This window comes from Eutrigla gurnardus (assembly GCF_963514095.1).
Source record: "Eutrigla gurnardus genome assembly, chromosome: 1".
NCBI lineage: Eukaryota > Metazoa > Chordata > Actinopteri > Perciformes > Triglidae > Eutrigla > Eutrigla gurnardus.
Window position 1 is genome coordinate 6,506,102 of NC_139915.1, and position 69,137 is coordinate 6,575,238.

Consider the following 69,137-nt stretch of genomic DNA (forward strand, 5'->3'; position numbering starts at 1 on the left):
AATATATTATTTATGTATTATTATTATATTATAATTGTGCCAAAAGGACAACACTGCTGTTCCTGCTGCTGAGACCACTTCCTGTACAGCAACAGATTTTTCTTTCAGTGAAAACAACACACATTAAGTGGAGTGGAGCCTCACCTGTGATAACACAATGCTCAGGCTGTTTTGTAATTTGTCCCCAGAATCAAGCTTTCTATTGTTGTTCTTCCTCTTGATGTCGGCTAATTCATCACGTCACCATCCGCCGAGCTGGAGCCAAATCCATCACCGTTGACTCAGCTTCAGCACATGGCTGCAGCGCTGCAAAGGGCGACATGTGTTGAGGTCTGAGTCATGTCAAAGCCAGACCTGCTTGTGAAAGTCTGTGTTTTCAGCTGCTTTCTGCCGAGTGCATCTGTGAGAGCAAGAGGAACTTTCCCTTTCAAAGCCTCCTACAAGTATAAATTATAGGAGCTTGTGCAGGTACAGTAGAGGTGGGGCAGAATTCAAAAAGGGGCAAAATGGCAGCGTGAGGAATTGTGTGAGCTGTGAAGAAAACCTTTATCCAGAAACCAGCTTTAATTACGGCAATTTATCTCCACCACTACTTCATAAATGAGCATTTCAACAATTGTTTTGATTAGGATTGTATTTCCAACTGAAAATACAAACAATTGAGAAAAACACCGTCGCCATTTTTTTCTTTTTAAAAATACTACGCGACTAGTCCAGGCCTGAGCTCATTGTGGACTGTGCACACATCACTGTTGCTATCCATGCACTTTTAAGGCACAAAAGAGAAATGGCGTTTCATGTTCATTTCATCTCACCATCAGCTCACATTCTGATGCTTAGAAACCCGTCTCTGTAGACAAAAGGCAAGAGACAGGATTTTATGATTCACAGAGCTTGATATACTGCCGACAAATCGTAGGAAACTGATGACTTAGAGTAGCTTGATGGTTCCAGGAAATTTCTTTTCACATATATTTCACCTTTATTCAACAAATCTGAATAGAAGAAGTACTAAAAATAATATTTTCCAAAAGCGACCTGGTTCTCAAGCTGAAAGTCAGATGTTGAAAAGCAGTTGGAAGGTGTGTGTGTGTGTGGGGGGGGACAAAACCTTTAAAAGTAAACCAAAAAATACATTTTCCATTGGCTGTGTCACATTTCTCGAGTGTTTAATAAGCAGAGAGGAAATCTACTTTTCCAGTTTGAATTCCACGAAGCAATAAGATGTGATACCGCTGTTTAAATTCATACCTGTGGAGCCAAGGCTCCATCATGTTACTGTGAGAATAAGGAGTACACACCTTGACCTCTACTGCTGTCAAAATTGAGCAGTAGAGGTCAACGAGGTCAACGAGCCCCAATGAAGGCATTATGAACGGACTCTGCAAAATCCATTGCTGTCTGCTGTAATAAAAAAATGATGATGGTCAAGAGACAGAAAATAAGCAAGCCAAAGTATTTGTCCAAAGGTCAGCCAAATGTCAATTTATTAACTTTGGTCTCTGCTAAACATAAACCAACACCAAAACCTTTGAGTTGTGCAACGTACAAGTGATATTACAACAGAGATTTTCCTTCCACATGATCAGTTTTGACACTGATGGATCGCTTCTCTGTTATTTGGCTTGAGCAGTCAGGTGTTTACTATGATAAGTGACGCATACGGCACTCGTGTTTCCGAAGCTCCGTCGGTTTCCAAGCAACGGGACTATAATAAAAAACAGAATTCCACTTTAGAGACATGAAAACGTTGGCCAGGTTCGCTTCTTACATCCCCTTGTCAATAGTTTATTGACAAGCTGCGTCGGATGGTTGTGTTGCTAATGGAAGTGAAAGACTGTTAATTATGAAGACATCACGCAGGTGAAGACAGTTACAGAGATCTATTCGTCCTCCGAGTCCACTTGTAAAAACACGTTATCTCTCTGCAGCTCTGTGACACTGAGTTCACGATGCTGGCGTTCATCATGAGTATAACTTTGCCAACAGAATGAACCCAGACTGGAAGAGGTTACATTGTCCTGCGTGCGCATCGCGACGGATCAAAAACATTACGGGAAAATACAATTAGTCACAGTTATTTTCAAATTTTGCTCTCATGCTTTGACTCGGTGTGTACATTTACAAATATGGTGTGCAGATGTTTGACTGGTTTAAATATTAAATGTGCGTGCGTGCATTGTATGTTTTAAGATTGTAAAATGTCTGCATAAGAGTGTTGTTTCATGAAAAGTGACCCAGCTTCTTAAAATGAAAGGCAGCACAGTTAAAAGAAGTGGCAAAACTATAAAGAGCCCAACATAATATAATACTGCAAACAACAAAATAAAAAGGCCAAGTGTTTCTTATTACATCCATCACTGTATTGGAAAACAACAGTAACACTAAGGATGTGGATCCCCTTCATTATGTCTTTGAGTCGACATCCTCCTTCCCATCTCATGATCCCATCTTGAACAGTTGTTCATTTAAGCCGATGACAGTGATTGATTTCCAGTGATTCTGCACCCTGTTACTGTGGCAATGCAAGCTTTGAAGAAGGAGAAAGGCATCATACTTCACGCTTATCAGAGTCCAAAGTTAATGGCTGCCGTGTGTGAAAAACGGGAGCAGGACTGAAGGTCATGCAGTGCAAGATGGATTCATCACGTCGTCGCGGCGCTGAGAGATTGCAGCTTCTTTCCTGTTTCATTATCTTAACTTACACCAAAACAAGCGTGACGTCACCCACTGACATACTTGTGTGGGTCAGTACTCTCAACTGGTAAAAGAGCTGTGATGGCTTTCCACCATGTGACTTGTTTTTTATAACCAAAGAGTGGAGCATCTTCACCCAGAGGCAACAACAACAAAGATATGTTGTACTTGCAAAGAATTTGTAACTCCGACCTTCTCCTGCCTTTCAGGGTCATACGCCATAGAAATATAAGAGTAGTAGAACGGACATTGAACTGTTTTCCGTGGTTATTTTAGTAAAAAAGAAACATTTGTTATGGTGACAAGACACGTCCTTGGGGCTGAACGTGTTGTCGCGACACAAAAGGGTTATCACAATAGATGAACCTTTTTGTGAAAGGATAAATAAATATCATATACTCTATATTTGGTTCAGTCTTTTCTGTTTTTTGAAAAAAAAATATGTCTTAGGCCCTTATTTTAAGAGAGTGACGATATGGAAGTAAGCCCACCACAATGCTCACAATGACAATAGTACACATAAAAATGGTCGCTGCTCTTTGTGCTAATGTCGGGCAGAAATAAGCATTGAGGCAACACTCCTCCTCAGAGTACTCCTGGTGTCATCTGAGTCCTGGAAACGAGAACGGCTCTGTAAAACGCCTCGCTGGTCTCTGTGCTGACAGGCTCTCACCAAGACAGTTACGGTGGAGGGTGTCTGTTTGTAGACAAGGTGGTGTTTACCAACCAACAACCCTCATCTTTGTTAACACCACCGGTTGGTCCTGTGTTTCTTGGAATACACATACAGGTCCGGGGGCCAAACATCCCAGGTGGCCCCTAGCCTACTCCTACAATATGTCAATCAAAAAGATTGACCCTTAAGAGAGACAAAAATAATTCAAAGAGATACAGAAAAGGCTACAAAGTGCTGCAAACTGACCACAAAGACAACACATGTATAAAAAGACTACAAAGACAATATGAACACAAAGAGATTATAACCTCAAAGAAAAACAAAACGATTACAAAGAGACACAACAAAGCCACAAAAAGATGCATATCATTGACAAAGAGCTGCAAAACAAAAACAAAAAATGGGCAAAACCACCACATGGTTTATGCAGGAGGGGTTGCATGTCTATATATATACAGGGGCCAACTTATAATACACACATGCCAATACAATGCATTGGAAAACCACTCACTGGTGCCCCACAGAAATGAATAGGGCGAATTTTGCATCACATTCAGTGGGTCTTAACTGAAAAAAGAACTGAAGAAAGAACATGTTGGCTTAATTTAATCCCTCATATTAAACTCCCTATCATGTGCATGTCTTATCAGCAAGTTCTGCTGATGAGTGTGCATGAAAACAATCATTCAATTATACATTTCAAACATCACTAAGTGGTAAATGCAGCACAGCATATTCACAGTGTTTGAAGGTGCTGAGCAACAAAACGGTGCCCATTTTATGCCACGGGTTTAAAATCCCTTCTCCATTGGGAAGTTAAGGATAAATATCTTAACGTTTATGTGTGCTATAATTGGGCAGTTTTATCCATGAATGACAAGAAGTTGGTTGCGAAGCAGAATGTGGCCCCCAGCCCTCAATGAAAAACACATTTCTTCCAGGCTGCCTTTAAGCAGATAGACAAACACCAAATATAAACCACAACCAAAGTAAACCGAGAACGGAGACTGTCGTTCGTGGGAACAAGAGAACCCGTGGCCTGTGTGGTCGTAATAATGAAGCAGAGGCTGCCATTTCAACAGCTGCCTTCTGCTGCGGTTCTTTTATAATGCCGCTTTATATGTTTTATGAATTCATTTGATTCTAGCGGGAACCGAGCCAAAGGAGACTGTGCAGTTTAATTTGATGTGCTAGACCAAGTTACCGTGTGCATGCATGTATACAGTATGTGTGTAAGTGACTGCATGTGTATTTCTAACATGATTCATTTGTGGTGAATAAAACCAGCTGTTCCTATTGAACGGTGGCCAAACCCCAATGCACCGAGGGAATAGACACCGTTAGAGACCACGGAGTCCAGATTTACCTGACCAGCGAGCCGTGCTTTCCACTGAGCTGACTGTTGGGCAGATCTGATCTCGCAATATCGGAATAACCCTTTATTTCTTCTGAGGAGTCACCAGAAACGAATGCAAGTCGCCTTGAATTAAATGTTATACTCAGGGACAACAAAGTGTTTTAATTCAGATAGAAAAACTGCTGTAGGCAATGCAGTTAAGCAATACTATACAATTTGGCTGTGATTATTCGCAGTCCTCATACTCTAATGTTTATTAATGTTATTTTATATTACCCATATGTCAAACAGAGGAATGAAGACACAGCATCTTCTCTGGCCAGTGGAGACGTTTTCATTTGACAGCAATATGAAAGACCTGTGAAAGCAATGAAGAATGTTCCTTTCAGCTCTATTGAATAGAAACTAATATGTCCAGTCAACAGGGCTCTCATGAGTTCATTAATGTCCTTAATGTCGAGATGTTAATGTGCATGTTGCAATTCATCATAATAATGTGAAAAACGTCCGTACAAAGTGTGCTGGCTTAATCAGATAGCAGAAGGTGCAGTCCAACTTCCAAAGACAAACTCGCTGCTCAAGTAATCAGCCGGTGATTGCATGTATTAGAAAACACAAATGTTACGCCTGACCCCTCTGTTTTCCTGCTCCCAGAGTAAACCACACGCAACCAGAACGAATGCAGTCCAAAATAAATGGGATTTATTAAACCAAAGGAAAATAGGCTTCAGGGTGAATACCTAAAACAACAAACACATACAGGTTGTCTTACCTCACTCCCTAGCCAATAAACAGGAGAAAACAGGGAACAAAGAAAACGGCTGCTCACCCCTACTAATACTGGACTGACTGATAAATCAACACCATTTACACTATTTACTACGAGAGCGATAACAATCAACGAGGGTGTCAGTGTAACGAGCGCATAATTATCATGCTGAGAAAACTGAACTCGAGGCTATTTATTTATTAAATCCCTTGCATATTCTATTTTTAAGTCCTCCTCCCTTCACCTTAGGCCTATTTCCCAAAACAAACCTGAAAGATAAGTGTGATAGCTTTATCTCGTTTATTTCGAAACTTGCACTTTTGCAAGTCTTTGAATTATGAAAGAATCAAAACATAAACGTAAATCGTGGAAACATTACACACGTTGAAGACACTCACCAACAGGAACTTCAAAGTGATATGTCAACGTATCTAATGTATGTGAAACGATGCAGCAAATCCTCTGCGATTTGATTGGCTGCGAGTTTGAAAACAGTTCCACTCAGCACCTGTAGGGTGACACTGGGATTATCAAATCATGAAAAATGTAAGTCATGAAAAATAAAGAAAAATAAATGTTGTTGCCGACAGGGGCGGAGCCAGACTATTGTTATAGTGGCGGGCGGGTTGAGACCGTTGCAGGGTGGCACAGAAACTGATGTCTCGTTATTATAATTTTTTTCTGCGTGGCAGTTATAATTTGCTTATTCATCAATTACACTGAGAACTCATACCATACTTATAGATACCATACTACTTATCTATATTTATAGAACTCTCAATTGATAAAAATCAAGATGTTTTTTATTTTACTTTGTGACAAATCTCAAAAGACAATTTCAATTAGTCATAAGAAAAATTACACACAAGACAAAGACAAGTCAAACGTCTTAATATTATGTGAAACAACCAACAAGGTTAACCATTTGCATTACTTTGCACACAAGCATTCGGCTGCCAATGCTCACGTACTAAACGTTAACATAACTATGTTAATGAAATTAAATGAAAAATGAAATTTGACACCTAGTCAGCGTTGAAAGTCGGCTGCTTTGCTTGAAATTGTAACTGATTTAAAATGGTATTGGAGCTGCTGCACACTTAATCACGTAGAATGGATTCTCTTCTAGGAAACCCACAACAGTGTGGCTGTTAAGGTGGACTTTAATACCGGTTACTTAGCAAACTTTACGAGATCATTAATCCGTCAAGGAAATATTGATGAATTGCTGCTCCTTCACATAGTAGTTTGGGACCAAAATACATCTTGGATCTTCTGCTCCGGCATCGACAGAGTTTGGCACCGGTCGGTCGTTCCCAGAAATGACATCTAAATATGGGGGAAACTTTTTTAGATGCTCTGCTGCTCATATTTGGAAATTCTAGATCCGTGACTTTACCCAACATGTATCCATTTAAAATCAAAATGAAAAATGCATCTGATTTCCAATGCGATTTATTAAATTCTGGGTGGATTTCATACAAACGATCTTATCTAATTCCCACTGTTTTTCATTTCGCTTGTAATTTGATATTATTTTGTCACGGGGTCAGTGTATTAAGTTAAGCACTTTGTAATACATGTGGCATCTGCTTTGATTTTGGGCTAAATATGTGTTGGTTACTTGCCATATACATTTGTCATTAGTCAGCCAAGTCTATTTTTTGAATAAATACATTTTATTACAAATGATGGACATTGTAATCTCCTAACACCGATTTTCAAATGTCACAGCCTCAAATAGCGCCCCCTAAAGCCCAACATTCCTCCAAACTCACTGTGAAGTTGCGAAATTCAGTAATGCAAAGTGTATTCCTTCAAGAATATGTGTACTACTGTCAGCAGTTAGCCTATACATTTTAATGATGCTATTTAATTTATTATTTATTATCATTAGTATTATTATTATTATAGACGTCATCACCGTCAATGGGCAGCACGGGAGTGTCTCAGTGTCTTCTTTAAAGGCAGGAATGTAAATCCAGAAGGATTAGTGAGGACACACTGGGCTGTAAAACAGGCTCTTTCTCTCCAAGGGGTCTCTGCCTCAGTGCGTAAAGTTGGGACGGGGCTCCGGACGCACCGCGCAGCCCTCATTATCGCGCAGCCTGCATGTGCGTCACCTCTGCGGGATACTTGAGAAGGATTTCTGATATTTTGATTCTACCACCCGCGTGTGAGTCACACTGACAGATGAAAGCATTGGCGTTCTGCTGATGTGAAGGCGTTTTCCATTGAACAGACCATCTGTCCCGGAGCGCAGAGGGGATATGGGTCAACTTTATGGTGCGACTCTTTTACCATTTGGCGCTATCTGTGTTGTTTTCCTGTGGGAATCCGGTGCCAGCTCTATCGGGACGACGCTTGCAGTCGACACCTCGAGGTAAGTCTCATGGACGTGATTAGAGGGAGTAGCATTTGTGAATGGACGGCAGTGTGCTGATGGAGCCATGTCAGCCTCATCCGTAATACGTTTACTCAGGCATGTGGCTCTCAAACGTCGGGGTTTTTCATCATGACGCAAAACTCCGGGAAAAGCGTCAACGAAACGTGTCGGAAACATCAACGTTTCAGTTTGAACGTCGGAATAACACGTTATGAATGCGATATGAGATTAAATCTATGTGCATCCACTCACATTACCTGTTGGTTTCGGCTTTTAATTTAAACTCAAACCCCCCCTGTCAGATTGGCGCACAGTGCCAAAAGCCATAATAGAGTTTAGTCTGGCTTTTATTGGTTGCTGCTCTTTACGACACGCTGTGAGAGCAGGCTGTCAAAGAGGAGACCCCTGGATGAACCGCCGCGTACACCGCGTCTAATCTCAGGCGAGTTTCAAGGAAACGCAACAAGGCAACGGGAAACTCCAAATGGTTGGAATCGGTCGCGGTGCGCCGAGCCAAATGTTACTTGCGCTAAGACAAAACATGACAGATGCTATTAAGGTGCCCGGACACAGCAGGCCATGGGGGGGCGAGGAGAGGATGTGGGTGAACACATGCACCTCATATTCTGAGGAGGAGGAGGAGGAGGAGGAGAGGAAACCACACCGCTGAGCAGCAGGTTAGACCTCAGATAATTAGACAACACATGTATTCCTTTTATGTTGACCTTTATACATCCTCTCCACTTGGCCTGAAATGATAAGGGATCAAATACCCTCGATGTATGCTTTGAAAGTTCAGTGTAAACCCACATGTTAAAGCCTTGAAGACCCTTTATCATTTAGTTGAGACCAAGTCTAGACTGCATGACTACACTAATATTGACTTTCCCCTATACAATTTCCACAATTCCACAATTTTTTATTTACATTTTGCAATATTTAATGTGTATTTAATACCAATGTCATGACTCAGCTTCAGAGCTAGACCAGTAAATCAGCCAGGCTGGTAAACTTCTGCTTAATCACAGCTTTATTAGTATCGGCATGTGTTTCAGCCGATAAGTAATAAACCACAGCAATGCCAAAAGGTATGAGCTCATTCTTCTACAACCAGATTTAACGAGTCCTCGTGGAAAATTTAACTATCAGATGATCTGTGGATTATTTTCTCAATTAAGTCATCAAACGTTTGGGCCATAAAATGTAGCGAAGAATGCTTTCATCAACCAAAGGGGAAGCCATAAAAAACTCTTTTCCATTCACCATACAGGTATCCAAGTTTTTATTCTCTTAAATGTGGATGTCGGCCTCAAAACTGCAGCAACAGTCAGACTAATGCAATGGATGTACACTGTATCATGTACAGCTTTGAAACTGTGAATATGGGGTAACAGTTCACCAAAATGACCTATCAATTAAGTAAGTAAATAAGTGCATTCAGTTTTATTACGGTATTTATTTATTTATTTAATTATTTCAGCATTTTTCTTTTAATTTCTGTATTTATTGAGACATTATATAATAATTATAATAAGAAAATGGATGGATGGATGAATTTAACAGTAGGAGCAGCACAACGTCCCTATTAGCGTCCATCCTTGACCTTTGTCACTCTCCCTGTTTAATGAGCGCAGCTGGAAAACATTTTTAAAAAGCAGCACCGGTTGATGACCCTTGTGTCCACTGTGTCTCTCTTTCCTCAGGACGGAGTGTCCAGATAGTAAGATCTTGACGGTGGAGTATTCCTGTGTCAGAGCTGGAGGGAAGAACAGCACTTGTTTCAGGTGAGACTCCACAGCAGTGCGTTGTTATACACTACGCCTTTAGATTTTGGTATTCTGTCTTTCCCCGAAAAAGTGATTTGCTCAAGGACACTTTGACAGGACAAGTGGCTGCTGATGCCTGTAGGGAGGATTACACCAGAAACTTTCTGTGGCTGTGAAAAGCCCAAAACCACCCGCTGTGTCATTTCCAGAACTCCACACAGCAAATCCCTCTTTTGGAAACCATATCACTTGGGAGAAAAAACATAATAATTTCCTGAAAAACATCAGTCACTTCAGAGACTGAATGATAATCCTCACTGAAAAGTCATTTTTATGATGATGTCGTAATTTGTGAAAGCAGCAGTAACACTTTTATACATTTTTACTCCTAGTTTGTTAGCGTGCCGTGCTTTTAGGGGGGGAAATAATAGAACAACTTACACTCCTTATTCTGCAGTCTTCCTGCACTGAACCGACCTTCACGAGCCTGGCTCCGTCACAGCGCAACAGAATTTGAACTTGAACCTCCTCAGCTTGGGTCCAGAGTTAAAACATTTAAGGAAGGCACCCCCCCCTCAGGGAGTTAGGCCTGCGTAACCTAAAAAGTAGAAGTGGTCTGGCAGAGGAGGATGTGATTAGTTATTTTTACTGCAATGCATCCATTCAGTGGGAAGACGGGGACTAGAGACTCCTTAAAGTGATTACCAAACACTGAATGTAGATTAACATTGTAACCTTCAGTGATTTTTTAAAATTTAAACAAGGACACATACAACCACAGCGATGCAAGAGGGGAACATGGGGCAGTTTTTTGAAAGGTATGAAATATTTCTTGAAGAAATTGATTCCTTTCTTGCTCTTCTTTCTTTGCTAGAGTCTCGAGGGGTCCAATTTATGGAAATATCCTTTGATATCATATAGTATGAGCATCTGGAACCATAGGTTGTAGGAAAATAAATCAGTCCAATGCAGACGCCGTGGTAGGGTGTAAGACTTTAGGTTGTGATACATCATATACAACGGGAGGAAATCAAATGTAAATCGCTCATTTTGACGTTTAGATAACTTTCTTCTGAAGCCAAACTTAGGCTTGGATTTGGTTGTTGGCGTAAGAAGATCCTTTAATAAATGAGGCACCAGGCCTGGTGTGAGGCCAGAACATCTGATCTGTTTACTGTCAAGGTTAGACTGGAACAGGCTCTGTGTCTTGTTTAATTTCTGGCTCTACAAGAGATGTGTGGTGCTGGAGGCGGAGGATTAGATGAGGTTGTATTTTCCTTGCCATGGTTTCTCGAGGCAGCTCAGCATGGACGTGTAGATTTTACTACAACTCTGGTGGAGACCAGATTGATCCCTCGTGTCTGTATGTTAACATTGCTTTAAATTTCAATGGGAGCAATATGTTGCCCAGACAGGGCTGATGAAGCTGCAATCACATTTTTGATCTTTTAAGAGTTTAAGTTTTGTGGATGTTTTACTTCTTACCGTAGTCGGGTCCAGATTTCATCAGCTAAAATGACAACTGCTGGTAGCAGATTTTAGCTTCTATAGCTAGTTAGCTAATTAAGCTAACACTAGCTTTAATTTGAAAATGCTGCCTCCGGCCTAATTTTGTGTTGACTGCCACTCGATTAAGAAGAAAATAATAAGTAAAAGGTCTTAAATATGCACTTGATGGCTACAAACAAGTAAGGCTTAGCAGAACAGACTTGGATTCTATCTAATGGCCAGCAGGGGGCGACTGTGTGGAAGTGTATGACAAATTGAACCTCCTTCTCACTTGATTTATTATCTCTGTAAACATGAGTTTATGGTCTCAATCGCTAGTTTCAAGTCTTATTCAATAAAGCATGATGGTCATGATGTAATTAAGCTGTAAACATGCTAATTGCATCTCATTTTAGAGCAGATAAAAACAATGTTTTATCAGTTTTCACACTTTTGCTCTTGTGTTTTTGGTTTTAGAGAGACAATACTATTACAGCCCCACACATGTGGAGAAATCCCAAACTTGACAGGTCTGCCGTGCCTAGTTACGGTTGCTAAGGTCTGATTGAACAATTGAGGTTTTTAAACTGTATTTGACCCAGACCCGGTCAGTCCAACAGTCTAATCTCTACCCACAGCTCTGCCGTGTTCAGACAGGCTGGACATGTTCCAATCATTTCTGGTTTTCTTCTCTTATTTCTTCACCTGGCACAGCTCTCCCTTATATTCAAATGATCTGGGAAACAGTGATATTTCTAGAGTTCTGATCGAAGTTGACATGTTAACCATTTGGAAAAAGTCACACCTTCCCAGGGAAAGTGGGCTTAGTTGCTATCAAAACAGTGAAGCAAATTATGGTACTTAAATTAGGGTAGCATGAGGCATGTGATTTTATGAAAAGTTTAAAGTCAGTTTCATGAAAAGTCAATATAAGCCAACAGTATACATTTTACGAAACCTCTATCAGTGACTCTTCTTCTTGCTTTTAGTTGCTTTAAATGTTGCCGACATTCCCGGTCACGACTTCGTCTTCTTCTGTGTATAAGAAGACAGTTTGCTACATGCCCATGTAATGTTTCTGCCCCGCTGGTTTTGTGGTGTTGTGCAGAAGTAAATCCTTGCTGCTCTCTCGTCTAAACAAAGACCTTGCTGGCCACACGTCTCCTCCTCCTCTGTCGTGGTTTTCACAGCAAAGCAGTTCGGTTTCTGCATGTCTATTGTTCTGGCCGTTCTGCGTTCTCGTCCTGTCTTCGCTGGGAGGTCAGATTTCAGCCGTGCCAATCCAAATATGCATGGTCTGTACCCAGATCCAGAGTGTGTGAGCTTGCATGTTTATGTATAAGTATGTTTGAACTGTCTCTGTATTGTCTGCGCTGGCAGTTACAGCAGGTCTACGATGATGAGAGTTAATTTTCTGCTGGACCCTCTCGCTCTCTAAACACTCTCAGCTGTGGAGTCCAACTCTGACGGGACCGACGGGGCTCCACCAAACTGAAAAACCGACATTTCAGTTGATTGGCATGTTGTTCTGGTTGAAATACCCACTGTGGCTCATTACTGCAGCATATAACACCCATAAGGTATCACGCTACTTGCTCATATTGGGGTAGGGATGATGAAAAGTCATGGTTTTTGATGATTGATTTTTATTGTTTCCATACTCCATCCCTCCCAGTGGGATCATTACAGTTTTATATTTCATAGTATCCTATAAGTTCATAAGCATTGAGCATCTTCTGTTTCTGCAGCATCATCTCACAAAGGGAAGGGTACCTTAATAATGTATTTTGAGGAAGGTAACATTCTACTTCGAGAGAATTGAAGGTTTTATAAGAAACAGAAATGAGAACTGACAGGAGGTGAAAGGTATTATTTACATCAGAACAAACGTGCTGGTTTCCAGCAGCTGAACGAGTCACAGCAGCGAGCACTGAGATTAGCAGTATCTCCAGTGTGAGTACTGTACCACTGCCAAGCTACGTCAAGGTTGAATTTTAGCAGCACGCGTTACAGTTTTATGTCAACGTTTTATGGTGAAATATGCTCCAAATTACACATTTTGACAAATTTCCACATGAGCTTTAGGAGCCAAATAATATTCAATTAAGCAAATCAACCAATTCATTCATGATGAAAAAAACTGCAAGTTGCAGGTGTGATGACACCTGTCTGGAGACTGCAGTACATTAAGGAAACATGGTGATCCAGGTGTGCGGCCATCACAAGCTCGCATCACTTCAGATGATGCTTCACAGCACATGTTCCTCGAAGACAGTCACTGCATTGGGATCCTCTGTCCTCCATGTTTTTCCCACTTCTCCCATTCTACTTTCACTTTCCTGCGTTCCACAAACACATGCAACACAGGATGAAATCTTTGAGGGAGAGAAAAAGAATGCGTGCAATCTGCATTTCTTGACTTTGCCTCCAGAAATATCTCAAGCCTGAGTCACACACGCTTTGGTCATTTTGGCAGATTTTTCACCTCTGAAGCTTCTTTGTGGGGGTCTGATATCATTACACTGTTGGCCCCTTCCATGCATTTTTGCCTTCAAATTCACCATTCATCTGTTGAGGATGCGGTGCTCACTCACTCACTCGCCACACAGACAGAACCTAAGAATAGCCTTGAGCTGACTATCTTCGTCAGCAGCACTAGACGCTGACGTGGTTTACCTGCTACTGATCTTTTTAAGCTTTTGGCTTCACTGATCAAATACATAATGCCAGCGTTAATACCAACCACAACCACTTCCTGTCTTGACTCATCATACCATTCATGCAGGGTCTGCCTCAGTGAATCAGTGATTGCGTGCTGACGGTTGAAGCCAGGAATGCCTCTTTACAACTGGCATTCACATGTGTCTCATATGTGGATGGTGCCTGCATTCCCGCTTCACTTTCTGTTGTCAAAATCCAGTTTGGGCGTTTTATTCTTGTGATTTCTACTCATTAATATGATTGGTGTGTCATGTATTCATCTATCCAAGTAATATTCCTTGTGTTTCTGAGTTGAATGTGAATGATTCAGTCTATCCATATGTTTGGTATAAAAACTCAAAATCACCCGATGCTGCTTCTACCCAATCCATGTTTTTCTTATGCAGCAAATGAACAAATTGGAAAAATATGTGCAATTTTTTTTTTCCAAAGCAATTAAATTCAGAACAATTGTTACAAGCCAAGGCAGAACAAACCATAGTATAACCAGAATAATCCAACTTTCTCTGAAACTACAGAGGTCTTCTTAGGTTAACGTTCACTCCCAGACTGTTTATCACTCCAACAACCTCCACTAAATTTTAAAATGTGCCTAATTTTATTGCAGGCTGCAACCTCCGTGTCTGAAAAGTGAAGCCAATGTGGAAGTGCAAAAAGAAGTCCAGTGTATGAGGAAATGACCTCATACACTTCCATGCAATTGGACTTCTTTTTGCACTTTTTGCACCTCCGTCTAACTGGATTTATTACCACAGTAAACATTGAAAATGTGAGTGTATATGATGGTCCCATTTACAGTAAAACAGATGATAAAACAAATTATGCTTTACAGCGTGGTTACCTTGTCACCACAGAGTTATCCTTCCCTTTAAACTAGTGTTCTATGATATCTAATTAACAGTCCAATCACCCACAAAAGGAGACAATATCATCGTCTGATGACCTTGCAAAGACTACATGAGCTTCACATTTGCACTTGCTTGCTTTTAGTCAGTGAACATTGTTGTTGGCTTCACTGAGTTCAAGTCTTTGCGGGTTTTAGCTGTTATGAACCACAGTGTGTGTGTGTGTCTGTCTGTGTGTGCCTTTGATGGCTTCAGTTAGAAGCTTTAGACTTTGCTTTGTGTTTTATGCAATCCCTATGACTACCTAAAAGGGGTTATTGACTGATCTCTACATTTCCGTTGTTCCTGTCTTTACTTAAGAGCTGAATTGGCTTTGTTCATTACCCAGGCCATGCCAGCTCATGTAATCATACTCAGTCTCGGACATGAAGGCCCATCACGACATGCCTGGAGAGTGGATACCAGTGGTTTTGAAGGTCATAACACAGTATATGTTACGTAACATAATTTGAACATTCTGCCAAACAAAAGTTCAGCATGTTTCTTTAGGTTTCTTTGTTTTTTTACTCAGAAACGACAAGGTGGAATTGTTAAAGACCTTGTTAACATGTTTGGGAACTCTGAAAGCGGTCTATAACAAGAGGTGTACATTCTGGTCCGAAGTCCAAGAACAAAGCCTCCCACCCACAGTTGCCCTGTGTGTCACCCAGAACCATTTAAAGTGTCCATTAATGAGACTTGACTGAGACTGACTCAGGTCCAGGCCTGGACTCCATCTCCTCTCTCTCTTTCTGGACACAGATTCTCGGCTTTGCTCTGGAGGGACAGAAGCCAGGCCTCTGTCTAGTAGCCTGAGTATTAATGCCGGGGTTGGGGTCAGGTCAAATGACATAAACAACGTTTCGTACATGCTAAGCGTTGTTGTGAAGTGTAATTGCTTAACTTTGACGGTTGTTAGTTTTATGCTAACCAGTGAGGGTCTGCGAGGTAGAGAAATCGATCCTGACCTTGTCGTTGTCAAAAATGATCATGTCTGATCCTTTTAGGGCAAAAGAAAAAACAGGACACACTTTAGTCTGTCTCAAGTTGCCCTTTGCTCCCCTACTTGTGACCTGTTAGTTTCATCCCTCCTCTTCGGACAGCAGAGTCTCGATGGAGGGTAGGATGAGGCCTCGGGGAGCATCTCTGGTTCCTCCGAGAGACGAGGATTTGCAGTTGAAATAACAGTGAGACGGGAGACACAGTCTGCTTACACCGTGACTGATATCCTGACTTGATCCTGATTGAACGTTTCACTGACCAATTTGCTGACTGACTGACTGACTTGCCGGGATCATTCATTAGCACGCTGAAGGCTGTTGCCTTGGAAATCCCAGCTTGTATGATGTATTTTGTGTGTGATGCATGTTTTATCTCAGAGTCTTAAGCTCTCTCTCATCTCCTTTGTTCCCATCTGGATTTACGGCATTAGACTTGGCTCACCTCAACTCCGTGGATCCTACATGGCCTCTGTGCATACTTACTTACTAATCCCCCCCACCCATTGGGAAACCCCAATGTTTGTAGTAGTGATGCATCAATACGTTGCAAAACAGGCTGACTGAAAGCAGGACTCATTCAGAATAAAAAGCATAAACAAAAGAGCCATCAGCCGTTCAACAAAGAGCAGATTAGATCCAACATGAACGGAAGTACCGAGCTATCCAGCTAACATGACAATCACTGAGACTAACAAGACACTAACAGAGTAAAAAGATAAAGACATGAAAGACACATGAGAGAAAGAGTAAATGAGGTGAAATACTTTATAACGCAGTGCTGCTGTAATGGCGTTCTTCACTCTAACATCGTGGTGACTTTCATGCAGTCTTTACTCAATGAATCAGCTAAAAACAGTTGTGTCGGTGGTCTGTTACTTGAAATCTGACACTTGAAAGAGCAAACTTCAGAAACTGACGGGCAGGAGAAGAGATGGATGAAATAGGAACTCTCGACACAGTCCTGATCCCCAAAACTGGTTTCATTGCCCAAACCGAATCCATCTACTTTACGGCTGCACAATACTGGAACAAAAGTGACATTGTTATGTTTTATTACTGCAATAGATATTGTGATATGAAAAGATAAAGGAATTTTCACCCGAAATGTTGTCTACTTTGAAGTTAAATGTGTCCTTTTGATGAACTTTTAGAGCTAAATTAATAGTCTAGATGTGTATGTTATTTTATGCTCTAGTAAAACTTGCACGTGGGGACCTAGGGGTGTCTTTATCCAATCCAATCCACTTTATTTATATAGCACAATTTAAACAAACAATACGGTTTCCAAAGTGCTTCACAGTAAATAAATACATTTCAACACAACAGAAGCGCAATAACAATGATGGACAAAATAGGATAGAATCAATATCAAATAAAATAAAATAAGATAAAAACGCAAATAAAGCCAGATAAAATCAGATAAAACTCAAATAAAATAATTAAAAAACAAGTACAAATAAAGAAAATAAAAGGGTGCACTGCCCGCACAAGATAAAAATAAAATAAAATACAATTTTAAAATAAAAAAGGTAAAAAGTATGCACATACTTTATGTACATTATACTTTAAGTTATCCCAGAAGGATAACCACAAAATCGCAATAGCGATAGGTAGGAAAGGGGAGAAAAAACAACCAAACTGTATGGATCCAGTTCAGGATTCCTCAAAGAAATACATAAAACCACCACTGCCAAGCAGCTGACACCAAACCAAAATTGTCCAGGAGACCCAGAATGACAAGAGAGACACACAAAGACCCCTGACAACAGGGAGAACCTCTCATTACCGCTTATGATGAGATAATGAGTCAGCAGAGAGCACTGGGGACTCAGGGTATATGAAGGCTCCCCACACCTGAGTTTCATCAGTTCCTCAAACACCTGATTATAGTGAGGTGATTCACTCACCACTCTCCCTGAGCCAAAAGATTGCGAGCCCTCACGGTAACATATAGAGTTCATCATGAGACTGCGGCGGGCCGACCTAGACTGTAGGTCATTAATCAGAAATACTGGATTCGTGGACTGGATTATTAATCATTTATCTGGTAAAATGAAGAGAACCTCCTGGAAGTGTTTGCAACCTGAGATCAGGGTGAAGGTAGTGATACATCAACATGTAAGAGGCGGCAGATTGTGATTGGATAAAGCCAAGCAACATCGAAAACAGTCCCATTGGAGGATGGATAAAGGAATGGGCGATTTTGTCTTGTGCAATGGAAAAAAAAAGTATAATATGTAATTTATATATTATAAGTTTATTTCAGAACAAACCTACAACAAAAGTTTGAGCAGCCCTGTATTATATAATACCCCCACAGCAGATGTTATTATTGCCTTTCCCTCTGTTCTTTGAGATTTTATCATGATATCATCAAGGAAACAAACAGGAAATGTTAGGGTGACTAATATCTTTTACGTGCTGTGGAGAAACGTAGATAATTCCATCCGATACACTTTGATTGATATCGTTTCCATTTAGGCTGATCTGTGGTAACAAGGATCAATGAGCATATATTAAAGTTTTAACAAAGACTGCAGTGAGGATAGTATGCTCATACAAATACCTGATAAAGAAAAATCCACAAACATAAGCCCAGCATGGAAAACTACAGGGAGGTGGCAGATGTAGAAAAGGGAAGAAAGTAAAGTGAAGAGAGGGGGGCTTTGGAAGCCGAGGTATTTGTTTGATCCAAACGAAATAAAGTTGCACCCTGGCAGGCAGAGTGCACTGCTCGGTGGGGGATGTGCCTGGAAAACCATGTAAAAGTCTTTAAAAAGAGCGAGACGGGGAAATCAGAGCAGTGGGGGAAGCTGCTGAGTGTTTTTCTCTCTCTTCTGTAAGTGGCTTCCCACCTAGATGAGGACATGTGGTGGGACGACTGACCGAGGCTCACTAGACATCAACATAATATTCATTTTACGCCCCCTCTTGGATTCCCTCTCACTCTTTCTTGTCTTCTGTTTTTCTTTTATCTCCCGTCATCCTCTTACATCTCCATCCATCCTGCCCATTTTTCTCTATCCTTCCTTTTTTATATCCCTTCATGTCTCATGTTGTACTGAATCCCTTCTGCATATTTCCATGCTGTTGTTTTTGCTTGACAATGATTGACATTTGACAGCCATGTTGACTTTGTGATGGCAGCAGAAGCACAGGTGTTATTCACATTAACTATGGCTGCTTTCAGTTGACCCTTTGCTCAGCCGCCCGCTGCTACTCTGTCAGGCTGTGAGAGCTACCATGGAGCACCACACCGTTACTGAATACATGATATCTATTTTATTAAACAGAAAAGGGATTCCATAGAGAAGCAGACACAAGGGTCTACTACATGACAAATGTAATCTTATACATTTAAAAGATGAATCACCCAAAAATCATGTAAGTGACGTCTCTCTGGAACTATGATACCTGTGTGTTCGGTACCAGGATGTAACGTTACTCATACTAACAAGTCACTGGCTAAAACACACCAGGTAAGATAACGTTGATGATGGAACGTACATCATGATATAAAACACACACGCATTGTAGCTTCAGCGAGAGACATCATCTACACCACATTTGAGTGTTTAGCCTTTCTAATTATTTATCCAGTGTATTTTCCCAGGCGTGTACTTCAACAGTTATAGTACAGACTCTGACATCTGAAATTGTCTTTTAAATTGAGTAACAATACATAATTAATGGCGCAATTCCCGTAGGATTAAAACAAATATTTGTGACTGGCCTCTTTCTATGGAGTCGAGCCACTTGTTATAACATTGTCGTTTACCCCCGTCCTACTGTGACGTCTGCCTGAAGAAGGTATGTTGACGGTGCGTTTAGTTAGCAACTCAAGTGTTAGCCTGGCTACACGACCCAATGAGTCGCTAATGAACACAGACGGAGAGCAGGCTATGCAAGCTAATGTTGGCCTGCAGCATTAGTCAACAGGGCTCGCAAGTTTTTAACTTAGTTCAGAGTGAGATTTTGGCTGAAGGTACAGACAGTGTTATTTCCACACTTCCCATTCATTGTCTATGTAACAGCGCCGCCTCCCGCAAGCTCTCGAAAATCTTTTAAACTGACCGTTGTCGATCTAAAATAAAGACAGATTCAGCAACTGCATAGCTTATTTCTCGCATTAAATGTTTTCAGAAACACATTTCGGTGAACTATTTTCGTAAAATAAGTTTTTTTGAATTATGCCGCTAATTTGTCTGCGTGAGAAATACTAGATGTGGCGTGTGAACAGGTTGAAATGCGTGAGACTTGAGAGCCCTGAGTCAAGAATGTTGAAAAAAAAAAACGTTATTTAAGTGCGTCATCATACCGGTTAGCTAATAGTTTCTAAACTAGTGTCTGTTTCTCTCACAGGCAGACAGAGAGAAATGAAGCAGGATGGATCACATTATTTAAGTGCTATTCGTCTGTGTCTGGTTGTAGAGACAGAAGGCTGTTTTCTATAGCAGGTGATGAGAAGCAGACGTGTAAGTGTGAGTGTTTTCTCCTCTGTATGTTGGTGCGTGTCTCACTGTACACACTGCAGGGATGATCGCTCGGCCTGCTGGGATGTGCAGTCAGAGGTCCCCCCTCTTACAAGCCATAAAACAAGTTATTACATCACTGCTGTCGCTGGAAAAAAAACATCCTACCGCATGTTCTAATTGTTCTCACGTGAATTGGAAAACGTGCATCTGTATTTCCCTCTTCCTGTTTAAGTCGTGTTCTGTTAGGTAGGTTGTTGTCAAAGCTCAATAAAACACACACACACACACACGCAGATGATAGATTACTACAAACATGGTCCAACATTGAACAGTGGAATCATGCGCTGAAGCCAGTTATGTCAAACAGCAGGAAACCCCAGACTGAAGAATGGAAGGAAGTGATTTGATTCAGGTTTTTACCAGGTAACAAGGACCAGATGACTGCATCGCCGTGTGTTTCGTGTGTCTCTACGTTTAAGGGTCGTGTGTGAATATGAAGTGCGTGCGTGTGCAGGTTGTTTCACTTTTGTCTGGATCGAATATCGCGACATTTGATACTTTTCTGTGTGTTTGCGTCCGTCTGCGTGCGCAGGTGCACATTAATGAGATCATCCATTAGGCGCGTGCACGACGGTGGACGGCGTCTCACTTTGTGGATCTCACGTGTGGGGGGTGTGCATATGTGGCGTGCATGTAGGGTTTCAGTGAGAATCCGACAGCTCTGTTCGGCTCAGTCCTCAGCATTAACGTCGGGGACAAAGTCATGTTTTGCCTTCAGCTAAACGTTTAAATACTCGTGAGTGAAATCTCTGCTCTCGTCGAGTGGAAACAAATAGCAACACTGAACACGACCCGCATACAGATTGTTTGCACTGCATCCAGAAGTCCGCAGGGGCATCCTATTCAAACTATCAGTCTCTTTTCTCCCTTTGGCGTTTCCCCCCACTGTATACTTTGGACGGTGCTCAACAAACCCCCAGCTGTGGGAACAGAAACCTGTTCTCACACTCACACTTCGGCGTCCTCACGAGGTTCCTTCAGCGAAGCTATGCCACTCTGAGTTTTTCATTAAACCGAGAATCACTTAAACGCCGTCTTCCCTTCTTCATTGTCTCAGAGAAATCTTTTACAAGGCCTGTGAGTTAGGCTTCCTGTGTTTAATGGAGGTATTGTCTTTGTAGAGTCGGACCCCCCAAAAAACTCCAGTAATCATCTTCCATCTTTTTCTGATTAGCGTGCACCTGAACGGCCCTCTGGACAGGCACAATGGCTGTTTTTTTCCCCCTCTTGTTTTTTTTTTAAACGTACAATCTGCTCTAGATTAGCTCCTTTCTTTTCCTTTATGGCGGCGCTGTCACTGTCAATACCTCAATAAAACAAATCACTGGCCAATTGATAACAGACTGGAACGACACTGTTGTTGCAGTGTTGTTTGAAGTCGGCGAGCCCAGCATGGTGCATGTTGCTGAGTGCACGGAGCTTCGTCTCAGAAATGGAAAACTAGAGGATGCGTGAGTGTGACAGCTGGGGTGTAACAAGTGAAACCCCTCTCTCAATACGTCCAGGATTCTTCTGCATCCTGGCAGTCACCGGGCCGTTTAGAAGGCTTAGGGGACCGTCTTGGCCTTATCAATCCATGACTTTGAGCCTCAGTTACAGTCCCCCAGCAGGTTTTTGAGTCTGGCATGAAAATCCAACTCAACACATCATTCTGAGCAATCTGTCATGAGCTCGACTTCCCTTATCTTACACCTACCCATCACACTTTGGTCACTGTTCCTTTTGTCCAGCTAAAGTGTGTTATATTGACATATATGTGTAGATATATGTGTATATATATATATACATGATTCAAGCAACCAATAAAAGAAGTGTTACTTTTGACAGCTTCTCTCTCTGTCATATACACATCTGATGAGAGGCATGATATCATCCATTTATTTTTATGCCAGAAATTATACAATGGATAATGATGGAAACACATTGGCCTGGTAAACAGCTAAATTGCAGTATTTCCTGCGGCCTTCCAGATCAATTCCCAATGCAAGCAGGAGGCATTAACATCTGGCATCAGTGGGCCAGAGAGTAAATCAAAGTGTTTAAACTGCTCCATTCATTAAAATGTCATCTCCAACATATTTTCCCATCTGACAAAGAAATGTGTTTAGCTTACATGTAAGATCAATCAGCAATGATCTAATATGTCATAATCATAATCAGAAAAAGATGCAAAGTGATGAAACAAAAACGTAATTATTCAGGAGCGTTGATGCTGATGGCAACAAGCTTTTCTTTGTGGTAACATTTTTAACACACTCATTTGTCTGCACTGAAAAAGCTTCTCAGACGGCTCTTTGCTGTCAGGTAAAGAAGGATAACAGACCTCTATGTCCCTGTAGACTCAAACAGAGCCGATCACGTGTACGTCAGCGATGCCACATTCCTGCAGAGATACTGAGCCTAGACAAGGTCTCGGAGGACAGACACAACTGGGAGAGCCAAAGACATGATCATCCCCATCATGAAATTCTTCCTTTGAACAAGAAAATCCGGGGACCATAAACTGTTGCCCCATACATGTTGCAGTCTCTTGGTGGCAGAGCACTTACAAACCAAACCATAGTAGCCTACGTATGAGCCATTTTAAAAAATCTGGCATGCTAGTGTGAAAATAAATCACTTGCCTACTTTTCATTAACTCTGGTCAGTGGTTTTGGGAAATTGTGCATGAAAAATGATGGGAAATTTACGAAAATGTCCCAATGAGGTGGGGAGATTCTGCATCATTCTCCATCATCAGGAAATCTGGTCTGTGGTTTCTGAGGTTTTGTGAATAATGGAACGGAGTGGAAAGAAAGGGGTCTCATCTTAGATACTTTATATACGGCATTCAGAGTGTTAATAAAAGTAGCAATAAACGATTAGCTATGTAAGGATATAGTGGAATAATGTTTATCTGAGCAGAGAATTAAGTCACTTTCCCTCTGTGTGTGTTGTTATCCAAGCTTCTCCTTGCTTTGTTGACATAATCGGGCTGGCTGTGAGTGCTTTTGGTGTACCGGTATGTTAGAGCATGTGAGCGTGCCTCATTGGCTCTTAAAGAAATGCTTCATTATTTTGGGTAGTGGTTAGCTTTAAGCTTGGAAACAGGGGCTAACAGCTAGCCTGGCTGTGTCTACCACCCTTAAACCTCACTCATGAACACATTTGTATTTTGGTTATTTTATCTGTACATAAACTCACATACATTTTTATGTACAGTTTGTGCTTGCAGGGTCACATTTTGCCTGTACACAAACCTATAACAAAATTAACTGGCAACTCAAATGCTGTGCAGATGAATAAACTATCGATTGTCAAAAATAACTAGCATATTTCCCAAAATGTCAAACGATTCTTTTAAGATAAAGATCGTCTTTAAAACAAGATACAATACACAGATTGTGGCTGATTGGGACAGTCTTTAAAGTTTTAAATATCATTTTGAGATATATATCAGGATCATGAGGTTTGAGGTGTTTTTGACAAACCAGTCATTTTCTTAAAATTACTTTCTTGGCATTGAAGCTTTCATCAGATAAGAGATGTGACGGGAGAGGAGGGAGTGAGAGATGCAACAGAGCTCCTCAGCCAGACCCAAACCAGGGACGCCACGGTTCACCTTCAGAATCTCAACCCACAACCCACAGGACCGTCTCCATGAACAAACATTTGATGGGATGAAACTTGTTTCATCTTTACTGTGAAATATCTCACGTCTTGAAGGAATCGTTTGACATTTCTCTTGCCAAGAGTTCATTTACAACATTAGTGAGCAGACATTCAGAAAACGTTACATATAATATGATGAAATTGTATTGCATGAGGTAAGTGAGATATATAAACGCTGAGTGTGTCAGATGTTCAATGGTTGTCTGGAAATATTCCCATGATGCTCCAGCGGTGACAGTGGGGGATATAGGAGCGAGCAACGAAAGGTTAAAGGGTGTTTTTAAAGAGGGGGTGAGGATGGGAGAATGGCAGGAGGAATGGTGGAAAGTTGAGGCGAGTGGGGAGAGGTGAGGCATAACAGAGGGGAAGAGGAGGAGGAGAGCAGGTCAGCCTGTATTCTGGTGGAAGTGGTTCAGACCTCCTGTGCTCCCAGTCAAAGCTTCCTCTGTTAGAGCTCTGATGTTCCCCCTGAGGCCCGGGTCCTGGAAGTTGGCTGGCAGAGCAAATAAACAGAGAGGAGGTGCTCACACTCGCCACACCAACACCTCCACATATGTATACTCACAAGAGTTAAAAAGAATATACACGCACACAATTACGTAACGCCAGAAGAGCTGAAGGTGCGGCAACACCTTCACACCTTGAGGAGGAGGCTGGTTTTGTTTAACTTGTGGGGACCAAATCTCTAAGATCACACTGGGGATGTTTTTCTTGGACTTTAGGACATTTTTTATTATAAAGATTTGAGACAAATGTGGTGGAATGTAGTTGAGCTTTCGTGTAAAGGAGTATAAATGTGCTTTTGCTGGGGATTTTAAAAGACACAAAAGGGCTTTAGGACAAAACACGTGATAAAATATGTCTTAAATTCTCATTAGAGTACATTAGAAAGACGAAAACCCCCCAAAATCTCAACACGAACAATGAATGATACTGACTCCCAAAAGAATACATTTAAAGAGGGGCCCTGGCAGCCCTCCAAAAATGTGTTTTATTGTTGGTCTCATCATGCTAATGTGTTTCAGCGTAATCCGTCATCACACCCTCAAAACACAACACCACCAGCCAAGTTTTTGAACCGCTTGCGACTGTGCGGGTTGCTGAGCAAATAAATCAATTACAGCATGGCTGATGAATACAGCATGCTGTAATTGTAACACATAAGCCACATCAGTCAGAGGCATCCATCAAACTGACAAGATGTACACTCACACACACACACACGCACACGCACACACACACACGGCCGGTCTCCTGTCCTGGCGTGTCAAGAGGCCATTGACCTCCAGTGAGCTCCACTTCCTGTGTTCCTCCCACGGGAGTCCCGAGAGGAAAACATTAAGCTGACGACAACCTTCATCCCTGTCTTTTAACCATCATCCTCCTCCTCCTCCTCCTGTCAATGTCCTCCTCCCTCATTTCTTACTCATTTCCTCCCCCACTATCTTAACATCCCCCTCAGATCACCCCACATTTTTCTGCAATCTGAGGTGATAGACTGGAGATGTGATTTATTTGAAAGGACATTAGGGAGAGAGGGATACCGAAGCTTCATATGATCACGTAGAAACTCTACCTACAAACTAGCAGAACGACCCTCTGCGATGTGAGTGAGACTCATAATGCATTGTGACAGCATCGTCTATGGAAAGCCTCATCCATACTGTGCTCTGCTCTCTACCTTGGGGAGGTATAGCGGGCCGTTCTTGGGGTGTTATAATGAATATCCTGTCTTTATAGCGCATTCCTGCCTGTGAATGCACAAATCAATCACAGTAATGCGGGATAGGAAACCATAACAGGGAGCATTCCCCCCCCCCTGGAAGGAGACCCCTTGCTAAAGTACATAATCTTCAGTGAAAAGTGATCCAGACCCAGGCCTACCTCTGGATCCTGTCTCGGTGTTTGGTCCAGTGCTGCTGCACTGATTTTAGCAACAGCTGTCAGAGCAGATTGAAGTCATGTGTGGGTCTGACTGCATCCATTGCTAGGCAGGTAGATGCTGGGTCAGACGCCGACAAGGGTCTGGTGGGAGAAATTGGTAGCCAAAGACTGAAAAGTTGGATTGACAGTGGTGGAGTTTAGGATGCTTTGAATGCTATCAGCTGAATGTAGATCATAGACTTGATAGAAGAAGTGGACGTAGTCATCGTGACATCACCCATTTGTGTTGGAACTCCAGTTTTAATGGACCATAATTTACTAAATAAATAAATAGATTGTGACCGACTGGAGGTTGCATGTGTACATTGTCAGCCATCCAGCCAGACACACTGCTGAGTCTGTCAGGCCTGTCAAGGGTGACTAATATTTTTTTTTATCTTGCTCACAAAAATCAGAAAGAATATTTTGCTGCAGATCCTTCCTCTGCAGGATCAGAGCCAATTAAGGCATTTTTAATGGATTGGTTGCTATGTTATGTCCAGTCTATTTAGAGTTCTTTGTTTATTGTAATTTATCGTGCTCTGGGTACACAAGCTGTCAAAAACAGCAGCCAGCAGTCACAGCTAACGATATCCACACTGACAGCGTGTCAGCGAAAGCCAAGAGAGGCTGTCCGAATGTTCTCTGAACAAGTCAATCATCCATGTTTTTCTTAATGCAGCTAATCAGCTGTGAAACAGGCAAATTGATACTTATTGCAACATATATGACTTTGAATGCAGCCTTACACAGCCAGAACAGTCAAAACTAACGGTCAAACCTATACAAAGTAGAGACCTGCTATAAGCTGCACCATAACCTGACATCGGTACAAGAACAGATAAACTGCCAACAACACGTCCTTGGCAACAATATCCTGTTTCATGTCATTTTCGGTCAAAATCCATGAAACCCTGCAGTGATGGGGTTGTTGAGTTGATTTCTTGTGCATGTCTAAATGTCTGTCTGTTTTCATTTTATTACAAAAGGCAAACAAAACAAACATGAATACGTTTCATAACAGCCTCATGTCTCACTTGCAGAAAGGCACAATGTGATCATCGTCGGTTGACTGGTTAGGTTTACAACATCATGGTTTGCATTAAGATAAATGCAACAAGCATAACGTCAGTCACACAGGAAACCACCTCATCATTAGGCTAGTCGAGATGAAATGTGCCTCTCCTTGTAAATAGACGAGATCAGGCATCAGCAGCAGGAGGCGATGGCAAAACGCTGCAGTCCAGTGGAACAATCAGCGGGGACAGCAGTCTTCAAAGACTACTAGGAATCCACAGAATAATGATGACCTGTTAGATCCACCAATTAGGCCGACGTCTTCCGATAGTTTGTAATTCAGATCTCTATGTATCAACGTTAAAGCACATTGTAATCACAGATTAAACTTTTATTGCACAGGAGACCAATAGTCTACAATCTAGCATTTCCTTATAAACATGGTGTTTGTTGTCAAAACGAATCGATCTAGACAGCCAGGCCTTACCCATCATGCCCTGGGACCTGCGGTTATTTCGATCTTGTGAGTCGTTGCCCATGTGTGCATGATGTCAGAGCAAGTCACACGCAGATCTACACAACACAAATCCAGCCAGCGTGCATTGTGCGAAGACCACCGATGATCAGTCCCGTGGTCAGGTCTGGTTCATCTCGAACAAGCCCATTATAACACGTAACTTTCAATAGCGGCCGCTCCGCATGCTACATCACTTCCTCTGCGTGGCGCTTGTTACGACACTTGCTCAGCCCCGATCTAAATCCACGTTCAACAAAATGTAACTTGATTTGCAGAATCGTACAAGAACAACATGTTTTTCCTGGCACCGAGGTCGTTTCGCTGTAGTTTAAAACTGGGTGTTAAAGGCTTTGAGCAATCCTCGTGGCCTCAGCAAACCTTGAGAAGACAGAAAAAAAAAATGTTCCTCTGAATGAAGTAAAGATGGATAAGGCAGACACCTCATCGGGTTTCATGGACAGAAGGCAACATGAGGCCAACAACATGTCAATCTCAAGAGAGGAGAAAGAGAGAGATTATGTCAGCGGCTGTTGAACCGATAGAGTGCACTGTGAAACAAGGGGTCGACTGAATGGCCCGAATAGAAATGGACATGTTTCACATCACGGACTCGTTGTAGCACGAGTGAGGTAAAGTGCACATAGAGGACATGAAAAAGGAGAGAGGAAGAAAGGGAGCTTGCTAGCATCATGGATCACTCTCACTAATAAACCTTGACGGACATTAAAAGGCTGCACCCAATTACTGAATGGTATCCCAGCCCTCACACAGACTCACACACACACACACACAGGTTGTATGTGCAGATGTGAGCAGACTGAAGCTGATATTGTGTGCCCATATTCAACTTTTGCCAATTCCAAGGCCAAAATAATACTGTTAGAGTGTATACTGATAAAAAAATAACATGCTTTTATTCCCGCCGGATAAATCTGACTCAAGACGTCGGATTCCACTGAGTGTGGTCTGTGCTTTAGAGGCCGTGTCATGGTGACCGGGCCTGTTGCCTGTCCGTCCAACATACTTCCACATCGCCAAACAAAAACACACGGGTCACCTCTCTCTCCGCCCTCTTCTGCTTGTCCAGAGGCCCCCGGCCTCCCTGTCCTGTCCATCACAAGCCCCCAGGGGAGAGCTGCTGAGGCTGCTGCAGATCTGACTGACAGACACCGTGTCGATGTCTGTGCATGTGAAGTGTGTTAGAGTGAGATCACTTGGCTTCCGTTGCTCGGTAGATCTTTGATATGACTGCCACAGCCTTGGTTCGGTCTCTGGCTTTCAAGTTTTGGTTTGTTTCACATTTTTTTGGACCAATGTGCACATTTGCAATGTCCCACACTAGGGTTTCAGGGTGTATGTCTGTGTGGGGGGTGAGGTTTGTGCAGAGACCATGTAGGATCCAGAGTTTAGGTGCCAAGTCTAATGCCGTAAATCCAGAGAGAACCTAGAAAGGTGCACTCAGTAGAGTGCAGGTCTCCGCCAGGTGTGTCTGCAACGACCACTGCTGTACTGTGTGATTGAATGAACCCAACCCACATGTGGCTAACTGCCCGTCTCCACCGCAAGTGCATCAGATGTGTTTTACACTCGCACGTCGCAGGACGTGCTCTCATATTAATCTATGCCGTTTTCTGCACCGGTGCTGTGCTGGCGTGCGTCTCAGCTCCATCTCATGGGTGTAACTTGAAGCATTTATTGGGCTTCGTGTCTATTTTTTCGCCAATATGTAAATGTGAGGTTAATGCCCAATAAAAAGCCAAGGAATAACTTGGCTCTGGCTGCAGAGCTGTGACTGGCGGCGATGCAGTCAGCTGTGTGTGTTGTTCCCTTAGCTGTTAGCTGATTGCCAAACACACCGTCCAAAACGATAAAAATACTTTTCCCCATAGACATACAGTCTACGACTTTCCCCCCACTGTGGGCAAAGTGAAGCGGCTAGGGGTCGGAGTGCACTACACTGAGTTATCACTAGTGGCCCCTACCTGCTGAGTGGGGAGTGGATGGCAGCTTCAAACAGGCAATGAAAGGTGTTTTTGAGAACGTGTGAGTGACCACAACCATGAGAAGACCCAAAATATGATGCAGTTTGCTGCAGCAGAATTTGCTGGTTAGGGTTGTTGTTAGGGTTAGGGTTGGGGTTAGGTTTAGGGTTGATGTTAAGGTTAGGGTTGGCTAAAGACTGGTGTGTTCAGAAGGGTCAAATTAGGTCAGACGCCACCCACTCCGGAGTCTCTATAACCATTCCTGAGATATAAGCAGAAATGTGAAAATCGGGGTTATGGTTGGGGTTATGCATGGGTGTCGCTCCAATATATTGAGGGGGGGTCGGGAAAAAAGTCATTTGGACCACCCCCACATTTTCCATTAAAATATTAGTGCATGACAGGTCTAATTTGTCCAGCGCTCTTTTCATTACTTCTCGGTCAAATCCATTCCACTTTATCAGTAAGAGAATACACACAGCAATAGGAATCCACTCCGTGTTTTCCTGGTTTCCTGCACCCACACACACACACACCTGCAGCACACATGAGCACCAAAGGAAGTTTGCTTCTTGCAGCTACTTGGTCAACGAGTTGACGCCAGCAACAGGGGCGGACTGATCATCAGTCATATTTTAATTTCAGATGTTAGAATCATGAATCATTGACGTATTAAAACAGGTGACAGGACGGCCCTCAGCCGCAACACTGCCGTTTAACGCATCCACAGACAGCGAGCTCTGGCCGGCAGTCAGACTGGGCCAGTTCAATACTGTCAATAAGAGCCCCCCCCCCCCCAACTTGGACTGCTCCACTTTTTGTTCATGACTTCCCTCTGAAGTGTTACACAGAGAATACGAAAAAAATGTTGCAAATAAGAAAAAGGTGGTGGAGATGAGAAACAAATGGGTGGCGACTCCCACACCACCCACCTAAACAGGAACCCCCCCCCCCCACATATCAAATGCTGCTGACGGCCCTGCTGAACAGACAGAAATGCATACTCACTCACTCACTCACCCACTCACTCACTCACTCACCCACTCGAGCACTCCCTTGATTCTCCTTGCAGAGATAACAAGGGAGAGGGAGCTTAAAACTCCAAGATAACGCAACTTCATGTGTAGTCCTGCAATGAAAGAGTGAGGTTCATATACTCACACACATGCATCACAGCGCAGGCTTACTTATGCCATAAAAGCATGGATCATTGCTTGGCTCCCACTCTTCCGGCTGCAGGGAAGTTAAGAAGAGTTGGGCTGTAACACATCATAGCATAGCATATCCAGCATCCAGCAGCAAAAGTGAACTGCAGTCAGTGAGCGGCCTGTAGAGCCCTGAAGCCCCGCCCCCGCTGCTACACAGAACCATTCTAAAAACGTTTTTTATTTTGAACACGCTGCGTGTCTAAAGCTGCTTTGACAAACCTGCAAAGAAATGAAGGTCAGTATGTATCTGCGACGATGCGTATCTCATCTGTGCATCCCATAGTTTTCTGACTGTTGCTCTGACAGCTTAGCAGTGGGGTTTGATAAAGTCGGCACTCCTAAAAAGGTGTCAGTGAAATGAAAAGCGGGGTCGTCGTCTTGAATAAAGACATTGAGAGTTTCTGATTTGATGGAAATAAGAACCAGATCAATTTGAAATGAACTTTTTACTGGTTAGCAGTAGACTTGCACGTGCAGCGCTTTATCCCGACTGAGATGACTGAACGACTGATGGGCTCACTGACTGATTGACCGACTGAACGAGTGACATCTCAGCGTTCACTCTCCTGTCTCCACCTCCATGCCCGGCCGTATCCGTCCCTCTCAACACCCCCGGCTACAGGCTGCAGATTAAAGCTGCTCTCATCTGGATCTCATCAGTTTAGGCCAGGCTCGCCATTTTATAGGTTATTTTTCATTCAGGAGAAGGAGGGGGGGGGATCTCAGAGTGATTTAGGGTTACACTGCATGGAGGCTGGAGGAGAATAAAAGCAACTTGTTGTCTTGAGGGGGCCGTGAATGGGGCAGCATGCTCACTCCCCTCCGGTAACAGCATGCTGTTTTTAGGAAAGGAGTCGTGCCTTCTTCCCCTTATTTCTACAAGTGTGTGTGTGTGTGTGTGTGTGTGTGTGTGTGTGTGCATCATATGTGTTGTGTGGCTGTGCTGCTCCGTTTTCTGAGCCATTTCCTCTCCATTTTTTTCCAACTGTAATGTCTGTAACATGTGGTGGGTTGTTGCCGGGATGGCTGGACGGGTGTCATTGCCAAACACCATAAATCAATCCGGGGGAGAAATCGTTTCCCAATATTCATTGCACAATGCTGTAGTTCAAAAATACTGCATCTACTCAACTGTTACGAGCACGTATCCCAAAAAGCAGTGACTGTACAAGGAGTGAAAACGAGTTTCCGTAACCGTTTTTAGTTTAGATTATTTGGTCAGGGTTCAAGTACTGGTCAGGGAACAAGAGGAGAAATAAGCCAAATCAGAAAAAGTAGTGCTGGAACTGCAGCTACTCTTCCACTTGTATTTACATGTATCAGTTAATTTTTTTTTTTTTTACTGTGGAGCTAAAAGGAGGGAACAGACCAGAAGCCTCAGACAGCTGGAGTGACAATCTGCTTACAAATGTTTGCAGTAAGTGTATGATATATAAACCGGCTGCAGTGTTTCAGTGTGTAGCCCGAGGCTGCAGTTTATTAGAATTTGGCACCACAGAAACATTGCTAATTGAAAGTCGATTAGGATCTTTTGAAGTGCAGGAAACACATTAAACTTAATACATTTATATAATTATATATATTATAATATCCAATACTTAGCAGCGTAGTATAAACAGCAAATTGGAGGACTTTCGAGCATTTGGCCGATGTTTCGGACTGGTGTTCGAGTCCCAGAGTATTATTGAATTATTGAAGTTACATGAGGTTTTTCCTAAAGTGGTTTTGTTGCCGAAACCTAGCGATAAATTGTGTTGACACGGTTAAACAGCACCATGTAAGGTGCTGTTGAGAGGTCATGGTCACGTATTTCCGTGAGATGACGTTGCATGTTGTTGATGTCCAAACTTGAATCCACAGTGAACACCGAGCAGTTGGATGTGTTCATTTACTGTCATTTCGTTCTTAGAGACAGAGGCGAGGCTTTAATCTGGGATGATGGTGTATTTATCCATCAAAACTAAACCTCTTTGCTGTTGATGGAAGCTTCCTTTATGTATTTTGTGAACGTCTCCCCATATGTTTGGCAATACACCCCGACATGTGAGATGTTTGGTGCTACTTTGCTGAGCGTATTTTGACACACTTGAGTAGCTTTATCAGACCGATCTTTAAAGTGCCGCCTCCTTTGGAACAACCCCAAACATCTGAACACTCAGCACCACTAAGCATGAGTTGTTTGTTATGTAATATGTTGTTTTAAATCCATTTTATCATTGATTTACCATCTAATATGGGACCATATCAGGCACATCGGACTCATGGTTTGAATAAACAGCTCTCAAGGTTCAGCACACAGGCAGGCAGCGAGGGCAACGAAGATCTAGGATGAGATGACACAAGAGTTAACTAAACAAAACAGGAATTGAAGATACACGCAAAAGACAACGTGACCTCAAAACAGGAAAGGAGTATGCAGACCACACACACATGAAAACATTTAATGAAAAAGTGAAATACTGTCAGGGTGGTACAGTATAGTATTTCTCTCTCTTAAAGATACTCTCTATGAATTTTACTTTACGTTATAAAACACAAAACTTAAAGGGGGCTCGTTGGTAATGCTTGGTGATGAAAGCTGGCTCCAGATCAGCCCAATAGCAAAATTAAATTGCAATAGCTGGGTTTCAACAGTAGAGGGCAGCTGCTTTGCACATGTATAACAGAATACTAATTATTGTGCTTTTGCACTTAAATGTCAATATTTGGATCCAAACCAATCAACCTGCTTCTCTGCTGGTTTTTACATTTCTTTCTACAAATCGAGCTAACAAGATATGACATTCAAATTAATTTGTGCTGGCATAGATGGATTTTTATTTACCTTTGGAAAGAGCCATGCTAGATGTTTCCACATGTCCAGTCTTTATGCTAAGCTAAGTGGTTGAGGTCTGTAGCATCACATGCCACACAAACCCGAGAGTGGCATTCATCTACTCATCTATCTCTTGGCAAGAGAGTAAATAAATATTTCCCAAAATGTCAAACAATTCCTTGACGATAAGCAGATGGGCTGGCACCGCTGATGTGAGAATGGTGATCGAAAAACAAACATCTGATTACATTTTGTCTTGTTTCTCAGGAGGAAATGCTGTGACGGTTTCAGGTTTGTGATGGGCCAGTGCATACCTGAAAGTAGGTAAACCATACACATTATACTCCTCTATGTCTGGCTCATGAACGCTCACATCTGATTCGCATGCTCCAAATCTGATATCATTTATCCACTACAGCAGTTTCCAGATAGCAGGCTGCACAAAACACAGCCTGGAGACCACATTTGTCAATGTGGTCCTCCAAAGAAGTCCACAGAATGCACACACTGTTGTCGACTTTCGGAGCAATTAGGTTCAAGGAGCCGTGTCAGATAACTTGCATGTTGTAGGGCGCTGGAACAAACGAATATAACAGGCATCCAGAGAAGAAACTGACCACAGGTTTGGCACAGAGGACTGCCAACGTTTTCATGTGGTGGTTCATATATAAATAATCTGTAAATTGTTAAAGTAGAACTCAGGAATCACGACCAGGAAAAATATTGTGCAGTATTGACAAATGGGTTTAGTGTCGGCAGCGTCAATACACTATAAAGACTGTAGGATGCATCCAAAGAATAACAATAAGTCACATCATCCACTAGAGGGCACTGTTCCTCCATGAACACAACAGCCTTAAGGGATGGATGGGCCTGAATATTCACATAATTGTGTATACAAGCATGTGCTGATTCTGAGACAATGGGCCCCAGGGAACAGACGTGCAAAAGGCCCCAACACCTCTCCCACAGGAGCGAGACACAGAGTTTATGGTTGTTGTTGTTGTTGTTGTTAAGATGCCTTAAGATGTGTGTCTTTTTTGTCTGTTTTTGATAGTTGTTTTGTGTCACCTTTTTGTAATTGTTTTGGTCTGATGGAAGTATGTTTTCTGTGGTTATTTAAACCCCTTTGTAGTTGTTTTGTCTCTCTTTCTAGTCATTATGTATTTCTTTGTGGACATTTTGTGTCTCTTTGTAGTTGTTTTGTATCTCTTTGTAGTCATTATGTATGTCTTTGTTGTCATTTTGAGTCTCTTAAAGTAGTTTGCAGCCAAGCCAGAGGCTTTAGTCTTGGTGATAAGGACTAATAGCCCTCCTGCTGATTGCAGTGACCTTAAATAACTTTCTCAGCTAACTCTCTGCCTCCTGGCTCTCTGCAGGTGTGGATGTGTGTGCGGCGTCGCCATGCGAGCAGCAGTGCACTGATAACTTTGGACGAGTCGTCTGCACATGTTACCCCGGCTATCGCTTCGACCGAGAGAGACACCGCCACCACAAATCTCCCTACTGTCTGGGTCAATACACTCACTTCTCATATCTCCCTGTACAATATTTGGACTGTAATTGGGTTTTTTCATACCCACTTCATCATACATTGATCCACATGCATATTAAAAAAGTTAAAAATAAATTCCTCAAACCTGCTTTAATCAAACATGTTGGAAATGGTTTGTTTTTTTAAACTGGATAAACAGCGCCCTCCTCCTGTGTGAACTTTCATTAGAATTTTGTATTTTCTTTGTAATAATGTTATTTTTTTCTCTTTGTCTCACACACACACACACACACACACACACACACACACACACACACACACACACACACACACACACACACACACACACACACACACACGTACAGACATTGATGAGTGTGAGCACCCAGGTAGCAGCATGTGTGACCATGAGTGTGTGAACACAGCGGGCAGCTTCCTGTGTCGCTGTCGCAGTGGATACATACTGGCACCGGACCAACGCTCCTGCATCCCTGTACACAACTGTGAGTCTATATGTCTCTACTAGTGTATGCGTTCATTGATTATTCATCCAGTAAGATACCGATGGTGGATGTTCCAGTGTTTGGACAGTAATTGTTTTACTTTGTTACACTCTGGAAAGGAAGTCAACTTTTATTGTCATAGAGCGTGATTTCAGTGCAACAGGAATATTAGAGGTTTGATGTACGTGTGCTAGGAAAAACTTTAAGCACATCTTTTGTCTTGCAGTGAGTTCTTCCGGGAAGTCAGAGACCCTGATGAGTGCTGGTACCTGCTCGTTCACCTGTCAGGATTTTATAAACATGCAGAGCAGTCTGCTGCAGCTAAAACTAATGCTGGGCAGCACACTGTCACCCAACCAGGTAACATTACACTTACAATGAGTCAACATGTTCAGCATAGGAGACCGGAAAATAGATGTTTGAGTTGAAATCAAAATACGTCAGCCTGCACAGTCTTTCCTTTTTGTGTTTTAAGGTACCTGACCTGGCCAATAGAAGTGATAAACCATCACTGGGGAGGGTGGGAAAAAGTCCTGACAACCCTTGTCTTCCTGGTCCACCCGGCCCCCCAGGAGCTCCTGGGGTCCCAGGTAATCTAGATATAGATGCAATGTAAGACAAGTTAAATCCACTGCTGGCTCCAGATATGTGCACAAGGAGAATTTTTGATTAATGCAGCCATGCATTATAGTTGTTAGAATAACAAAAAGGGAGTGTGAGGACACAGAGAATGTGGAAAAAATGTAAAAAGTGTGTTGAAAAATAAATAAAAGTAAATGTTCTACACTTAATAATAAAGGAATGAAGAAAAAAACATGTTCCTAAGGTTACAGCAGTGAAAATAAAAGCAAAACAAGGGTTTTAGATGACCTGTCTGAGAGAAAGAATGTTATCACGTTATCACCGTATCCATCTGCCCTCCACAGGACACCCAGGAGAACCCGGAAAGAGAGGGGACTCAGGGGACAGGGGCCCGCCTGGCCCTCGGGGTCCACGGGGAGACATGGGACCCATGGGCCCAGAGCCTGACCTGAAGCACATGAAAAGAGGTCGCAGGGGGCCAGTGGTAAGGAAAAAAAAAACATTCCACAATGCAGGGGTTAGGACATCGCTTTTTCAGTTTATTTCCCACTGGAGCGTCAGGACATCAACGTAGCTTCTCAAAACCACAAGGTCACGTCCTCAGTCTGTTAACGGATCCAAAGGGTCATATGAATGGGGGTTTGGTGCCGCTGGTATTATGAGAACACATATACATATAGACATAAGATGGCATCGTCAGCCACAACTTCATAAATGGAACTTAAAGTGTGTCCATTCATCTCCGTATCGAATGCCTGATCAGCTCACGTGTCTTATCATTCATACAGGGACCAACTGGGGCAACAGGAAGAGATGGACTAAAGGTCATTATTGCATATCTATTTTCCTCTTATGTGTTTTGAATTATTCCCCTCTTCTCATTTCTCAGTTCGTATCTCACCGGCTTTCCTCGCCTCCTCTCCTCGCGTCCTAGTCCCTCCCCACCAGAGACTCTTGTCACTGAGTGAATAGAGTCCTCTAAAGCAGCGACTGACTGAAATAAAATGGCCAACAAGTTATAAAACATAACCACAGGAAGTTACAGCTAGCTCTGCCATGCTTCTGGTTTCCTTCTCTCTTCCTTATTGATATTGACATCTAATACTAATCATTACAGCTTTAACCTGCTTGACATTCGATTGGAAGGTTTTCAAGACTCACGATGTGTTACTCATCAAATAGAACAGTGTATCTTGAATCAATATGCGACTGTGCAGTTTGCAGATCTTGAAAGATGTCTGTTGAAATGCTGTTTCTCATCTACAGGGCGAGAGGGGACCTGCAGGTCCCGAAGGGCCACCTGTAAGTCAACTTACACTCAAATTTAAGTCTTTATTGCTACTATATGACTCTATATAACCAAATAAAATGCTACAGTTCTTTTCTATGCCAACTCCAATAGGATTGAGGTGTCAACCTCATTCTATAATGTAAATGAGAAGTTGTGAAAATGGTTCTCACAAAAAAAAAAAAACGACAAGAAAACCGGTTGACTGATTGTCAAAACAGTTCAAAATGACATGCAGGGCATCTTAATCAATTCCTCTGTCCCCAGGGACCACCCGGCTCCTTCGACTTCCTCCTGCTAATTATGGCCGACATCCGCAATGATATAGTGGAACTGCAGGAGAAGGTGTTTGGGGAGCGGCGGGGCATCTCTCTGGACAGTCCTCCTCATTCCAGCGGGGAGATGGATTTTGTAGAGTGGGGCTCCGGACAAGGAGATCTCCTGCTCAGCACCTGACCTTTGACAGCCCACCCACAGTAACAGCAAGACAATCACTAAACTAGACTCTTTGTTTCTTTCTTGATAACGGATGCTGGTGGTCAAAGTGCCAACATGTAAATAATCCCAAACCACACAGCTGGGATGAACCGGGCAAGGAGCCCTGATTGCATTCTGCCACAGACAGTAAAACAGAGAGAAACACGGATTAAAGACACAGAAATTGGACTCTCTTCACCACTGCGAGGACTGGCTGCCTTTCATACATGCTGCGGTGTGAGTGTGAGGGATGTGTGTGCAGGACGTGGAGTGAGAAAGATGCCTTTATGTCTTAGTCTCGGAGCTGTGCCTCTGAGATGAACCACTTCAAACGGAGACCGTTATCGTCTCCATCTCTTCCTGTTCCTGTCTGCCCATGGAAGCTCTGCAGCCACTGACAGTTTGCCTGCAAGGCGTTGGCACAAAGATCCAGGACCCGCACTGTGAGCCTCCCTTGCACCTGCCTGCAGTATCCAGCCCTCAAGTCTGAGCTCTGCAGCTCCTCTCCACTCTGAGGCATCTTCAGAAACCAATTCATGAGATTCACAAGTTTTACAAACCCCAAATCCTGTACAGCTGGACAAAAACAGTAATGTCTCATGGATTTTTATGAAATTGTAGAATTAAACAACTCAAGTTCAAGTTTGATTAACAAAAAAAACATTGTACTGCAAATGTCCATCTAGATGTAATCTAAAGCCCTGTTTGCACTATTAACTAGAGGAGCTCATGTGATTAAGAAATGACCGTTCACGCCTGTATTTCATGCAGCACATTCATAAATGAAGTTTGTATTTGACGCTACTTTGCTGCCATTACATTTACATTGAGGGCATTTAGCAGACGCTTTTATCCAAAGCGACTTACAATCAGTACATTTGTCAGAAGAAAGTGCAACAGTATATCACTATCAGTACAGTAAGGATTTCACAAGAACAAGTTTCAAGCACGGTCAATTGCAAAGTTACATTATCCCCCGAGCGTGATGTCAAGGCTCTGCGTTACATCTGATTATGCTAAAAATATATACTAAATGATATCTAGATTACATATTTTAAATATTATTATGTCATATATGCCAATTTATGTTTATGATTTGCTCACAAAGACTTTTTATTCTAGTGCAAATGGGTCTCCATGCTGTGTAGCGAGATTAAGTTGCACCCAAAATGCTGTCAAAGCTTTTATTGATCATTGACTATTCGCTAAGTTGACTGTGAACATATTCTTAATAAGAGCGATGGCTTGAAGAAGACGAGGGTGATGAGGGTGACGAGGGTTGCAGATATTCTCACACTTTCACAAGAGACATGAAACTGGAAGTTGTTTTATTTACTGTGAATCTGCTGCCAACTTACTCACTGCTCAAAAAGATTGGTCTAGATTAAAATTTTTATTTTTTATTTAATGTTTTATTAAATTTCAGAGATGTACTAAACATTACATGTTCTGGCGATACCAAAGGTGACTAAAACCCCAACAAAATAAAGGCGTACTGTAGGAGCCATAAACTAATTAAAGGTGCAGTGTGCAGGATTTGGCAACATCCAGCGGAGAAGTTACAGATTGCGACCAACTGAAACTTGAGAACCACAGCGACCAACCAAGGAAAGCGTGAATGGCCCTGTCTAGGGCCAGAATATTCAGGTGATTACACACTAAAGAAAACATCCTTATTAATATGATATTACATTTCTGCCAATAGATCACCCTAAATGCTACACACTGTTGCTTTAAAGGAACCATTCGACATTTTGGAAATTGTGATTATTTGCTCTCTTGCTTGGAGTTAGTCAGTCCATCAAATAGAAAGATACCAGCAGCTGCCGGTTAGTTGGGGTTATCAGGGATTTGATTTCTTCCCCTTTCCCAATGTGTTTTCAGTTCATGGAAGTTAACTGTGACAATTTGTCCATCTAAAAATTCAAATTGCGTTCAGGAGCACTGAGCTCCACTCCCTCGTGTCACTCGGATGTGAAAAACCAAGATGGCAACATCTAAAATTTCGAACTCGAGGCATCAAAATAGCAGTCCACAAACCACAAAGGTGTTCTCATATACAGGCTTTAAAGGGAAAGATAAGGCAACTAATTCACATATTGTCATTACAAAAACCTTCAGAGGAGCTTTAGCTCCAGCTTATTCAACAAAGAACAGTCTTTGGAGAGTGGTATCATCGCATGGACAGTTAAAAGATGTTTTGCAGTCATCTTGGCACCAATTTCTTGACACAACTAAGGGGCTGATGTGATTTTATTTTTTCCGTTTGGCTGCACATATTTTTGGTTTATACGATGTGATGTGAATGCTGCTTTAGCCCTAAATGATCTGCTGGAAATGCAGTGCAGTACACTTCTATAAAACAGTGATTACAGTGGTTGTTTGCAAGGAGCTGCATGTTTATATATGTTTATATGCTCATGGGAGCACGGTTGAGACCATGCTCACTGATGGTTTGGGGCTCTTATGTTGTCATGAAGTGGAATTTCACCATTGGCCAAGAGGGAGAGATGAGACCTGCAGGTATCCTTTCATGCAGCCAGATAATTTGAGCCATTAATCCCCATCCCTTCAGAGACTCAATTCCTGTTACAAAATCACATTTGGATCCGCACTCAGCTACCTGAAGTGAAGCCGCTCCACCTGCAGAGGGTGCTAAGTCGCACATAAAACCCCCGAAAGTTGGGTCTCACCACTGTATCACTCTGAATACCAACCAGGTGAGACGACCAAAGTATTACATTACATGCATAATTACCATAAAAAAAAACAATCATAGTTCCCCATAGTTTTATAAAATAAGTGAATTATCCTTCCCTCGGCACTGATGAACTGTGGCATGGCTGAGCGTCATTATGAAAGGTGTAAGTATCAGAGGTTAGAGGTCAAATGCCTTGGTATAAACAGCTGGAGGGATGATTATAGACCACAGGCTGTTAGAGGGGGCCTGTCTGGGCTCGTACCCACCACCAAAGAGAAGGCTGAAAGATAACACGCTGCGTGATTCATCTGTCGTGCTAGAGTTCACCCTGTCTGGCCTTTTTTGCTGTTTGATGCTTTGATCCTGACGAACAGATCTCAGTAAATTCTGCTGGGCTCCTGTGTGTGTGTGTGTGTGTGTGTGTGCATGCATGTGTGTCATGACTGCGTGTGTCTTTACCTTTGATAAATGCATATATTGCATATGCATACATTGTGTGTGTCTTTCTAATGTGGGTTTATGCTTATTCTATACCTAAATGTGTGTTTGTGCATGTGTGTGTGTGTGTGTGTGTGTGTGTGTGTGTGTGTGTGTGTGTGTGCGTGCTACTTGACAGGCTTCTCACCTAACAGCTCCGCCCCCTGCCGTGCGGTCACTGCTCACACTGGAGTCGTTGCCAGGGCAACCAGGATCAGGAAAAACAACATGAAACAATTTAAGAACCGGGTCAGTGAGAGAAAGGCAAAGTGAGTGAAAGAGATTATCTCATTTCCTTCAACACTTGTCATGCAACTGGAGGCTTTCCCCTCAGCCTGTAGGGGACAGCAGAGACGAGGTCAACAGAGTGCACCGAGCAAAAAGTTCACATACCACCTGCAAGGACAGATCTGTCACCTGCATCCCAATTAGATCATCAATAGGCGGAGAGAGAAAATAAACAAGGCAAACGTTTAATTATCTGACTTTTACAATTTGTTCCATAATTCATAAGTGACAGCTCATAAACTGGAGTGATTGATATGTTTTTCCCTAACAGCTTTTGTTTATAAAATATATTATTTTTAAAACTCATCATATCTGTGACCATCTATGACAACAAATTGCTTTCATCCAGGCTGTTGGAGATGCCAAACTCCCATCGACGTTGCACTTTGAGGAAAGTTGTGTAACTATTTGCTGGCATCTTTAGACGAGAATAAAGATACATCTGATAAAATTTGGCCAGATGTTTCCGAGTATGAGAGGAATGTCCCTACTGGCACACTATGGCCATTCATAAATACACCTCATGCACGACAGGGATGTCACTTAAAACTGTCAGAGCCTCTGTGTGTGTGTGTGTGTGTGTGGGTGTGTGTGTGTGGGTGTGTGTGTGTGTGTGTGTGTGTGTGTGTGTGTGTGTGTGTGTGTGTGTGTGTGTGTGTGTGTGTGTGTGTGTGTGTGTGTGTGTGGGTGTGTGTGTGTGCATGTCTGTTGGTGGGGTTGTGTTTAAGGGAAGCACTGTGTATTTATGTGTTTGTTCAGGTCAATTAATGCTCTTGTTATAATATTCCCTTCAGTTCATCCTTATTTGTAAATCCTCTCTTGAGGCTGTCTTCAGTGGAGGGTCAGGGGTCAGACTCAGAAATGATTCATTATTCAGACGACGATCATCACGTTGGCACGTTGGTATCAAAGAACCGTATGTTTTTGCACATTTTAAGCAACGTTTATACCACATAGTTTGGGATTGATTTAATAAACTCCAGGCAATCATTGACTTCTGTTCATTACAGTGCAGTAGAAAAAACAACATGCAGGAATTAGGAACATGCTTTTACCTGTCTCATTTTCCTACCTTCCGCTGTTGAAGGTGGGGAAAATACATTTTAAAATGTGAGGTGGGCCTGGTGGCCTGGGGCTGAGGTGCCGGCCATGAACTGCCACGTTCCCGGTTCGTGTCCAGCCAGGAACATTTCTTGCATGTCATTCGCCTGCTTCCCTCATTTCCTATCATCTATTAGCTATCTGTCAGTGGCATTGGGAAATTATGTTAATGTAACATTGTCATGGCATGATTCAGATATATTGCAGATACCTGCGGTTAACCTAGCGTGAAGCTTTTTTTTATTATTATAATATCTGAATCATGCCAGCACGATGACGAATAACAGGCCTCATCCAGGAAGGTGCACTAGATCTCCATCAGGTGCGTCTGCACCGACCAACGCTTTATTGTGTGATTGAATGAACATAACCCACATGGCTACCCTCCCGTCTAGACACTAAAGGGCTGTGAGGCGTCATAAAACTCACTTCCTTCAAACTCAAAAACAAGCAGCGATGAATGCAGACAACCAACTTGAAATCGCCATATAAGGCATTTGATACAATCTTGCCAAAACAAGATTAAACTTACCAAGCTGTCTGCACGCGAGCGGTTGAGTTGCAGTGAGGCTCAGCGGAGTGTGTACTAGTAATTACGTTAGCTGTTAGCCAAACACGCCGGAGTCGGGAGCCAGTTAAGAGTAGTGAGCGAGGAGTCTGCAGGAAATCAATGACAGGCAATAAAAGGTGTTTTGAGAGTGTGAGTCACCACAACAACGGGAGGTCCTTGGGCAGGCAGCCATAACTGGCTATTTGCTTATGTTGTCTTACTTTTGTGTGTGTGTTGAGCTCTCAGGGCCACTGTAGCATCCACAGATGTGTCCAAATGTGTCAGCGGTTAACCACATTTAGGATGATGGCCAATGCCAATTAAGATGCTGTATCTTCTCATTGACTGATAGAGTTTTATACATGCAATGTAAGTTTCTACATTGCAGCCAAAGAAAAATCTGGGTTTTGGCATATTTATATCGGTTATGGTTCTCTAAAGAAAACAGAGGTAAGGGACAGTCGGCACCATGAAAAAAAAAATATCCTTCAATATTCAGTTTAGTCCTCTCACTCTGAATACTAACAAACGACATCAGACTTTTATAGTATTATTTGTCTGTTTAATTTTAACCACGAAAGCAGCATAAGAACAGTAAGACTCCTTTACCAAAGTATAGGCTATATTGCTGTCAGAATGAATGGATGCTCCAGTAGCACGTAGCTGTAAGTTTATCAATCATGTCTTCTTTGTAACCCCATGATGAAACCACCTTGTGACAGAAAGAAGAGGCACGTATGAATGTGGGAGGAAATATTAGACATAGCCAACACCAAAACTGATGAGCGAAATATGAACGGCAGCAACCCACCTGGGTAACACTGTTTATCAGCTATCACTCTTTTAGAGCCCTGTGGAATGAAAAGCAAGGGCTTTACACTTTAAAGCTGCATCAATACATTTCTGCTTCCACACTGGCAGCAGCTGTAGGCATGTTTTGGGGTTGTAATTATTTTTACAGAAGATATAATGACTATATGTAGGCTAATGCAAAAAAGCCCACAGAGAATTATCACCAGCAGTACTATCTCACCTCTACAGTTTTATAGCATCTGTCAGCTTGTTTGGATGGGCCGGCCCGCAGCTTTACTGTTTCATTCAATCTCAACACTTTCATTTACCTCGTTTTTCACAGCACCAAACTAGCAACTAGCTAGCAACTTCAAATTCAGGCTAATGGTGCTACAAATCTGCAGGTAAGTAGGCAACAGTTTGCATGCTAACTTGTAAACTGTAACACCTTTATAACTTTATACTGCCTTACTCCTGCACTTTTGCAAAGTCCTGATGTCACAGCTACTTTCATTTGCGGTTTCAGCTGAGAGGACATAGAGAGCTGTCACCTACATGATTTTTTTCACCTTTGCTTTACATATTGATATATGTAGTCGAGGATTGTAACCAACAAAAATGCAACATTGCTCAATCACAACACAGGATGGAACGGCTTCAGACGGAGTCTGTGAATCAAACCCACAGGCACAATTAATGGAGGGTTGGAGGTGACACAGAAATTGTACAGTTTATATAACCAGATTGAACGTGTCGGCAAAAGGGCGAGGAGGCCGCGTGGCCCAGCAGCTTGAGCTGCTGAAATTCATGAGCAATATTTAGATGTTTCCAGGGATCCGTAGCCATCGCAGGGGTTAGGTAGAGCACAGGTGTCCATCATCGCCGGGGTATGCAGCTGCGTGCATCAAGAGCTCACACACGCATGTAGGCATGTCTTACTATCTAACAAGCAGCCACACACACACACACACACGATCTCCCGCACGAAACGCAGACATGCCATGGAACACCTGACAGGTGCAGGCGTGGTCTGCTGCGAGACACGCTATCTTGACACGCTAACTCATTCTTAAATCTGAGTTACGTGCCTGAGGCTCTGAGTGCTAAGCACCCTAGTTTACTCTCTGAAGCCTGTTCCTCTTCCAGTCCTTGTCTCTGGGCACACCCTCTTCCGATTGTAGGTCGACTTCTGTCATTCTGTTCATAATGGAGCTGCTAAGAGGCCTGAGAATCGGAGCTCGTCTGATGAGTAATGGAGTTATTAGCCGTGTCAAAAGCATGCCACCAATCCCATGATCAGTATGTAGCGTCTGTTGTCCTGCAGGTGTCGGTTTAAGAAGCCACTGCATGAGGCTGATACAGAGGACGTGATCCTTGGCAAACAGTGGTTAATGTGACTTTACTCCCCCCCCGAAGAAGCTGTCTGCACACTGTGATCGTGTGTTTGAGACTTTGTTTCCGTGCAGATCCCGCTGACATGCACGTGCAAGCTCAATGAAGCTCCATTTAGGCAACAAATCACACACATAAAATGCTTTAATGTAAAAAGGTCTGCAAGAGCGCGAGCTTTCCACATGTTCTAACAGTTAGAAAAGCCTGATTTATTTACCATGTATATGACACATGCAATACCTGATTGTCCACAGCGGTGCCTCTTGGCAGACTTTGCACAGACGCAATATCCCATCTGTTGAGAATGCAGATCCAGGTTTTGCCAAACACTTTTACTTAGCTTCACAGGAAAATTGCACTTGATTGGCATTGTTATGGTAGAATTTAATAGAATAATCTGAGAGGGCGGATTAATGGCAACACTTTGTGTAAACTCCCCTGGCCTGAGGCACTTGGTCTCTATACACCTTGGCTTCCTCTGTCATTTACAAGCTGTTCGCATGCACACAGCACAGCCAAGAGTGTGAAAAACCGGATGAGCAAGTTCACAGCTCCCTTGTCTTTTCGGGGGGGGGAAAGAACGCTGCATCTGGTTGTAGAATTGCCTCGCGTGTGGACAACAGCTTCATCTTTTTAGTCCTAACGACCTCCCGACCTGGCCTATGGCAGCAGCACTTTTACAACGTGTTTTTTTTCTTGTTACATGCTCAGACGCAGTCAAATTTACAATGACAGGTCACGTAAACATGTGTACTGAATTCCACCTCTACAAAAGGCCTTTATGTTTGTGAAGTAATGCAGATATTAGCGACACAAAAACAAAACATGAACACATGCACATCATTAAAGCTGCACTCATCAATATATTTATGTTAACACTGGCAAACAAAATAGGGATGCACTGAGAAAGGTGACACAAAAAACTCAAAGATTTCTAGTGTCTTTCAGCTCATTGTTTTGGTTTACAACACACTACTTTAGCATTGTTTCCAGATGCAGCATGTTTGCTGTTATAGGCTAACAGTTAAGCTCTGATGCTCAGCCCCAAACAGTGGATTAACACTGTTAGCGATTAGCTGGTGAACATGCGCTAGTGGAGAATTTAGCAGCTAAAGAGCCAGATAATTCCATTCAGGAGTAGAAACCAAAACAGAGTGAAAATTAGTGTGACATATATTCATCAATCGGCTAGAAACAACCTTAATGCTAATGATAATGGGAATAATGGCCAAAAAGTCAATTAAGGCAGGTTTAAAAGGGATATTGGAAACTTTCAAAGCAATGATGTGTTGCGTTTATGAAGCGATTTCACCATCATGCAATAATCTTTACCTGTATGATTAGTCTAGACATTTTACCTGAAACATGACTGACTTTTTGGTAGGCCTAGTTCTTGGAGATCTATTGGTGGCCTCTTAAATGGAGAGATCAGTTCATGATGCTTCAAAAATCCTTTACCTATTCCACTCTGAACATTGATGACATGAAAAAATACTTTCCCCTTTTGCTCTGTGATCAGGCGGTTGATGGATTCGTCATAACATAAACATTTCCGTTCCTCCCACGTCAGTTCATCATACCATCTATTAGCTAATTTCACAACATCACAATGTCTTCATCTGCACAAGATAAACACTGTTTCATGTTTTGAAATTGATTCCGTTCTCACAACAGGAACTCTGTGCACAATGTCGCCCTGTCAATCACGTACCTGTCAGCAACATAATAGCAGCATTTTACACCGCCTTGTTTTATGATTTAAGAAAATCATAATATTGCTCTAATGACGTGCGTTCCTACAGTCTTCACATTCTTCAAAACAAATGCAAGTTGTAACCTATCCTGTCAACAGCGTTTGGTTTTGCAATGGCAGTTGATCTCCTATGTTTGCTTCCCATTTATGTTGTGTGAAACTCGGAACTCGTTGATATTCTAAGGGACAATCCGCAGCTAGTTAACTGTGATTGACGATGTGGACATAGGATATGTTTAAGACACCTGGAGCATTCAGGTTTCATACTTTTTTTTTATACAAATCACTTTGATTGCCGAGGCCGCCACAGAAACAGCCACTTATCCTGCTGACACTGGTGCAGCGAAATGGACACACATACAGACTGGCTGGCAGACTGAGTTTTCTGGCATGATAGTGATATCTATGATAGTGGAATTTCCAAATGGCCTGCTCTGGAAAACAGGCTGATAATTCAATTAGAGCTTGGCAACCAATGCACAGGCAGCACTAGCATTACGAAATGACTCTCACCATAACAAAGGTCTTGCTTAGACAGCAGCTGCCTGGAACTGGCTGGAGAGCGGCATGGAGACATGAGTCTAGTGCCCTTTTTTGAACTGTTATTTATCTAGCAGCAGGCGTTGATAGATTTATATTGCTGGTCCAGACACTTTCTCCACTTTACAATCAGCTGACTACTTCTCATTGTATACGATAATATCATAATCGATTGTTTCCAGGCGATGGTTTTCCATGTGATTTAACCTGTTTGGTCTCGGCACTTCTTTAATGAAATCTCGTTTACATTTGCATTAACCTACCTCACTGTCACACAATTAAAACACAGCACAAGAACAATGTAAAAGAAAGAAGAATTTTGAATTTCACAACTTCTTTTTTAAAAGATAATGTGATGCATTTAAAGTCAATGATACTAATCTAAACTAGAGAAGAAGAACATAAAAAAAAAACACCTTTTATTTGAATAAATATACATATTGTTTCTGTCTCAACAAACATACACTGTACATTACTAACACCTAAAACTGACACCAACCAAAAACCTATCAGGATGCCAAATGGTATCCAGTTACATGTCAGGCACTGTTTATTTGTTATTAACACTGCTTACTTTCTCTTTAGATCTGCAAGCATTGGAGAGTTTTGTATTCTTATCAGTTCACATTCTGTTGACTGGAAAGAAAACCAAATGTGTCGACTCATTTCCTTTCCTAGTGACCGGCTAATAACAAAAATGGATGTTTAGATTCGGTTCAGCAGCAGTCTAAACAGATGTGGTTTTGGTGAGAATTACAGGTGCATGTTGAGCCTCTGCACCTGTAACCTTTTTTTACTCTGTACAGCAAAAATACCACCTACATATACAGTATTGTTTTGTGTACAATAAGATTGGGGTACCATGGTGAAAAGGCAAAAACTCTCCCACTGACTAAGATCTGGGAAAAAGAGAAACATGACATGAAGTAATTTGTTCAAGATGAAAGCCTCAGTGTTTTCATGTGCAAATGAAAACACCACCAACCTGAGATCAGCTGTCGAAGGTGTGGAGGTAAACATTGTTTTCTTTATGTGAATGCATAAAGTGAATGTGCTGGTATGTGTGCACGGGTGCTTCTGTGTGCACATCGCCAGGTGTAAAAACTGAAGGTGGGGAGTAAAAGGCAGGAAACATTCCACTTATAAAAATGTTTGACAGACATTTAAAAAGGAGCTTTGATTTACAGTCCATCATAGAAATCAGGGAACATCAACAGACTGGTGGCGTTTCATCGTGTCTCTTTGATGGAATCACCCTGGGGGCACAGTGGCATTTCCGCAGCACTTAGATCTATAAAATTCTCAACTTACTGACTAAATGACAGGAAATGCGTGCTGCCAGTCTATTAGATGTTAATTGTTTTTGCAACACCAAAGGTTGTTTCAAAACTCTGGACTTTTTCCTTTAATTCTTTCTGTCTTCCTTTTCTCACATAGAGAGAGCATGCCCATCCTATTGATAAAAGTAACAACAGAGCAGTGCCTGCTGGGTCATGAAAGTTCGTTAATAAAACAGCAGCATATAATTAACCCTGGCACTGCTTCGATGGTATTTATGTTTTGTCCTCGTTGTTTACTGTAATTTGGGTTACAATCGCCACTGCGGGCATATTGCTCTGTTGCATAACTGTGAGTCATACACTCTCGTACCCTCTCTGTTGACTAATACAGCTTATTGAAGGGTATACTGATGTTGTTTTGGAGTGGAAGCAGCCAATTGCTGATCTCTTGTTCTAAAATGTACAGAATTAAAATTTCACCTAATTTCACTAATTTTCAATTATCAAAATTTTTGGGACCCAAGTCTCATTGAAGGAGAGCCAGGTCAAATTGCAGTGATTCAGCAAGACCTAATTATCCACTATAGTCCTTCTAATAGCTCTCAATGACCATGTTGCCCTAGCCATGCAATCTATCCACACAAAGAGTTATTGTTAAAATACTCCCAGTGATAGAGGTTGTCAAAGTTGGACTGGACTCAACTTAGAAGTGTATTGTTTAAAGGTCAAAAGAGGCTGACTGTTTTTAAATACTACTGAGCCGTCAGGGATGACACATATTTGCAGTGTAGCATAGATATGAAACAATGGCCTTGCATTGATAAGAGAGGGTGGTCCTCAAGAACCTTTCAGTTCTTAAGTTAAGCCAATGTGGAAGTGTGGAACCCCTACTTCTCACTTGGTTTATTATCTCAAACAAACGTCGCTCAGCAAAGTCCAGACTCTTTCTGTTCTGGCGCCTCAGTGGTGGAACGAACTCCCGACTAATGTCAGGACAGCTGAGTCATTTGCCATTTTCCGAAAAAGGCTCAAGACTCATCTGTAACACCCCCCCCCCCCCAAAAAAAAATACCCTTACCTATAGCACTCTGATCGTAGCACTGTTGCTCTTGAAGTATTAGTTTACTCAGATGAGGACCAAACACTTGTTCTATTTTTAGCTCTTACTTTATCGGCAATGATTCGTTGTGGTTTCCTTGTTTCCTTCTTTTGACAAATGTACTTATTGTAAGTCGCTTTGGACAAAAGCGTCTGCTAAATGACCTAAATGTAAATGTAAATGTAAATCTCAGTCAACATTGTAAACATGGGTTTCAAGTCTTCTTCAATACCGGTTATGGTCACCAGGTCAAATACCACAGGAGGCGCAGAACATAATGAAAGAAACTGGTTCAAAGTGAAAAGCATACACACACATTACTGTGAACCCTAAAAACAGATCAGATGGTCTGGCTAAAAGAAACAAATAAGCGCCCAGGCCAGCCAAACCATGGGCCGTCGGACCTGAAACACCTGACTGCCGAACACAGGAACCGAAAATCAAATGCAAGCCACTCCCATCCATCCTAACCCTCAGAAAGAGTAACATATAGAGTTGCTGCTCTTGTAGCCCCCTCGACTGAACACAGACTGCTGCCACAAGGCTGAAAAGGTGTTCACTGGGGCCCTTTTCAGTGGTGGGGGATCGTCAGGCCAAACAAGCTGCAGCTTGGGTCAGCCAGGAAACCATGGGAGCTATCAAGGCCCTGACAGGCACCTCTGAAACACTAGGGAAAACAGGTTAAAGAAAAGATCAGAGCCGGGATGACCAGAAAAGTGGAAGCGCATAACGAAACTTAAGTTTTTCATTTAGTAAATGAGGCGTGGCTACCTTGTGATTGACAGGTCACTGCCACAGCGCATGCTACTGAAAAGCTGCTGCACTACTGTCTATACCTGGGAGAAGCCATCCCACGCATTTATTGCCTTCCCAAAATAGACAAGGAGGAGGCTCCACTCAGACTTGTCATCAGCTGTAATTCAGTGACATTGCGAAGCACCTGGACACCATTCTTGCCCCTCTGTTTGGAAACACACCACGGCAGGAAATCACAGGATTTTGCCAACAAGGTTAGAAAAATGAAACTGGACCCAGATGAAACCATTGTCTCTCATGATGTCACTTCACTTTTCACTTGGATTCACACCTCAGAAGCAGTGACACCGGTAAGGAAACGACCGCTACAGGACAGCACCTTGGCCAACAGGACCAACCTCACTGCCAGCCACATATGTTCCCTGCTCCACCACCTTACTTTCAGGTCCCCATTTGTCTCTCTCTTCGTCCTCTCCAGACATTATCCCTATTTCCCAGGACCCTTCATTATTACCATTGTCCAAATATCCATGAGATGACCTCAGACTTTCCCTCCTATATACCTTCAAACAATCACTGAACTGATTTATTCTGCCTGCTTCATCTGCATTTGTGTCTTATCTCTGTTACCTGTATTCAATGCACCATGACATCAAAAGTTGATAGCATTCATCTTGAGAGGGAGATGTCTTATTACACTGTTTACGAACCATTCATTTTTGCAACCCCGACATTTGTGCCAACTTTGACCTTCCAGTGGTGCCAGAGGAAAGTCAGGGATCACTAAGGTCATCCTTGTTTACAGATAACAAACCAAATTGATTTTGTGTTGCTCAATGGGGTCTGATAAGACAGAACCATCTAGTGTCTTAAGCCTGTATTCATTATGATGGCCACCAGGGGGTCGACTTACAAAAATAAATCTGATTGTATAGAAATTTATGAGAAAGTGACCCGACTTCTCAATTGATTTAGTATCTCAGTTTATGGTATCAATCTCTAGTTTCAAGTCTTCTTCAATACAACGTGATGTTCATTTCGTCAATTATGGTCCATTTAGAGTCAAATAGACCATAAAGTAGGGTATTCTTTAGGCCGTGACTACCTACAGGTCACTCAAACAGCATTGTTCGGTCTGGAAGTTGTCTGTGTTTTCTTTGTAGCACTTTAACCCTTTCACAGTATTGAAGTTTATTAAAGTTAATTCAAATGTCTCATTCAGTGCGGTTGGATTTACCTCCAACCTCTTACTTCGGGTTGCAAAAAAACAACCAAAAACCCAAGATGGCCAAGATTTCAAACTCAAAGTTTCAAAACAGCAGTCAACAAAGCAATGGGTTGCCACACACATTCTGTTTTACAGTGTGACCACTCTTTGTATTGCCTCTGATTTTCAGACTGAATGTTAGCCGCAAGTCGACTTTCAATCCCTGTTTTCCAGATTTGAAACGTGCAGTGAAAATGTATCTGGCAAGATATAGCCTGGCTTTGCACGTTATATTTTTTGCCATCAGATAATCACACGAGAACTCACGAAATAAACATGACTGATCAACCAAGCATGCTATGGTTACTTATATAAAAATACAGTGCAAGCTCTGGGTTTAGTCCCATTCACATTGCCTCTGGCTCCATTGAACACAACTGGTGGTGTTTATAGGCCCAATGGGATTGTGTTGTTGTTGCCACGGTCATTCCCATTTGAGTGGCAAACATGCAATCTGCCACGTGAGTGCACATTCAAATTTGAAAAAGCAAAGAAACACTGCTATAATAGTAAAAAGTTGTGCAACTGCAGAAAGAAGATTCAAACTGAGAAGAGAAGCTAATAGATTCAGCGAGAACTCTGGTGCTGAAACTTGGGAGTATTTTCTGTGTTTAGTGTCAGTGACCTAAACAGAATATAATGACCTTTTTGCTATATGACATTGTTTTACCCGTCAACCCTTCATTACAGCAATAGCACGCTGTGACGAGGGTTGAACGGCACTCGTACAATGAAATGTACACTGCATCACTTCCTGAGTGCCAGAAGACTTTCTCGAGAAGACGCAAGATGATTACAGCTACAAACCCCCCTTGGGTATCATTATATATGAGCAGAGGACTCAAGCAAAGCGAGCTACGCTAAACTAATGGTTCACAGCTCCCACGCCTGCAATATCAGAGTTCTCCTCTGCTCTACAACTTGCAGGCTGCTATTGAAAAACAACTGCTTGTCCTTGCTGTTGAATGACAGACAGGAGAGATGTATTTGTCAAGCTGCTGCTGTCATTCACAAAAAGTTTTCATTCATCTGTTGCATGGGAGTGTCTCCAAGATTGTGCTCAGTGTGCAGTCTGGAGTTTAATGACTCTCATTTGGAGAAAGACACGGATATCTGCTTCTGTTCAGAGTGTACTTTAATAATGTGTAATTTATTTAATGGTGACACCCATTCAATGACACGCAGAGATAACATGCAGTGTTCTATGTACATAGTTCTACGTATCTATGTGTTAGCCAAATCATTACCTGCTAAAAGGACCATACTGATTTTTTTTTTCTTTTTTTATTGATTGCCTTTTCCACTTCACAAAAGAAAGAAAATCTCTCTCCAAGAGCATTATTTGCAAGTCTGGGGCATTTATGGTGATTGCTCGAAAGCATATGTATGAGTCACGCTGTGGGTGCTGGAATGCAAAGATGCATACCTGCACATTTACTAACCTGCCTTTGTGCACATACAAGAAACCGAGGTGTATACTTAGCAAGGACATTGTGGGTGCCACACCCATGCATGAACATCCTTATTCCTCTCTTTTACTGCCCTCTTTATACTCTCTGTATGTACATTTTAAACCGTTTTAGATACTTTGTGTTGGATCACAAATATTTTATTTGAGTCAATTTACAGATAGCCTATAGTTAAAATGTCTCCCATGCCCTTTACACATTCTTTATGTCAATGAAAGGGTCTTATTTTCCTCGTTTTGCCCATCATTTGGTTATAATACATTGCACACCAACGTAATGGTGCGGGGATCAGGGAACACCACCACGATGAACAGCTAGGAAATACGCTTATTTGCTTTCTTGAAAGATACCACTTCATGCCTCAATGTTAAATATTAAGTTACTACCTGGTTAGATTAGCTTAACCTTAGCATAGCGTTTGCCTGACTACCAGCCCCTCTACACGTTATATCTTCTCTGTTAAATCTGTCAAAAAAAAAGGATAAAGTGTAGCTGTTTTGCCATGTTTTCAGTCTTTATGCTAAGCTAAGCTAAGCTAAGCTAACTGTATGCTGCCTTTTGCTTCATTTTTCCTCCACGGACATGAGAGCGGTAGCCCTGTCAACCTTCCCATATAACTCTTGGCAAGAAAGCGTATTTCAACCTTATTCGGTGGCATAAAATCTGGCTGGAAATGAAAGAGTCGTGACTTGATATTATGAATGAAACTCGTGCGTGATGAAGTTATGATTATGGTTTTGCCATAAGTGCCACGTTTGTCTTCTGTCAAAGAAACTGCCCCACACTTAGTCTTAGCCTTGTGGCTGTGAGGTGAGTAATACATAAATACCATGTAGTGTAACAGTTGGTATCAACACAATGCCACTTCTGTTGGCTGACAGTTGAACAATTGTAACCTTTGACCTTCCTGCAGTTTCTGCACTGAAACAGGGGATGCAGTCTTCAGGTGAAGCGATTGGGAAGAGTCTGAATAGTAAATATTCACAGAAACTGCTGCTCATGTCTTATCTACTTATCTGACTACAGCAGCTGTAGTATCCACCTTTCCTGCTGACGCCAGCACAGCTGCTTGTTTACAACAAAAGGGCTAGTGTTTGTTTGACACACAAAAAGATGCACAGCAGCTGATACTCAAACCTCTTTACGAATGAAATAATTGATATAATTGGAAAGCTGATTGAACTGACAGTCAACTGGTGATCTTTGACCAATCCTGAAGTTCAGATAACATCCTTGTTATTTCAATGCAGCTCATTAACACACTAGAAGTATCCAGAATGATGTTAGTGAACACTCAAACATCAAAGACACTCACTGTGTGCCACAATAACCCGAGGCCAAGCAGTGACGTATAAGGCAGGTTGTTTTTTGTGTGGATCTGCTACAATTATGATTGCTCCTAAATTACATCTGGAAGCTGAGAACTGGCTTGAGATCAAATCAGAAAAATGTCTCACCTGACAGACAAGGTAATGGGCTGTTGGCAGAGCTGTTTGTAACCTCATTTGATGTGGCACGGGAGGTCACACTGTGTGAACACCGTGTCCTGTCCCCACCACATGGGATGTGACCGGTAGCTTTCCCCTCGGGAATATTAATCTCTTCCACAATACGATATGATCGGATGCGATTTGCATATCAGCGCTCGCGCTCATTTCGAGGCCTGCAGCGTGTGGACGGACGCCATTGTGCTTCTGTAAACAAGTGGAGGAGTGGACAAGGAGATGGTCGGAAAGCGAGACACATTTTTTGTTGTGCTGTTTACGAGATGCTCACATCCCAGAGATGGGTGGATGACAAGCTGTGCTGCCCTGTAGGGATCAAAATTTATTTAAGCCAGGTTACACCCATTGGCAACAAAGCAACTCCTCTCTCTGTCATTCTTTCTATCTCTCTCACACACACACACACACTCACACGGGAGAGTGTAACATGCACACAAGCATTGCGACATATATACACGTATGCCAGGTGCGGCGGCTCCTTCAGCGGTTGCTGCCGTGTCTCTTTCCCGTATCATGATCACCATCTTTAATCTCCTGCTGTGTGAGGGCCTGCGAGCTAACAGGCTGTTGGATTACTGCCTTTACTTATCACACATGCCAGCACGGCACACAGCCGCCAGCGCCGCTAACTGACTTTTTTTTTTTTTATCTGCCCGTTTTGCATTGCATTATATATTTAGACATATACACAAGCACATAGAAGTGTGTTGTGTTTGTGCTTTTTCCTCACGGTGCCAACAAACTTACAAAAAACACACAATAACCCCCTTGCTCACATGCATATGAATATATATATATATACACACACACACACACACACACACACACACACACACACACACACACACACACACCAAACAAGCCCAGTGGCCAGACTTCGTATGATTCTTTATATCTGCTTCTTTGTCACTCACTGTTTTGCATGTTGAGACATAGAGGGATCAGATGCTGGAGTGCTTCACAATGCACATGATTAAATCTATTCCCGCTGGTACAAAAGGCGGGCCGGTGGCTGTGTAATTTACACTGCTGTCCAGCGGCTAAGTCAGCACTATCAGCCAGGGTGTCGTCATCCTGCCCCCGTTCTCCAACTGCGTGTAATGAATCCAATGTGTCTGAGTCCTGGCATGCACAAATGATTAACTGGTGGCAAAGAGAACTGATTAAGCAGATAAAGCTTGGCACACAATAGCCTCAGTGCTACACGTGTACCTGCATAACCAGAGCTTCCTCACGCAAGGGAAGTATTCAGGCCTGCCGATCATTCTGTTGGAAGTTTCTTGAATGCACGGCACAGAAAAAGTGTATCGATCTGTTATAAATGTAGTCATGTACATGGTGAGTCCTCCGGTGCGATTGCTTACCTTAGAATTCAAGGATAGCATGACAAAGCAGTACAATTATCCGTAGTGGAAAGAACCTGAAGGTGCAGAAAATTGTGTGGAATTCTTTGCCAAGAAAGTAGTAAAAGTAATAATTCTGGATACATTATATGTACGCAAATAGTACATACCTAGCAGGGAGTAGCAATAGAAATGTATTTTATTGAGTAAAGGGGCAGAGAGACAAGGTGCAATGTGTAAGATGCTCGGCAGCGCACTTTTGGTAGCTTTGTGGCTGGAGATGGATGGGACACCCACGGCCACATGGAAACAAAGTGGGCTTCTAAAGAATCCATTATCATACATTATCAGTGGGTCTGTTAGCGGCTGGTAATAATCAACGGGCATTCGTACAGCGTCCTCTCATCGACTTGTTTGGCAACAGAGAAGAAAATCCAGACCAGCTGCCCCTCAAAGGAAATCACTTCTTTCTTTTTCTTCTTCTTCTTCTTCTTTCACATTTATCTTGACGAGTCACAAGTGTGTCAATATACAGCAGCACAAACACGCTGGTGGTTATTACAGCTGACTGGCAATTGAGCAAGATTTAATCAAGGTAACCACAGCAGATCTGGGATGCATAATTGCACTTTGTAAACGAACTAGTGAACTAAAATAGAAAGCCTACGTACCTGAGAACTGGCAACTCAAGGCCTTTACGTACCAGGTGCATGACAAGTAAACAACCATGAATGCCAAATACGCACCTGCAAATACTTCGCATCAAAAAGTATGCACATTTAAAAGGCTTGAATAGATTGGTGGAGGCAGAGGTCCAACAACCAGAATCCCATTGACCCAGAGAAGTGAGTGGCAGTTTATTGGCGGCGGTTTTGTTGAGTTTCCTTTTAGCAATACATTTGAGTTCCGTCTGGTAAAAGGTTATGCGGTGTATCTGTCTAGAGCTTTTATTGTGAAAGGTAAGAAAAGAAGGAGTGGATCTATGCTGCCTTTGTCAAGGTTGGAAAGAGTAATAAAGTTTGCCTCCCTGACGTACACTACGCCGTACAATTTGAATGTATACATTCCACACAACGTGATTGGTTGATGGCTTTATTGACAAGAATTGACAATAATGGTGGAATGTTTTGAAGACAAATTATTAGAGCAAGTCCACAATTTCTCTACGATGGAGCACCTTTCGCCTTTATAGCCCAGTACACCATGCAAATCCCTAAATGTACACGGTCTGATTTCGGTTTTGCGCCCTCTAGAGGAAACATGAGTAGCACAGCACAACTGGATGTCTAATTGGTTCAAAAGCAAGTATGTTGGACCTTTAACCCCTCAGTCCGACCAGTGAATCACAAACTGGAGGCAGACCAATGCTTTAGCATCATCTTCTCTTCTGGCCGTTAGTGGTTGCTACGCATGGAAAGGCGCACAAACGAGGGAACATATTTCTTCAGTCGGATACGACTTCTCCATAACTAGACGTCCTCTCCTGAGAGATTCACAAGCCAGGAGGATGTGTCCACTCACTTCCCCCAAAAGTTTTCATTTCAGTCACTGTTTAATTTGGCCTCTGCTTTTGCTTCTGTTTGGCAAACTTCCTGTGGCATCTTAGTCTGATATCAACAGATATTATATCAGGAGTTGCTGGGACCCCTACAGTAGCTCCCAGTGCTGTTTACTCTACATGATTTGGACAGCATCCAGGTCTGTAATAGTGTGCGTCAGCGCACATGGTTTTGACTGTTCCACATCCAGCCAGTCTGTCGTTTCTGTGCCCACAAAGTTCCCCCCGCGGTTGAGAATTGAGAACGTTTGGTTTTCTGACCGACAGTGTTGCAGTATTCACCACTCAGTAAGTAGGCCTGATGACACGTAGATAGCGGACAGTGATTAAAACCTGTTTTTTATAGTACAGCTAGCTTAGGCTTCGGGGCTTCAGGTTTGTGAAACCAGGATGACGAGTATAATGGAAGAGCGAAGAAGTTCTACTTTTACCTTTTTTTCATCATCGTTTTGGTTTTGGATAAAGGTCAGCTGCCAGACTTCAGTCTCATCAAGCTCTATGTGCGCACATAACAGTTAATCTGTCTGTCAGAACATTTCCATTTCTTGTTATTGTCTCTTTTTGTTGTTTTTTTAAAAAAAGAGAGAAGTCTTAAAAGAGCAGTCTCACATTGAGTTCAAAAGGGTAAACTGTCTCCCACCAGTAGTCAATGTTAGTGTGCTTACCTATGGCCTTAATCTTCACCCAGTAGTTGCCTAAACTTGATGAAGGGCGGGAGATCAGAGCAGCAAATGCTGAAATGACAAACGTATATTCCCTTTTGAGAAGCTGATAGTGAGCATTATTTCAGGCTAATTGTGTTTCCTGGTGACGTGCAATTTGTTTTTTTTTAAAGTGAGAAATATGCAGTGTGAGGCTCAGCCAACTTTTCCACCAGCCATAAATGCACAGTTGGCCTACACATGCACAACCGCAAACTTTTTTTTCTTTCTTTCGTTTTACACAACTTAGCGTGCTGTCTAAAAAAACGGCCGATGATTGTTTTGATAGAAAAGGGTGACCGATACCTCCCTCAGCTCTTTCTGTACACAACCTCCCGACCCTTGGCTCTGTCCAAGCAAACACAGTCTGCACGCAATGCACAATGATTAACCCGTAGATCGCCTATTGAGAGAGGGATCACTCTGTGGAAAGAAAAAAACTGGCCCAATTTTCTTTTTTTATTGTTGTGTCTAGTAAAGGAATTTACTTTCCTACCAGGAAGTAGGGCATATTTTTCGACATGGGTGTTTCTGAGAAATTGGGAAACTATATTTGTCAAAAATATAAAAATAAATAAAATTGTACTTGAAGCCTTAAAATTCAATTCAGGTCACTTGCACATGTCATTATTTTTTACCACCATGTTCACTAAACCAGCTTTGAGGCAAACATTTAATAGTTTAATAAGGATTATTAAAACAAATTGATTAAACCAGCTTCTCATTGTTAAAATGGTTGTAACACGTATGTCCAGAAGACAGCGCTAATAGTCTTGCAGAGATGACATATTTTTGTAGTCCAACCCCAGAAGTTAGCCTCACACTGGTTCCCTTGACAAAAAGATAATGGGATTTTCCCAATGGATTTTGGATTGAGAAAGATTAGAAAATAAGCTCTGTGGCAAACACATGTTTATTATTTTCACATGTTTTTTTCACCACTTTTATGATTTTTGAAGCGGGGATGCAATCGGCAGAAGTAAAAAGCTAATGTTGTGCTATTAACGAACTACAAATAGAGACACGCACTATACACAATGAGGCTGTGAATGTTGGCTATATGATGACATTTTGTAGTTTTCATTTAGCCACTTGTTAGCAACTGCCTTTTTTTTTTTAGACAAGTGAAGCTTCAAAATTCCCGAGAGCTTTATCTACTGATGTATTTTTTTTTATCATGGAGTAAAACCACAGACGGCATCCAACTAAAAAAACATAAACTTTAAGACAAGGAAGTGCAGGAGTACTGATTAATTTATAGGTTTTAGGACTCAATCCTGCAGCACTCTATTCCATCAAACTGATTAGGATTGTGCTAAATTTCCCATTGACGCCAATCAGCTGCAAGCCATAGACTCATCCCTTATGGTACCTCAAAAATGGACCTGAGTGAGACCTCTTTCCTGACATCATTCTCTGTGGCTGATGGGCTGGTTGACGGTCCCGTTGGTTTGCAGAGAGAATGAAGGTTGTGGTGGGAGCAACGTGTGTGTGTGTGTGTGTGTGTGTGTGTGTGTGTGTGTGTGTGTGTGTGTGTGTGTGTGTGTGTGTGTTTGTAGGGGGCAGAAGAGGTTAATTTGTGTCATGCATGACTTCTTTTGCGTGCCAAGCTTATCCATATCTTATTTCCCAATAGAAAAAAAAAGATTGCCTACCAGAACAAATGCCCTCGCAAAACATACACTCCTAGTTATCCTATAGACAGAGAATAAATGGGCTAAGAATAACCAGAAAGACTTAATTTGCATATGAGGTAATAACCATCAAAATCCAAATACAAGATTTAAATGCAACCAGACGATTCTCAACTACAAATTTAATGACTTGCAAGTAGAACTATTTTTGGGGGCAATATTTTCACACTTCCAAGCAGATTTAAAGCTGCAAACTATATTTGGCCAAAATGAGGTAGAAGAAGTAAACATATTGGCCGATATATCTTGCTTCTTTAGCTGTTAAATTGTTCACCCACTATTTTTTTTAATGGAAACAAAGAGAGCCAAAGTGTAAATGTGTCATAAACCCAAGAATGATCAACTCAAAGTGAAGCTTGTGAGGAGCTGCAGAGTGGAGGGATAATTATTCTTGTTCAGCACCATAGCAACACTTATAGCAACACTCAAGTTAATATAAAATGATTGATTAGTGGAGCTTTTAATATTTTCCGTAAACTTTTTTTTATTATGGTGGTGCCAGCACGCGGCCATGGCCAGACAGTTAATTAGGATAATGACCTCAATTCACTCATGTACTCCCTTGCAGTGTTAGGTGGATGGTGTGTGATGCTGCCTGCAGTCAGGATTTGTCCTCAAACCACCACAAACGTTCAGAGAGGTCATGTTTTTAAGGGTTTCACAACTTATACTCGTAACTTTCTACGTTTGTTTCTGTGTTGACAGACAGTGTGAACATTGTTTTAAGTGGAAAACAATGGATATGGATGGTATTTTGGCCTTACTTACTCAATTTTTAACATTGTAATGGTAAAGGTAAAATTCGAACCCTCCTTAATACGAATATTATTATAAAATAGATAGATAGATAGATAGATAGATAGATAGATAGATAGATAGATAGATAGATAGATAGATAGATAGATAGATAGATAGATAGATAGATAGATAGATATTTACATAATCTGAATAATATTAGATATGTATTATAAATATACCACACTACAACAACTACAGTATAGAATATAAAAAAAGGATATCAAAATAGGATAAAATACTATATACAACAGTGTGCAAATTTGCTGCCCTTTTGTTTGGAGTAAATGTCAATTCCATGTACATGTATTTTACTTCCATTTAGTTTCTTCATGTTTAGTCTAACAGTCTGATTTCATTCAGAATGTATTACCTCCAGAAAAAAAAAACACCTTGTTAAAACCATTCCATCAGCTGAGGTGTTAGGCCTACTATATTTAAACTGTCTCCATTCTTCTGTATGGAGCTGAAAAGCAGCCAACTATTCTCCCACGCACCGCGTGCCTGCTGGGGTTTGTTGCCTTTCTTGCTGTGTGGGTCATGACTCTCCTCAGACACGCATCTTAACGGGGTTTCCCACTATGACCTTGCCTTCCCCTGCCCTGCCTATTCACGCTCAGTTATGACACCTTCGTGCTCCACGCGAGAGGGAGAGGTGACAGAAAGATGGATGACCGAGATATTTCCGCACGCAACTATTGTTATTGCCGCGGAGCGCAAATACTGGCTTGCAGAGGGCTGTGGGGACGGTGGGAGGGAGGGGGGACCATTAGCTCAGTTACTAATCTGGTATTCACGCCTGGTCAGGAAGGGAAGGTGATCCAGTAAAACCCCCCACCCTCCCCAACACACACGCACACACACACACGCACACACGCAAGCTCCTTCCCCCTCCATTGTGCAAACACACACACACACACACACAATATGTGAAAGAGTCAATCGCAGGAGACTCTTCACCATGTTGCTGTTGAGTTCATGGTTGCGTGTGAACGACATATCAGCAGCGGCTGATCAGATGATTTTGGTGTTTACGTGGTGACCCAACCTGACCCTGTTATCTATGAGCTGTTGTAAGAGGCATCTGACTCTCTCCTCTCAAGTAGTGCTGTCACTCACCTGTTGCACCAGCCATCGGACTTTTGATAAACTCCCACCCTCTTATCAATTACAAGTAAGGGTGAATAGCCATGTTCACAGAAATGCATGTCTTGCTTTGTGTTTCTGAGCCTTAAAGCCAAAATCAAATAAAAAATGCCTTTTACCTCTTTTTACATCACGTCCCCAGTCATATTATATGCAATTTACATGCAAACATTTATTTAATAAACATTTATATCAATATATTTATTAATAAAAACATGTCTAGGTGCTTTATAAACACGAGTATCAAATCGGTTAAAGAGAAACAAACTGGAAGTCAAACTTCAGCAACTGTGACTCTTAACGAGCCGTCAGGATTTCTGTATGGCTCGTTAAGAGCACTATCCCACAGTTTTTAATGCTCTGAATGTTTCCACATTGCGCTGAAGGAAAAGTGACGGACAGACGAGGGCAGATAGATCAGATAGATCAGAGAGGTCAGAGAGAAAAGCGTGACTGAGACAAATCCACGAGTTGTAGCGTGAAAATAATATATTTCAGCAGAAACAGCCACAAAGTACTTTGTATTAATTTATTAATCTGGAAAAGCACATGCCATTTTTCTACAGGTGATGAAAGTAACGCAGTCTATAGCGCCACTGCTCATATTACAAACTGTTCCTCACATTATGAGCGTGAGCATCCTCCAGGTTTGATACTAAAAGTAGGAAATGACACGAATCGTCTTTGAAGGCTTGGTGACTGAACTTGGCTGCGGTCCATTCCCGTGGTGGAGATCAGGTACAGTCGGTACGTGTACTGTACTTGAGTATTGTTGTTTTATGCCAATTTACACTACAGTGCATTTCTAACAGCTATAGTTACTTTCAGATTAATACAGATTAATCTTATAAAACATGATTTATATTATGGCGATATAACACTGTTAGGGGCCATTCTGTACTTTCACTTTTGAAAGAAGTACTAAACTAAAAGTACATTTTGTCAACATGACTTCCTCATTTTTATTCCTCATTTTTACGCCTAAAATCACGGGTTCATGATTCCCCTTAAAACAGACCTGAGTATTACACAGCATCTGTGGAGTAAAACTGACAAGGGACCAATTTTGATCAAGAGAAAGTGTGTATCACTCAATAGAAGTTCAAATGCCAGTATTGTTTCCCTGTCTAATTGAACACTTTGAGCATATTGAATGCAGCGATGGAAATAATAACTTATACTTCTGTTGTGGCGTTCAAGGTGACTTAGTTGATCACTAAACAATCATACCCGTTTTGGCACCACGTTGGTTCTCGTCCACAGTGCAGTGAATGGGTTACGCTGTAAGTTTGTATTAGGTCATAGGCAACATTCATGTGAGGTGTCACGACCTGCAGTCCAAAATAATCCTATTAAGGTTTGCCCGATTGGGCACACGCATGGCCAGGAGCCCGTTCACTGATGTCCTTCTGGTCAAACCATTGTTCTCTTTCAGAGTAGAGAAACGGTGATATCACATTTATGTTGCAGGAAAGGATTTGCTTTTGAATTTAGAATTAATGTAGAGTAAAAATTAAAGGGGCGCTCCACCAGTTATCCACATGAAGTTCAGATTACTCTTCATGAGGAGCTTTGGTGGGAGCTTTAGAAAGTTTGAAGGAGATAACCCTGGTGGTGAGGCAGGGAGGGTGTCATGAAAGATGCTACTGAGAGGAATTATGGGAAATGTAGGGCCTTGACGCATACAAGGGGCTAAAAGTCAGGATATCTCTTATAATTTAATATATCAGTTTGTTGTCTCTGCGTTCTGCACCTGTTCCCGGACATTCCACCAGGAAACTGGTGCTCAAAACCGGTGTTGACTTATTTTGATACATGTCCTTGCTGATGTTACATTGCTCACCTAGTTTACATCGTTAGTCTAAACCCAACCATGATGTTTTTCTGAAACCCAACCAAGTGGTTTTGTTGCCTTAGGAAGTGTGTTGTTTGAATTCACGCTTAGCTTTGTCGGACCCCTCTTCATCACTTTCTAACACACTGGATAGCCCAGCTGTTGTTGCAGGAAACACCTGGTGATTTCAAACAGCAACACTTTAGGCACCAAAACCACTTAGCTAGGTTTTGGAAAAACACCATGGTTGGGCCAAAAATAAGTACCTAAATTAATTAAACATTGCAACATAAGTACGGGAAACATGTGACAAACATCACGTAACTTTGAATCACTCAACAGCGATCTCCTCGGGTGTCTGGTGCGTTGGTTTTGACTCCCTGGGAATGAGAACGGGCTGGACTGCCAGTAACCACAAAGTTCACGTGTTGTGTGTCAGGAGTCCCTGAGTTTTGTCCACATGTAGAGGGTGTGTAAATCATAGACTGTACATAAGTGGGTCTAGTCTGCGCTAGATCACCCATTGGTTTGTGTACGGCTCAAATTTGGCATATTGGCCGTCGCCATCTTACAATTTTTGCAACCAGTGAAGGAAGTGACCATATTTGGACTTTGGAGGAGCGACAGGTGGATCTGACAAACACAAGTAGCGTTAACCTTACTGGATCTGGATCCATCTGGACTCTGGTGTGAAGCTGTTAACAGAGTTAGCTCAATAATTCAACGTCAACTTTACAGGTAAGTGTTGAAGTCATCTTGGTAACGTATTGCGTTGGCATCACCATGGCAATGGTAGCGAGGCCGATGTAGCATCCTGTACATCACAAGGAAGCCCTGTCCTAAAGCATACCCTTTATGGTCTATTTAACTCTAAATGCAAACATAATTTACTAAATGAACATCATTATTGGAACTAGAGCTTACAATCTATCATGGTTACTGGTGCGCCTCCTGATGGCCCGTAGAGAGAATACAAGTTTAAGTCAATTCAGCATTGGCTTCACTTTTCAGAATCGGATGTTGCTGCCTGGTGTTAATGTGTCCTTTCCTGTTTCTACATGTGTAAATCAAAAGAAATTGTTTGAAGGCCCCTTTGACGGAGCTGATCTGAGTGACCAATGGAAAGTATCATTAAGTAATATTACTCAGAAGTCTTCTCACTTCTTTCCAGACTCCTGTGTCTTGTTGGAGGACGTTTGCTAGGCAGCTGTTTGTCGGAGCTTGAGGACAGGACTGATATTTAAGGAAGTATTGTGTGAAGTATTATTCAAGAAACCTTCCACCAACACCAGCACCACACAGTCTCTTTTTTTTTTTTTTTTGTTAGGGGGGAGGTGAAGACATGGTCAGACATTTTTAAATGTTCAAACACTAAAGAAACAAGCTGTGTAAAATGCAAGAAAACACTATGATCAAAGTTTTCGTCATTTGTATTTTTATCTACATATTTTGAAGAGGGCTTGTAGTCTCGTGACAACCCGCAGAGGTTCGTTCGTTCAGTCAGCTCATGCTAAATCATCAAACACAAAGAGAAAACAACCTCCTGACAGCGGCGGTAGGCAAAGACACTCACACAGTGAAACGGAGGTACACACCTGCTCTGAAGGTGTGTGCGTGACAGCCTTTGCGTGAGTAGAAACTAACAACCTTCACATGTCATTACACCTGCTTTTATGTCCAAGAATTTAAGAGCTATAGCTGAGGGCAAAAAAAAAAAATGTTCCTGTTTTTTTTTGTTTTTTTTCACCCCCAGTTCTGTGAAATGGACACAGAGTGAGCTCAACGCTACACACTTCCAGGCTGGCGTCCGGCTCTGCATTCCAGCTCGTCCTGCACATCCTGACACGACCCACCGCTGCTTCTGCTGTGGTCAAGTCTACTCACGGCTTTACACAGTAGCACTACACTCCGCTTCCTGTAGTAGCCTGTAATCTAGGAGAGTTCCTCGCCACAGAATATCCCCACAGACACACACACATCCTTCCACTTCATCCCTCTCACTTCAGCTTTGATTTCTCTGATCTCTGACTCCCGTCCAGAAAATGAAGCTTGGCTCATTGACAGGACTAATTGACTAAGTGCTTTAAAATGGGAATGAAGTGCAGTTCTTCCACCCGGTTGTGTGACATTTGCAGTGGCTCCGGCTCCACCTGTTGTGATCCAACACACAGCACTCCTGCAGCCTGAGCGCCCACCGAGAATGCAGCCGGCTCTCACCTCGGGCGCTCTATGGTCACGGGCCATCTATAATCAGGTTCACTTTGGGTCCAGAGGAATCACAGTCACTTTAAATTCAACTGAGGTGTCCCTCGCACTCTAGGCTACTAAAACTGGCATGTGTTGACAAGTAATTCACCCTTTGTGTATTTTAAACACAAACACAGATTTCTCTTTACCCAGTAGCCCAAAGAGCAACAGGATGTCACCAAAGGCTCTCTCCACAGGGCCAGCATTGTGTCCATCAGAGGCACTCAGACAGCATTTCTCAGTAGCAGTGTGGCACATTGTTGCAGCTAATATGCTTTAGGGGTAGATGAGAGTTCACTGAGCTATAAATACTATGTATTGTAGAGGTCTGTCTGATTTAAATATTGAATAAAAATATCTATTTTTATTTACATTTTGTTTCCCCCTTATTATTATTATTATTATTATCATCATCATTATTATTATTTTTATTTTTATTATTGGGGGGGGGGGGGGGGGGTCAGCTCTCAAATGAAAGTCGTTTTTTTAATTTTCTCACTGCCAAAAATGAAATTATTCATAATGTTGCCGAAGGTTTCCCTGCAGCCTCTTCACGCCGGGACCCGCTGCGTGAGAGAACGGGTGCACTAGTTCACGCTGTTTCATAAATTCCAGTTTTCATAACTTGTTTTGCCGTTTGTGGGTCCTCGCTCGTGTGACTGCTCAGTCCGGCCCCACCGCGTTGCATGACTGCAATGAATGAAGCCTGAGTGGCAGATTGCATGACTCCAAAGCCCCAAGATCCTCGCATTTACAGAAGCTATAGCGCGCAAATATGTGCACCTTCGTGCCCAAGCAGGGGGGGAGAGAGAAAAAAAGAGAGAGTCTCGCGTCCTGCGCTCTTTGTTCTGCAAGTTTAAGACCCTTGTGTCTTTTCCAGAGGCTGCTGCCTTCGCGTGACTTGACCAAGCAGATTTAGGATTGTCCAGAAGACCGAGACCCTCCCCTCTGGACGCCAGCTCCGCTTCTCACGCAACCTGCAGCACCAGAGGCGCAGCCCCGCGGCGCACGGCGAGAGTCCCCGGAGAGTCAGCACACAGTCCCGGAGGATCCGCGGATTACGCAGAAATAAATATACAGACAGGCAAAACTTTTACCTGCCTCTTAATCCAGATTCGTCCCTGGATTGGCTCTACTTTTTGGGTCGCAGTGTTTTACCTGAAACGGAGGCTGCATTTAAACACATACGAGTCATTTAGATTCAAATACAACGGGTTTGTATGCGCCGAATACAAACCCAAATCTAACCATATATTGCAAAAAATAATAACCATCTTCAAAACAAACAAACAAAAAAAGTAATAAAAATAATGCCTCCTCCAAATGTTACCATCCGCATCCTGATGAATAATATATATATTTATATAAAGGAATTGGTTGAAAATAAATAAAGCTCTTATTTTTCAGATCACTTTTCATGGGTGTATTTTTAGGCTGAGGCAGTTTTTTTTTCTTTCTTTAATATTCAATTTCTCTCAGATTTTAGGAGATAACAGGATTATTATTCCTATTTGGAATTTGATTTATTCTAATAAATAATTCAAGGAAGAAAAGACTAATTAAACTACCTAAATTATAATTGGCCTTTACATGATGTGGTAAAAGAAAAGGGCTGTCCATTTCACTACATCACACACCAACAAAAAATGAGCCTTCACATTTAAAACAAATTATAGATTAGATTCCCCCTTAAATATATTGTGTGAGTGATCTTTTCTTTTTTTAATTCTTTTTTGTTATTTTTACCACAACAGTGACATGATTAGATAATGGTATCCAGTACTGTTTATACTTAATCCCTTCATCCATCTATTGTCATATTGTCTGATCCAAATCTCGCAATCAGTGAGGAACAATTTCTGAATCTCATGATTTTTAAATTCAACTGCAGTCAAACAAAAAGCTACTGACAGTTTAGATCCAGAGCCTCCAAGCAAGTCAGCAAATCATATTTCAAATGAAGAACGTCATCATTCCACTAAAAAGCCAATTAATAAAAAAAATACAACAAATTGTCAAACCAAAGTGATTTAATATCTTATTGGTGATAAAGTATGATTTAATATATTAAAAAATAATAAATCTTTGCTTGTAAATGCTGAAAATCCTGCAAATAATGAGTGTGTGTGATGCAGAACAGATTAGAGAAGCTTGAAACAGGCAATCTAATAATCCTCCTCCCATACTTTGCCCGTGTTAATTGTTTTGATAGCTGTGGTGGCAGAAACTGGGAGACTGTAACAGGTCACAGCTCTGACACCTGTTGCACGACATGAATCCGGGCTGAGTGGCCACACCGCGGGACAGATGTGCCATGCAGCAGCTGGAAGGATGATGCTTCTCTTTCCTCACAGCTCTTCTATGGAATGAATGAGATATTCAGAGCTACTTAGAAATTGCTTTCTGCGTAGGAGAGGTTGAACAGGAGACAGAGGCCTGGTGTTGAACTCATCTACCCTCGCACACCAACAGCGTTGCCCCCCTCCCCTCGCATCCTCTTCAAAGGGGAGGGGAGGGTTTGATCACTGCGCTCTCACGCAACTGGTCAATCTTTAACTCCAGCGGAGAACTAACAGGTACAAGCACGACATGGCATTCGGCTGTTGTATCAGGACTTAAAGCTGCCTGGGTGGCAGCTGTGGAAGTGATCGCAAATTCCCATTCTCACGCCCAAACCTCGTCTTTATTACAAACACGCGTCGCCTTTAGAAGTCAGAAAGCCAAACTCACTATCCCTTTATTTCTGGGGACGTTTGATCCCTTAGTTGCATTTAATATCATGATAAAGACAATTACTTCCTCTCAGTCTTCACTATCAATGTCACACCATCCTGATAACAATCACCCCCCCAAAATCACAATGCGCCCATCGCCCCATCAACGGGCGATAACATAGCGTGAGACGCGTCAACCCATCACCTTGAATAGTTTGGGTGAGATACTGAGAGCCAAGGGGATTACTTTATCTCATCACAAGTTAGATGAAGAGGGTTTCTGCGTCAGCGGCCGGACTGGCACATCAAAGCACCGATATTTGTCAAAGGCAGCGCTTCTTTTTTTTTTAATTACAATTATAACGTTGCTTTATTATAAGCCAGATATTGTTTAAAA

At 42.1% G+C, this 69,137-nt stretch overlaps 1 protein-coding gene across 1 annotated transcript; it reads left to right on the top strand.

Moving 5' to 3' along the window:
• The first annotated feature begins 7,574 nt into the window (after positions 1–7,574).
• Positions 7,575–39,158, top strand: LOC311018120 (collagen and calcium-binding EGF domain-containing protein 1-like). Its single transcript, XM_084016923.1, has 11 exons — positions 7,575–7,882; positions 9,589–9,669; positions 33,661–33,713; positions 34,773–34,907; positions 35,254–35,391; positions 35,618–35,751; positions 35,867–35,981; positions 36,318–36,457; positions 36,762–36,797; positions 37,240–37,275; positions 37,529–39,158. Exons 1-11 carry the CDS (start codon positions 7,770–7,772, stop codon positions 37,715–37,717), a joined length of 1,170 nt encoding a protein of 389 aa, XP_083873049.1. The 5' UTR covers positions 7,575–7,769; the 3' UTR covers positions 37,718–39,158.
• Positions 39,159–69,137: the final 29,979 nt, after the last annotated feature.

Excerpts from the sequence above, each read along its gene's own strand:
- LOC311018120 (XM_084016923.1), top strand. The coding sequence starts at position 7,770 with ATGGGTCAACTTTATGGTGCGACTCTTTTACCATTTGGCGCTATCTGT. Across the intron at positions 9,670-33,660 it reads AAGAACAGCACTTGTTTCAG|GAGGAAATGCTGTGACGGTT; the intron begins GTGAGACTCCAC and ends CTTGTTTCTCAG. Across the intron at positions 33,714-34,772 it reads GGGCCAGTGCATACCTGAAA|GTGTGGATGTGTGTGCGGCG; the intron begins GTAGGTAAACCA and ends GGCTCTCTGCAG.